General features: G+C 32.7%; 9 protein-coding genes across 13 annotated transcripts; 4 read left to right on the top strand and 5 right to left on the bottom strand.

Annotated features, from left to right (window-relative positions):
* Positions 1-17,099: 17,099 nt before the first annotated feature.
* On the top strand, positions 17,100-21,258 carry LOC108468598 (receptor-like protein 14). The gene is made up of 9 exons (XM_053031904.1): positions 17,100-17,600; positions 17,732-17,809; positions 18,203-18,355; positions 19,121-19,195; positions 19,300-19,455; positions 20,401-20,475; positions 20,580-20,735; positions 20,848-20,931; positions 21,019-21,258. The coding sequence occupies exons 4-9, from the start codon at positions 19,159-19,161 to the stop codon at positions 21,198-21,200; spliced, it is 690 nt and encodes a 229-aa protein (XP_052887864.1). The 5' UTR covers positions 17,100-17,600; positions 17,732-17,809; positions 18,203-18,355; positions 19,121-19,158; the 3' UTR covers positions 21,201-21,258.
* Positions 21,259-21,999: 741 nt separating this feature from the next.
* Positions 22,000-23,781, top strand: LOC128296668 (receptor-like protein 13). The gene has a single exon (XM_053032118.1). It carries the CDS (start codon positions 22,000-22,002, stop codon positions 23,779-23,781), a length of 1,782 nt encoding a protein of 593 aa, XP_052888078.1.
* A 3,141-nt stretch (positions 23,782-26,922) lies between these two features.
* LOC108470278 (putative GTP diphosphokinase RSH1, chloroplastic) lies at positions 26,923-34,434 on the bottom strand. Of its 2 annotated transcripts, XM_017771575.2 has the most exons (24): positions 34,151-34,434; positions 33,646-33,836; positions 32,946-33,116; positions 32,767-32,832; positions 32,582-32,674; positions 32,364-32,495; positions 32,141-32,242; positions 31,996-32,073; positions 31,849-31,920; positions 31,640-31,747; positions 31,356-31,453; positions 30,810-30,870; positions 30,640-30,702; positions 30,499-30,555; positions 30,308-30,409; positions 29,873-30,031; positions 29,620-29,751; positions 29,429-29,515; positions 29,267-29,338; positions 28,753-28,839; positions 28,194-28,650; positions 27,594-27,655; positions 27,447-27,515; positions 26,923-27,348 (listed from the first exon to the last, which is right to left on the bottom strand). In XM_017771575.2, the coding sequence occupies exons 1-24, from the start codon at positions 34,173-34,175 to the stop codon at positions 27,244-27,246; spliced, it is 2,649 nt and encodes an 882-aa protein (XP_017627064.1). In that variant the 5' UTR covers positions 34,176-34,434; the 3' UTR covers positions 26,923-27,243. The 2 variants fall into 2 exon arrangements, with proteins under 2 accessions (XP_017627064.1, XP_052887863.1); XM_053031903.1 differs by lacking the exons at positions 26,923-27,348; positions 27,447-27,515; positions 27,594-27,655 and adding an exon at positions 27,754-28,007.
* Positions 34,435-41,954: 7,520 nt separating this feature from the next.
* LOC108468599 (putative invertase inhibitor) lies at positions 41,955-42,506 on the bottom strand. The gene has a single exon (XM_017769480.1). It carries the CDS (start codon positions 42,504-42,506, stop codon positions 41,955-41,957), a length of 552 nt encoding a protein of 183 aa, XP_017624969.1.
* Positions 42,507-43,509: 1,003 nt separating this feature from the next.
* Positions 43,510-45,732, bottom strand: LOC108467942 (60S ribosomal protein L18-2-like). Its single transcript, XM_017768772.2, has 5 exons — positions 45,579-45,732; positions 45,402-45,491; positions 45,173-45,301; positions 44,909-45,091; positions 43,510-43,954 (listed from the first exon to the last, which is right to left on the bottom strand). Exons 1-5 carry the CDS (start codon positions 45,579-45,581, stop codon positions 43,796-43,798), a joined length of 564 nt encoding a protein of 187 aa, XP_017624261.1. The 5' UTR covers positions 45,582-45,732; the 3' UTR covers positions 43,510-43,795.
* Positions 45,733-46,310: 578 nt separating this feature from the next.
* LOC108469411 (protein SENESCENCE-ASSOCIATED GENE 21, mitochondrial-like) lies at positions 46,311-47,050 on the bottom strand. Its single transcript, XM_017770297.2, has 2 exons — positions 46,889-47,050; positions 46,311-46,795 (listed from the first exon to the last, which is right to left on the bottom strand). Exons 1-2 carry the CDS (start codon positions 46,942-46,944, stop codon positions 46,573-46,575), a joined length of 279 nt encoding a protein of 92 aa, XP_017625786.1. The 5' UTR covers positions 46,945-47,050; the 3' UTR covers positions 46,311-46,572.
* Positions 47,051-59,278: 12,228 nt separating this feature from the next.
* LOC108468985 (NADH dehydrogenase [ubiquinone] iron-sulfur protein 5-B-like) lies at positions 59,279-61,926 on the top strand. The gene is made up of 2 exons (XM_017769853.2): positions 59,279-59,611; positions 61,562-61,926. Exons 1-2 carry the CDS (start codon positions 59,453-59,455, stop codon positions 61,661-61,663), a joined length of 261 nt encoding a protein of 86 aa, XP_017625342.1. The 5' UTR covers positions 59,279-59,452; the 3' UTR covers positions 61,664-61,926.
* A 1,523-nt stretch (positions 61,927-63,449) lies between these two features.
* Positions 63,450-65,706, top strand: LOC108467890 (uncharacterized protein OsI_027940-like). Its single transcript, XM_017768702.2, has 6 exons — positions 63,450-63,639; positions 64,016-64,202; positions 64,795-64,948; positions 65,088-65,125; positions 65,220-65,289; positions 65,369-65,706. Exons 1-6 carry the CDS (start codon positions 63,635-63,637, stop codon positions 65,482-65,484), a joined length of 570 nt encoding a protein of 189 aa, XP_017624191.1. The 5' UTR covers positions 63,450-63,634; the 3' UTR covers positions 65,485-65,706.
* A 1,429-nt stretch (positions 65,707-67,135) lies between these two features.
* LOC108467958 (sm-like protein LSM4) lies at positions 67,136-70,085 on the bottom strand. 4 transcript variants are annotated; one of them, XM_017768792.2, is made up of 8 exons: positions 69,962-70,085; positions 69,602-69,655; positions 69,025-69,066; positions 68,794-68,892; positions 68,587-68,664; positions 68,110-68,149; positions 67,740-67,904; positions 67,136-67,610 (listed from the first exon to the last, which is right to left on the bottom strand). In XM_017768792.2, exons 2-8 carry the CDS (start codon positions 69,602-69,604, stop codon positions 67,588-67,590), a joined length of 450 nt encoding a protein of 149 aa, XP_017624281.1. In that variant the 5' UTR covers positions 69,605-69,655; positions 69,962-70,085; the 3' UTR covers positions 67,136-67,587. The 4 variants fall into 4 exon arrangements, with proteins under 4 accessions (XP_017624281.1, XP_017624278.1, XP_017624277.1 ...); XM_017768789.2 differs by having other exon boundaries at positions 69,988-70,079; XM_017768788.2 differs by having other exon boundaries at positions 69,747-69,976.
* Positions 70,086-70,376: the final 291 nt, after the last annotated feature.

The raw sequence follows: 70,376 nt of genomic DNA, 5'->3' as shown, positions 1-70,376 counted from the left end.
AAGAAAAATCGATTGCAAACACACGAAAAAGCGGAAGGGTGATTGCAAAATAGCCCTTCCGCTTTAAAACACGCGGATCTGGCGGGTTAGGGTCGGTCGACCGATCCAAGGCCTAAACGGCGCCGTTTTATGTATTAGGGGGGTCCAAAGCAGTGCGTTTGGACCCTATATAAACCAAATTTTTTGCTTTTTCATTTGAAACCAAGAAAAGAAAAAAAAAGAAGGGAAGGAGAAAAGAGGGCGGGGAGAGAGAGGGCTCGACCCGGACCGGTCATCGGCCGGTCACGGACGGTCACCGAGCCCACGCCGGCCGGCGCTTGGCCACCATGATGCGATGGCGGGAAAAAGGTAAAAATTCCCTTTTTTATATTTTTGTACTATATTCTCGTTTAGTTAGTGTTTATTCAAGGTGCTTGTGCTCAAAAAAGATCAAAACAAGAACTAAAACGAAATGAAATCACTTAGGATCTTTACCACTTTCGATTCTCGATCTTTGGTGTGCGTTTTTCTATGTTGATACTGTTTGGATTGGTTTTTTCACTCTATCTACGGCTTTTGAAATATATGTCCGTATTGATCAAAAAGAACCCTTTACGTTGTTTCATTTGGCTTTTTATAGCCTATTTTGTTACACTTTTATTATTATTATTTGCTACCTATTGCTTGTCATTGTTTTTGCGGGGTATGGTAGGTCTTTGTGGAGTGCGTGGTGGCCGACATGGTGGCATGGGGAGTGAGGCGTCGGGCATGGGCTAGTGTCGGAGGGTCGTCTTGCTAAAGTGGGATTAGGGTTTCGAGTGTTGAGTGGGATTATTGGGTGGGGTAGTTGGGCTTGGGTTTAGTTGTTTAGGCTTAGTGGGCTTATTGGGTTAGGGGTTTTTTTTTTAAGGGTTTAGTGTTTTGTAAATAGGGTTTTAAATTGTAAATGGGATTGGGCTGAAATTGGCCTAGTCTGTTGCCCTCTTTGCTCATTGTCGTAACGAAATAGAGCAAAGACTAAGTGAAAGGCCAATTTTGCACAGGTCTTCTTGGGTCTTGATTTCATTGGTAATAATCTTCCTCCATCCATTGTATCTTGTAGCTTTGGTTCAATCTCATCGTATCTTGACATATGCCTTGTAACTTCAATCTACTCCAATGTAACTTCCAGGATATGAGATTTGTGTCTTGATCGCTCTTTTATCACTTCATTAGATGAGATTCGTGATCTTCTCTTCAGAACTCTAGCGAGGCAAGATCGATATCCTCGATCAGCTCTCTGCAACTTCAAGGTATCCAAATCGGTGTTTTCCATCACTTCAATCTTTAGTCTTTGCTTGGCGTGTGATCTTGTGTTCAACTCATTTCCGCAATATTAATTGACTCTTTAAAACGGACATCAAAACAAAAGTTGAAAATACCTCATCAAGTGAACCGAGGCTCAACTCATTTCTCGCAATATGGGTTGATTTTGAAACGTAGAAATTAAAAGGCTCAACTCATCTCTCGCAACATGAGTTAATAATTGAAAAGTAGATTTCAAAAACGAAAATTAAAGGCTCAACTCACCTCTCGCAATATGAGTTGATCTTTGAAAAAACAAAAAGATGTAAATTGAAAATAGAAATTAAAAGACTCAACTCACCTCTCGTAATATGAATTGACCCTTTAAGATAGAATTTGAAAATACCTTAGCGTGCATGAGGCTCAACTCACCTCTCAATATGAGTCGATTTTAGATTTAATGGGAATTGAAATTACCTCAACGTGCCCTAAGGTTCAACTCACTTCTGCAATATGAGTTGATTTTTGAAACATGAATTGAAATTACCCTAACGTGTCTTGAGGCTCAACTCACCTCTCATAATATGAGTTGATTTTCTTGGAAACATGAACTAAAAAGCAGAAATTGAAAATACCTCAGCGTGCCCTGAGGCTCAACTCACTTCTCGCAATATGAGTTGATTTTTGAAACATAAATTGAAATTACCTCAACGTGCCCCAAGGTTCAACTCACTTCTCGCAATATGAGTTGATTTTTGAAACATGAATTGAAATTACCCCAACGTGTCTTGAGGCTCAACTCACCTCTCGCAATATGAGTTGATTTTCTTGGAAACATGAACTAAAAAGCGAAATTGAAAATACCTCAACGTGCCTCTCGAGGCTCAACTCACTTCTCATAATATGAGTTGATTTTTGAAACATAAATTGAAATTACCTCAACGTGTCTTGAGGCTCAACTCACCTCTCGCAATATGAGCTGATTTTCTTGGAAAACATGAATTAAAAAGTAGAAATTGGAAATACCTCAGCGTGCCCTGAGGCTCAACTCACTTCTCGCAATATGAGTTGATTTTTGGAAAAAAACAAAATTGGAGGACAGAAATTGAACATTAAAAATGTCAAAACCTGTCATTTGGTAGAATTCAAGTGTCTTTTCATTTGATTCAATGCGACTCTCATTCCAGATTTCTTGCTCTGCTGGAGTACCTGTATATACCATGCATGATGCTATCATGTTATGCACATGTTTGTCTTAAATGCCTTTATGCCTATATGATTATGCAGCGCTCTTTAAGTATGTTCGTCGTATGTCTTTTCCGTCTCTATTCTTGTGATGGTCTGCATTCATTACTTCGGCTCTTTACTTCCTCTTTCGCCATGTACATGTCTTCGAGCTTCACGAGTAATCGACGTTCCTCAGATGTCACTCTTTTGTCCCCGATTGAACTTTGTTCCTACTTTGAGACTCTTGCGCTTATTAAATTTTCCTCCAGGTAATGCTTAACCTTTCTTTTGTTTAGGGCATATCATTTCACCATTTATCATGTAAATAAACACCTAATGATATGCATGAAAATGGTCAGGTAGGGACAAAAATGATATCTCATATTCCTTTATTTCAACTGTGGCAAACAAAGAGAGTTAACTGATGAAAGTACAAAAAATGTCAAAAAGAAAGAAAGGGTCGTATTCAATGGATACAAATGCTTTAGATATTCGACACATGAACTCTTCACGTTCCTTAATCAAGAATCTTTTAGAGTATGGCTCCTTGCGTAGAAGATTTCGAGCTTTCGGAGATGCTTCAAATCTCGTAGTCTCACCGTTTGTCGTCTGATTTAGAACGCCTTGCCTTGTAAATCGAATATTTGTTCCATTAGAACGCCTCTTGGGTTTTCATTCTAATCTTTTATGTTTAACCAAAGCGCCCTTTTCGGGTTTTCGCTCTGATCCCTTCCTCCCTTTTTTTTTTTTTTTTAGATGCCCTTTTCGAGTTTTCATCTTAAGCATAATATTTCTTCACTGCATCTGAGTTCACTGGATTCGACAACTCTTTCCCATCCATCTCGGTAAGGATCAAAGCTCCTCCTGAGAATGCCTTTTTACTGACGTCGGTCCTTCCCGCTTTGGTGCCCATTTCCTCGCAGATCTTTTTGTATTGGGAGAATTTTTCTCAGCACGAGTTCTCCTTCGTGGAATTCTCTTGGTCGTACCTTCTTGTCATGGGCTGCGATCATTCTCTTTTGGTACATTTGCCCGTGACAAATTGCCTTTAGACGTTTTTCTTCAATGAGGTTCAACTGATCATATCTAGCTCGAATCCATTCGCTTCTTCTAACTCGATTCCATCAATACTCGCAGAGAGGGATCTCAACCTCGATGGGTAGCGACTTCCATTCCATAGACTAGAGAGAAAGGAGTTGCTCCGTAGATGTTCGTGCAGATGTGCGATATGCAAACAAAGCAAATGGAAGTTTCTCGTGCCAATCTTTATATGTCTCACCATTTTCCCAATGATCCTCTTAATGTTCTTGTTAGTGCTTCAATGACCCGTTCATCTTTAGGCGATAGGGCGAGGAATTATGATGCTTTATTTGGGCCTTTCGCACACTTCTTTCATCATTTTATTGTTCAGATTCATGGCATTATCTGAAATGATTCTTTCAGGCAAACCATACCGGCAAATGATTTCCTTTTTCAAAAACTTGCAAACTGCAGTCCTCGTCACATTGGCAAATGAAGCACCTTCTATCCATTTTGTGAAGTAATCGATAACCACAAAAATGAATCGATGTCCATTTGATGCTTTTGGAGAAATTGGCCCTATAACATCCATGCCCCACATAGAAAAAGGCCAAGGAGAAGTCATGACGTGAAGGGGCGAAGGGGCTACATGAATTTTGTTGCCATAGATTTGACATTTGTGACATTTTCTGGCAAAACTAATACAGTCGCTTTCCATCGTCAACCAGTAGTAACCGAGTCTCATAATCTTTCTGGCCATACTGAAGCCGTTGGCATGTGTCCCACAGATTCCTTCATGGACATCTTCAAGTATCTTTCTGGCTTCGACATCATCCACGCATCTCAAAAGTATTTGATCCTTTCCCCTTTTATATAGGATATCCCCATCAAGAACGAATCCCGCTGCCATTCTTCTGATTGTTCTTTTGTCGTTCTCATTTGCTTGTTCGGGATAGCTTTGATTCTTGATATATTCTAAGATATCGTAGAACCATGGTCGTCCGTCTGCCTCTTTCTCAATGCTACAACAGTGTGCAGGGACCTCGTATATCCTCATTTTGAGGGGCATTATTTCTGCTTCTTTACTTGCTTTGAACATTGAAGCCAAAGTGGCCAAGGCATCCGCCAGTTGGTTCTCTTCTCGTGGGAAGTAATGAAAAGTTATTTCTTTGAATTCCTTAATTAATCCAGCCACTAAATTGCTGTACTTAATCAATTTTGGATCCCTCACTTCCCACTCTCCACGAATTTGGTAAATCACTAGGGCTGAGTCCCCGTACACCTCCAAGATCTCGATGTTTCGTTCGATAGCTGCACGAAGCCCCATGATACAGGCCTCATATTCTGCGATATTATTGGTACAGAAGAAGTCCAGCCTTGCGGTGAACGGATAATGATTCCCGTCTGGTGATACCAGGATTACTCCAATTCCATGCCCTAGAGCATTTGACGCACCATCAAAGCACATCTTCCATGACTTCTCTTTTGATGACTTCGGATTCTATTTACGTGATACACATTAAGTCTTCGTCTGGAAATCGAATCTTAAAGACTCATATTCCTCTCGACGTTCGAGTTGCTAAGAAGTCGCTATTGCGCTCCTTTTATCGACTTCGATTTACATAGGCAATGTCATATTCGAAGGAGGATCGCCATCGCGCCATTCTTCCCGATAGTGCGGCGATTCCATCATGTATTTTATTGGGTCCAGCTTTGAAATTAGCCATGTCGTGTGATACAACATATATTGTCTGAGTCTCCGAGCTACCCAAACCAGAGCGCAACAATATTTCTCAATGGACGAATATTTTGCCTCATATTCAGTGAACTTTTTGCTGAGGTAGTAGATCGCTTTTTCTTTTTTTCCTGACTCGTCGTGTTGCCCCAGTATGCAACCCATTGAACTTTCGAACACAGTCAAATACAATATCAAAGGTCTTCCAGGGGTTGGCGGTACTAACACTGGAGGACTAGACAAATATTGTTTTATCTTATCAAAGGCCACCTGGCATTCTTCGTTCCATTCTCCCGGGTTATGTTTTCGAAGAAGCCGAAAGATTGGGTCGCATTGGTTGGTAAGTTGAGTGATAAATCGGGCAATGTAGTTTAATCTCCTAAAATCCTCTAACTTCCTTTTGCGTGTGCGGAGGTGGTAATTCTTGGATGGCTTTTATTTTATCTGGATCAACCTCAATACCTCTTTTACTGACAATGAAGCCTAGCAACTTTCCCGAGGTAGCCCCGAATGTACATTTGGCTGGATTAAGCTTTAGCTGAAACTTTCTCAGCCTCTCGAACAACTTCTTGAGGTTCACCACATGCTCTTCTTCCCCTCGGATTTAGCAATCATGTCGTCGACGTAGACCTCTATTTCTTTGTGCATCATGTCATGGAATAACGTTACCATAGCCCTCTGATATGTTGCCCCAGCATTCTTTAACCCGAATGGCATCACCTTGTAGCAAAACGTTCCCCACATTGTTATGAAGGTAGTTTTCTCCATATCCTCAGGGGCCATCTTGATCTGATTATACCCCGAGAATCCGTCCATGAAAGAAAACAATGAATGTTTTGCTGTGTTGTCCACCAACGTGTCAATATGTGGCAAGGGAAAATTATCTTTTGGGCTTGCTCGATTCAGTCATGCATAATCCACGCACATTCGTACTTTTCCATCTTTCTTTGGTACCGGACTATGTTAGCCACCCATTCGGATATTTGGAGGATTGTAGGAAGCCGTCAAACCGCTTTTGACTTCCTCTTTATCTTCAACACATTTGGTCTCATCCGTCTTAATTTTTCTTTGGATGGGCTTGCATTCGCTTTAATGGGAGCTTATGGACCACTAAATCTTCATCTAGCCTGCATGTCCTGGTATGACCATGCGAAAACATCTTTGTATTCATGAGTAAAGTGATCAAACTATGCCTCGTACTCTCTGAAATAGAAGTCCCAATCTTCACTTCTTGTTTCCTCTCTTCAGTGCCCAAATTTATTGTTTCCACAGATTCTTCATGAGGCAGAATCTGTTTATCCTCTTGCTCCACCATTCTTAACAATTCAGGAGACGAGACATAATCTTCAGCATTTTCTTCGGCTTCAAATTCTCCTAAGCAAACAGCCTTCTCAAAATCGATTTCAAGATTCAGAATTGGGCTTATTCATGTCGTCAATATCTGAGCACCTGAAAGTTGAAATGGAAAAGGAAGCTATAGGGGGACATCCAAGTATTGGAAACAACAAACAAAATGTTATGTCATGGTAATGAGGCAAATGTAAAGATAGGCTATGAAATGAGAGAATGATCATGAAATTAGTGATAACGCGAAAAATCGTGACAAAATGTATCTTCATCGATATTCATTTAAATGATAAAGAGCGAATGAAAGCTCTTACAAAAGAATTCTATTATATCTAAGGACACAATAGAAGGTTAATGTTTAGCATTACTCTGAAGACTTATAAACTACAAGAAGCTCCTCAAGAGTCCAATTGTTCAACATAAAACCGGAGGGCAAAGGTGTATCCTCGAGACATCTTTACTTGCACCAACTTCTTTGTCGATGACACTTATAATGACATTCGAAAACCCTTTCAATTAACCCCAAAGATGTTTCGTGGATCATCTTGTCCGGTACAACATTCCGCAGATGTAAATATTTTTTGACAAATGAGGGTACTCTATCGGTTCCCATTCTGGTTCTCGGCCTAAAGTTCTTGCAATTCTTCTCTCTTGATCCTTCTTCCACTGTCTTCTTCTTTGACGCATGTCAGGTTGGAACCCCAAACCGTATCGGGCCTTGTGGTGTACTGGCCTTAAAGCCCTAACTATTCCTTGTAGATGTCTCCTAAACCTCTTCTCGCACGAGCTCCTCTTCCTACAGTCAACTTGACACCCATTCTGGTATTTTCCGACAGTTTTGGCATCGGAATTTTGTTTCCTTCAGCGATGAAAGTGGCATTGACGAATTCGAGGGATCGAAAGGAACATTCCACTGCGTCCTTACTTACTTCCAGGTATGGCGCATCAGTAGAGATAGATGCGACAATGTCTTCTTCACCCTCGACTGTGACCAAACAGCCATCCATGATAAATTTCAACTTTTGATGGAGGGATGATGGAACTGCTCCAGCAGAATGGATCCAAGGTCTTCCCAAAAGGCAGTTATAAGAGGGTGTAATGTCCATGACTTGGAACTCGACCTCATAGATGTAAGGGCCCACTTCCAAAGGGATTTCGATCTTTCCCATGACTTCGCGCCTCGTCCCGTCGAATGCCCTTACCATGGAATGACAGGGTCTTAAGTAGGAAAAATCCATCGGTATTCTGGAAAGCGTGGCCAATGGCATGACGTTTAATGCTGACCCATTATCGATGAGTACGTTCGGTATTATATAGCCCTTGCAGCGAGTCGTGATATGCAGCGCTTTCACCGAGCCTCTACCATTTGGCGGTATCTCATCATCACTAAAAGAGATGAAATTGTCCGCATTCAGATTGTTTACCCATCTACCAAGCTTTTCGACAGATATGTTGTTGGCCACATAAGCTTGATTTAACACCTTCAATAAAGCATTCGATGTGGCTCAATTTAACAGTAGAGATAGAACTGAGATTCGTGCTGGCTGCTTGCTCAATTGTTCCACCACACTATACTCGCTGTGCTTAATAAATTTCAAGAATTCTTGAGCTTCTTCCTCATTCACAGGCTTTTTAGTTTCTTGTACGGGTGGAATTTCTTGCTCGACCTCGACTTCGTGCATCACTGCTTTCCCTTTTTGTTTCAAGTCGCTACTTTTCTTTATCGGTTCAACTTCTTTAGAATAGCACCGTCCACTGCGGGTAAAATGACCTACTTCCCCAATGTCTTCAGTTGTGACTTCAAGCTTTTCACCTTCAGGTGTAACGATGTTGACATCGTACTTCCACGGTACTGTTTTATTGTCCTTATAGGGGAAAGGAGATGGTACTTCAATTATCATTTTTGGTTTCACCGGCTCCTTCTTCGCGTCATAATAGATTATTAACGATTGGTTGGCGCTTATATGGGAAACCCGATGATTGACTGTCGAGGCACATATTTCTCCACTGTCGGCCTCTTTGGCTTTACAAAAAATCCCAATCTCCTTATTGTCCATCATACTTTGCAGTAAACTTCTGAATTCCTTACAGGACTGAATGTTATGCTCCCCAATACCATGGAGCTTGCAAAAACTGTGACCTTTTGCATCTTCTCCTTTGGATACTCCGTTAAAACGACAGAGCAACCCTTTCTCACTTAGTATCTCCCAGATTCTCTGCAGAGGTGTTCGTACTTCAGAAACCCATCTTCTATTTTGTCGTTCATCCTCCTCTCCTACTGCGCTCACATTCCCTTCGGTGTGGTTTGGGAATGGATTCCCGGCCTTCTTGCCAGTACCATCGAATCGCAAAATGCCCGCATCGATGAGCCCTTGAACTCTCCTTTTGAAAGCAAGACAATTCTCGTAAAATGCCCCTGGTTCCCCGCATGGTAGGCGCAACTAGCATTTGGATCGTACCATTTCGGGTATGGAGGTTTAAGGGAGGCCATGTAATGGGGAGATATCAATTGTTTCTCCAGAAGTTTTGGGTACAGTTCCCCATATGACACAGGAATAGGGGTGAATTGTCTCTCTCGTGATTAGGCCTTGTTGGTCTTGGTTCATTTCGGGTTGGCTTTGAGTGGGCGAGTGTTTTGTGGAAATGTGGTGACGGGCCTTTGGTTATTCATGGCGTATCTGAGGTAGGACGGATGTGATGCTTGGTAGTAAGGTGTTTGAGGAGGGTAATGGAAATTGGGGTGGATAATTTCGAGGTCGGGTTGGTTAGAATACAAATTGGGGACGTAATGACTCCAGTTCCCACCATGTGGGCTTCGCTCTTTCTTCCTTACGGTGCCGCTTTTCTTGAGCCTTCCGATCCTTCCATTCTCGCTCTTGACGGCATTCTCTATGAGTTCACCAGATATTACGATATCCGAAAAATCCTTCGTAGCACTTCCCACCAACTTGTCATAGAACGGTGCTTTCGAGTATTGATGAAAAGGATCATTATCTCGATCTTAGTCGATGGAGGCTCCACTTGGGCGAGATATCTCTCCATCTTTGCGCATATTGTCTAAAGGATTCTGCTGGTTTCTTCTCCATCATTTGCAAGGTCATACGGTCCAAGCACCATCTCCGATACATGCTTGTATCGATCGCAAAATCTTGACGCCAAGTCTTTCCAGATCGAATCTTTTCTCTACTAAGTTGATTGTACCATCGAGAGTGACCTGTTAGACTATCTTGAAAGCAATGTATGAGTAGTTTATCCTCGTTCACATAACCAGTCATTTTTCGACAAAACATGACCAAATGCGCCTTTGGACATCTTGTCCCATCATACTTCTCAAAATCAGGTACTTTGAACTTTGGGGGCAAAATCAGATCGGGTACCAAACTGAGCTCTTTGGCACCTAGTGCGGAGAAGACTTCAGTGCCTTCTATCGCTTTGAGTCTTTCCTCTAGACTCCTATATTTTGCGTCATGGTTATCCGATTTCAACTTGGCTACCTCTGCTGGGTCATCCAGATCTGGAACTAGTGGATCAGCAGGACTAGCCCCTGGGCTTGACGTGAATATTCCTTGCCCCAAATTAGTGAGTGGAGCAGGTGGCATGGGTCGATGTTCTAAGCCGGTGGGTTCCCCTTGAGTACACCCTCTTTGTGTTGTATATGCGAATGGTGGAGTGAATCCTGGGGGATAGAGTGGATCCTGATCGTGGTGAATTCTTGATCGAGATTCTTCAATGTCAGGGCTCCGCATGGGTCCTTTCCCTTTAACTAGAGCTAACATCATCTCCATCATTTTGGCCATTTGATCTCTTTGCTCGAGTGATTCCTCTCGAGATCTCATCATTAGGTCTCTCGTCTCTTGTTGTGATTTGGCCAGTTGCTCTTGTAATTCTTTTTGAGTCCTTTCCATCCTTTCAATTCTCTCATTGAATTCAGCTTCCATCACTCTAGCTTGTCGGCGCGTTTTATACTGATGACGTGGTTCCATCTTGTGGTATTACAATGCTGAATTATATATTTTGTCTTCAATGACCGAGTATGGGATATGCAATGTATGGATGAATGCATGAATGAATGTATGAATGTCAAAATGTTAACATGTTAATTATGCAAGGAATGCAAAAAATTGGTGTTAATTTCAAGGTAGCCCCATATTTAGGCATTTCATTGATCAACATAGCCTATTACACAAAGTTTCCATTTTTCAATGGTTACACAAATTTCTAGCCACATTGCCTTGTTTCTTTACTTGCTCTAAAAACTCGATATGTTCGATCTTTGGCTCGGAGGAATTGGTAATCGAGAACTTGGCTTCATCGATAATTGAACAACTTGCATAGCCGCTTATGCAATTTCATTGATCAAGAGGCGAGTTGCATTTCCTTTTCCTTGAGAGTTCCTTCATACGCGTGAATGTCCCTATCGTATCGCTCACTCTTTTCTTCTAGAGCCTTCGAAGGTTATCTAATTGTTGTTGATGAGATTGCAGCATATTTTCTAGATCTCGTGTTTTCCTTTTAATTCTTGATGTTCGACCGACTTTTCGCCAATTCTGCGATTGCTATTTCATACTCGGCGTTCTTCCTTCTTAACTCTATCAAAGCGCGCACAGCCTTTTCCTCCTCTTTCTTTGCTTTTCCCTTCCAAAACTCCATTCCTCCCTTGATATTGCTAATTTCTTCCTTCCATTCTGCTGTCGACTTGCCCAACCCGCTATTCTTTATAGTGTTTCTTAATTTCTTATTTTCCAAATGAAGGTCCCTTAAGTCGTTTCTCACAATCTCAGCTTCTCTTTGTACCTTTTCAGTTCTGGATCTTTCAACCTGAATTTCAATCTTCAGTTGATAGTTTTCTTCTTGAAGGGCACTAAGGTCTCGAGACATCTTGGCCTTTTCTCGCTCGAATTCTTGTCTTGCCATTTCTAGCTCAGACGGCATTTCCTTCGAGAAAGGATTCTGGATGGGGTGGTTTGTTGTCGAGATTTGCTGACTATTTACCCGTTGCTTCCTCCATACGTTGTAATCTTGGGTAAGGGTATCAGCATACAAGGCTAATTCCATGAAATGAATTTCCTTCCAAGACTTTGCAGTGTCTCGGACTCTCTTCATATATCCTTCACCCGTGAAAGCGAACTCGAACTGTGCTAATCCTCCGATTATGGGAGGAATTGTCGCGAAAAAATTGCCTTTGGACCAATAGCGGAGCATATCCAACTCCTCCCCATAACCCAAGTAAAGGTACCCAATCTTGGCTTCCACATTTGTATAGCAAAGAAGGGACGGATCCAGGTGCTCTCCATGTTATATCCTCTGCTGAAGGTTACGAAGATCGATACCCAATGTTGCTCAAGAACTTCCTTCTACCATTCTTTCTTGAGGAAAGCTTCTAGCGGGAGAATGTTTTAGAAAACATATGGAATGGAGTGCGCTCTACCTTCCGTAAGTGACTTAAAATCCAAACATTGAGCAATACAAGCATCCGATAAATCGTCCCTCCCTTTTCTTCGACAACTACTCGGGGACTGAAGGTCTCGGCTAGGATGGTTGGGACAGGTTGATTCCTTGTTTTAACCTTTCAAGAAATCAACTATCGCCACTTCGAGATGTCCGAGAATCTTTGGGAAAATAACCGGACCATAAATGGCCAGCGAATAAATTTACCCTTTTCAAAGATGTCGGGATGGTTCGAGTCAAATCTCGTAGGAGGACCATGGAATGCAAATGGTTTCGTTCTTCTTCTTCATCTGCTTTTCAGCCCATGCATCGGTCATGTCTGTCGGTCTTACTAACTTTTTCTTGAAGGTCATCGGCTTAGGCTCCTTCACATATATTTTGCCAATTGTACATTGTCGATCGAGTAAAGCAAGATACTCTTCTATGGTTGGAGTCATGTCTTCTTGATTGAAGGTGAAACACGATAAGTGGGTCCCGAACCGAACCATGGCTTGAATCAACTGTTCGTCTACACGGATGGTGATCGGTGAGCTATATCTCCATACCTCTCGAAGAAAACGTCTCTAGTGTCTGAATCCCATCGATTCCAAATTCAACCAAGTCCTCAAAGTTATTTTGGCGAACATTTACAGTTATATGTTCGGACAAATTGGCGACACACCCTTTCACTAGACTATCCCCTTTTCTCTCGAGTTTTTAGAGACCAGGTCCCAACCACGGCATTCTTCTCGGTTATTTGTGTAATTGACTCCTCCATCGAAACCCGTTTTTTGGCAACCAACCTTTAATCAACACCTTCCTAATATGATGCCTATGATGCATGATGAAAATAAAAACAAACAAACTTGGTTAGTAAACACAACAAATATAATTTAAAAAACAAACTAAACTACCCAATCCAATTATTTTGCATAAACAGTGTAAATGAAAGGTAAAAGGCATTTTCCCCGTGTACTTATTTTGGTGACTATAAGCGGACAGAGGTTCGGCATGGCTGTAATTGGATAGCTCGTATGGTTCATTATATGCAGTCTCGGTTCTAGACAGGTACTCGAATTGCTCGTACTATCATCTGCTAAGATTAGCACGAAGCCTCGGTCATAACCCATCACAGGCTCACGAGTTCAATTCGAGGGATTACATTTACTTATGCCTATGCGGAGGGACAAGTTAACTCACGAAGGCATAAGTCATATGTAACCCGAAAGTATTCACTAGCTTTGTCTGGAGGGACGAGTTAACTCACGAAGCGTGGCGTTTACTTTCACTTAAACGGACGGGGCCGGTAAAGAGCTCATGTTATGCGAAAATGCAAGTGCATGGTGTGTGGGAAAACTCATGAACCTTTACGTTTTGCTTAAACCAAACCAAAATTAAAACCATAAAAATCGAAAACTAAAAAACAACCAAATAAGCAAGTTAGAAGAAACATTTACGACATGATACAAATGCATGAATTTTGAAAACGAGATTTTCGGATCACGACCAAATATTTACTTTGAACAAAGAAATTTGAAAATTTTGACAAAACGTGTTTGATTCGACTCGACTCGCAAGGCTATGTCCCCAGTGGAGTCGCCAGCTGTAGCGACGTAAAAATTTTAGCTTTCGGTTGGTCGCTAATTGTGGCGATTTATTAAACATTTGAAAACCGACTTTCGATTTTACTAAAAAGGGAGTCGCCACCGATCCTTTTTATAGGTGTGACCGGACACCTAATAAAATTATTTTAAAACAAAAAGGAGGCCAAATTTAGGTCTACGTGAATAGTCCAGAGAAAAATTGGGGTTCGGGAGTCAGTTACGCGCGAGGAAGGTATTAGCACCCTCGCGACGCCCAAAATTGGTATCTCGTAAACATGTGTTGTCTAGATTTTCAAAAATACGAGTTCAATGTAACATTTAGTCGAGATCCGATTAAAAAGATGAGAAATTTTCAATTCTTTGGATTTTTGAGAAGGACATACCATTTTAACACGGGTCGATTGATGTTCATCCAACATAGCGATGAAATCAGCGACTTTGTGTTAAACCGACATGTTGCCTTATGTATTAAAATTAATTAGAAAAAGATTCCAAAAGTAAGAATTTAAAATAAATAAATGATGTGAATAATGACATTATGAATAAAAAATTTTAACATGGGATACTAGAACATTCGAATAACAATAACAATGACATTTGCGAAAGAAATAAAGACAAATCATGAATAAATACAATGTGTAGTAATGTTAAATATGTATATGTATATACATAGTACGATGAACGATACGATATATATTAGAAAAAACATGTATTTATACACTAATAATCATAATAAAAATGTGTGTACACCAAATAGTACATAATATTGAAATAATATAATAAGTGGTAATAGTGAAAATAATAAGTATAATAATGAATAATATGATATACTGAAAATAATATTAATATAGAAGTATACATACATACGTATAATAAAATATGTGTCCTAATATATAATAAAATATAATATATACATAGTATATAAAAGAAAATATGTATGTGGAGATGTATAAGAAATATATATATAACTAGTAATATTAAAGATATATACATAACATATATAGAACGATACAATACGTACGTTCCTTAGAAATGATAATAAAACTATTTTGTACATTACACAAATACATACACACATACATAAATATATATATAAATAATAGTATTAGAAGCATACCTTATAATATTAGATATATATATATATATATAATAGTATAAAAGAAGAATATGACTAATGATATTAAAATATATATAATAATATATATAAAATATAATATTAAGAACTTATATACATCACGTATGTAAAAATGCATATAATATTACAACATTTACATGATATATACATATTAGAAACAAATAACAACTAATAATAATAACCTTAGAAATATAATGAAGTATAAAACGAATATAATATAATAGTAATATTAAAATAGAGTAATTAAAATAGTACTATATATAAATGTACGAATATATACATATATAATATACATATATTAATATTAATAATGATGCTAAAACTAGAAATAATAATCATTAGTAGTAATAATACTTTGAAAATAATTAATATATTAATAAAATACTAATAATAATATTAATAATATGTAAAAAAATGAAAATAAACGAAAAGGACTAAATCACCTAAGAACAAAATTTGGTAATTTAAAAGAAATAAAGAAATAAAGGACCAAAACGAACACGCGTGAAAACAATGGGGACCAAAAGCGCAATATCCTCTATTACCCAAAACGCAGCGCAGCACAGAGGGGCTAGATTGATGAACGGGCAAAATTCTGGGGCCAAATTAAACGCAAGAAAAATCTGATTGCAAACACCTGAAAAAGCGGAAGGGCTGATTGCGCAAATAGCCCTTCCGCGTTTAAAAACACGCGGATCCTGGCGGGTTAGGGTCGGGTCGACCCGATCCAAGGCCTAAACGGCGCCGTTTTATGTATTAAGGGGGGGTCCAAAACGGTGCGTTTTGGACCCCTATATAAACCAAATTTTTTTGCTTTTTTCATTTGAAACCGAAGAAAAAGAAAAAAAAAGAGAAGGGGAAGGAGAGAAAGAGGAGCGGGAGAGAAGAGGGCTCGGCCCGGACCGATCATCGGCCGGTCGCGGACGGTCATCGAGCCCACGCCGCGCCGGCCACCACCATCATGGTGGCGAAAAAAGGTAAAAATTTCCTTTTTTTATATTTTTGTACTATATTCTCGTTTAGTTAGTGTTTATTCAAGGTGCTTGTGCTCAAAAAGATCAAAACAAGAACTAAAACGAAATGAAATCACTTAGGATCTTTACCACTTTCGATTCTCCGATCTTTGGTGTGCGTTTTTCTATGTTGATACTGTTTGGATTGGTTTTTTTCACTCTATCTCCTGGCTTTTGAAATATATGTCTGTATTGATCAAAAAAGGAACCCCTTTACAGTGTTTCATTTGGCTTTTTTATAGCCTATTTTGTTACACTTTTATTATTATTATTTGCTACCTATTGCTTGTCTGTTGTTTTTGCAGGGTATGGCCGGTGCTGTGGAGTGCGTGGTGGCCGACATGGTGGCATGGGGAGCTGGGGCGTCAGGGCATGGGCTAGTGTCAGAGGGCGTGCGGCGCAAGTGGGATTAGGGTTTCTGAGTGTTGAGTGGGATTATTGGGCTGGGGTAGTTGGGCTTCGGGTTTAGTTGTTTAGGCTTAGTGGGCTTATTGGGTTAGGGGTTTTTTTTTTTTAAGGGGTTTAGTGTTTTGTAAATAGGGTTTTAAATTGTAAATGGGATTGGGCTGAAATTGGCCTAGTACAAACTATATAAAATTTATAATAAATGAAAAATATATATAACTATTAAATATTAAAATTAATGGTATATTAATAAAAATATAATTAATTAATTAAACATATAATTTTCTATCATTGTTTTTATGTATCTACTTAAATTTAAAACTGATAATAAATAAGAAAAATAATCAATTGTTTATTCAAAATAATTTCAACTCTTAAATAAAGATAGATGAAGCCTATTATATTAGAATTAGCTTTTTTAGTTTTTATATAATTGGAATTTACTAATATGAAGTAAATAAATACATTTTAATATTGTAACGTTCATTTAGTTTATATCAACAAAATGTTCAACCTTGGAAACATTAGTTATGATTTTTTTTTGATATATTTACTAGAATGATTAAAATATTAATTGATGTAAATAAAAAAATGAATCATTTGCATTTGGTAAGATTTAATTAAACAATAAAATGTTTTTTTTGTTCTCATAGAAGTATTTTTCATTGAATAATTTAATTACAAAAAAAACATTGTTTCAATCATATTTAATTACCTACAATATGAAATGAGAAAATTTATAAATTTATTTACTTCAATTGAATAAATTCAAAAAATTAAACTAAAGATTCTTATATAAAACATTTACTTTATAATTTTAATAAATTTCATATAATTATTTATAATTAAATCTAATATAAATAAAAAGACAAAGCCGCAGAGCGGGGTTATATCCCTAGTATAGTAATAATAATTCTGTTGTTACCATAATAATTAGTGAGGAAAAATCAATGCAATGGCGCCCAACTTTTGGAGTAAGACAGGATTCCAAGTTGTCTATAAAGTCCAAGGCTTTGGTTGATTCAAATGCACAAAGGTATCAAGTGTGTGGTTTGTTGATTTAGAGAAGATGGAGGCTAAATCGTTTTGGGTACTACTCACTACACTTCTGTTCATCATACGAGGGTGGCGACAGATTGAGGGGTGCTTGGAGCAGGAGAGAATTGCTCTCTTCCAACTCAAATCTTTCTTCAATGACCCTATCGAATTGAAGGACTGGGTAGATGTGAAGGGTTCGAATTGTTGTCAATGGGAAAGAGTTAAGTGCAACATCACTAGTGAACGAGTAATAAGTCTCAATCTCAATGGCGCACGTCGAAGTACTTCAAAGGGGTATCTCAATGTCTCTTTATTTCTTCCATTTGAAGAATTGAAGAGTCTTCATTTGAGTAACAATAAAATTGAAGGTTTTGTGGATAATAAAGGTTCGTTGTTTTTCATCTCTATCCTAACTGATTAATCCTTGAAATTTAATTTAATGTTTTTATATTTATTTCGTTTATTTTATTATTGTAAATTAAGACAATCATTACCAATAACTTTCTGTTATATGTAGTATCTTTATTATCAGCTTTCGACAACTTGGAATTCCTCCGCTTATACGGCAATAACTTTAATGACAGTATCTTATTAAGTAAGCTTCTTTTAAACTAAATTAAAATGTAGTGATTACTAAATTCTCTATTAATTTATTTCATCGTACTCTTATTAAATTTCTTTTAATTAATTTTAATTAGCTGTGAATAAGCCTTGATACATGTTGATACTTGATATATTTCATTGCTCTTGGATAGAATTAAAGAGTTTGACAAACTTGAAGACGTTAGATTTAATGTTCAATAAAATCAGAAATCTTCGATACTTTCAAGGTATATTTAAATTTGATATTCTATATATAATCAACATAATCTGATCTATAAAAGTATATTTATGAACAAGTTAAAAGATGAAAGCTTGACTAATAATTATTCTTTCATATTATACAAACAAATTCTTTTTAGAATTGTATGACATGTATCTTTTACAGGTGAGAAAATGCAACCGATAATAAATTTGGAAGTGCTTGATTTGTATGGTAATCTCTTGAACAACAATGATCTGACATATCTGAAAGGGTTATCAAGTTTAAAGTCCTTGCGCATTGGAGGAAACCAATTGGAAGGGTCAATAGATATTAGAGGTATGTAAAATTTCATAAAATAAAAATAATAAGCTATATGTAAATTACAATTTCATCAACTTTTTAACTGTTAAAAAAATTATATTCAAATATATTCCTTCTTTTAGGGATTTAATTTTTTTACGTAGTAAAATAAATGTATAATTTTTGACCCTCTAATTTTACAAAAAAAAGTTATTTTAGCCCTCAATTTAATTTTTCACCTCTTTTAATCCTTAAATTTATATTTTTTGTCAAATCAATTCAAAATGGATGGAAAAGTTAACATTTGTTATCTTTGCTAATATGGCATACATGTGGATTGCTATGTAGATGACATATCAGCATTTAACTAATTTTAAAAATTTAAGTATTTTTTAATTTTTTTCAAAATTTTAATAATTTTAATGGTTATTTTTTAAAATAGTTTTATTTTTATTTTTAAATTAAAAATTAATTAAATATTAACGTGTCATCTACTTGACAATCCACATGTATACAATATTAGCAAAGTTAAAAAAAGGTTAATTTTCTCTATTCATTTTGGAGTGATTTGACAAGAAACGCAAATTTAAAGACTAAAAGACCAAAAAGTTAAATGGAGGTCTAAAATAATTTTTTTTATAAAGTTGAAAGGTCAAATAAGTTATTATGCCTAAAATAAAATGTATTTGATGACTTTCCTTTATTGAGGAAAGTAGTTGAATTTCATGAACCAAAATTATTGAATTTTTGTCATATGATTTTGTTTGACTAATAAAAAAGTTATTTGATTGATTTGAATAGTGTTGAATAATCTGACAAAGTAAAAGGAGTTGTACTTGATGGACAATAAAATTGAAAGCCTCCTATCTCCCCATGGTATGTGTCGATATATTTTACTTTATCATATTCTTATATATACATATTAATATCTTATTTAATAGTTTATTAGTAATAAATTTATTTATCTAAATGTTTTGTAGATGGTGAGAGGTCACTTAATTTGACCAATTTAGAAGTGCTTTATTTGGGTAACAACTTCTTCAACAACAGTTTATTAGCACAGCTAAGTGGGCTTTCCAATCTAAAGTCATTGTATATGTACAATAACCAGCTTAAAGGATCAATAAATATCAAAGGTGGAATTACTTAACATATTTAATTTTCCTTTAAATCAAATAAACTACTGGTTGAATTATTGCATTTATCATGTATGATTTAATTTTAAATTATATTTGTCGATCTTCACAGAATTATTTGATATTTTGAGTAACTCAAAGTCATTGAAAAAATATTTTAATTTAAAGAAATGTATAAATTTTATATATTATCGCTTTTACAATTATATAAAAATTATATTAATATATAAATTAAAATTTTATCTCTTCAATATATAAAGTAAAATATAAGTACCAAAATAATAGTATTTCAATTTCTATATTTTTTCTGTGTTATCAAATTTTTAGTATTAAATTTAAAAATAGTATTTTAATTAATAAATACAATTAATTTGTACATAGCACGAAAAAATAGTATTTTAATTAAAATTTTATCTCTTCAATATATAGTTTTGTAGATGTGGAATTTATTATTGTTACCTTATATAATAGTTGCATCTATAAAGTATATAGTATATTTTATTAAATTAGTTCTTTATAATAATATGTTGTCTCACATTTTAACACAACTAATTCTATTTTTAAGTGAAAAAATAAATAAATTTTAGTTCAGTTATTATTTCAACAAAATGTTTAAATTTTATATAAAATATATTAATCATATTTTATTAAAAGAAAATATTTTTAATAAATGGAATTACATTAATAAATTTTGTTAGAGATATAATTTGAATCTCGTTAAGTGATATTTTTATTAATATATTATAATTTTTAATTTAATTTTTTTAAAATTCAAATATGGTCTAAATATTAAATATTGTTATAAGTATATCACAATCACTTATCTATAACAACCATTATTTTGTTAGACGAATATGGTTGTTATATGGAAGTTGAATATAACTAAATTTTTGTGATGATTACTTTATTCGACTGACAAAAAATGCATTGGATTGATTTGGATAGTATTGAATAATTTGACGAGGCTAAAGATGTTGAATTTGAGAGAGAATAAAATTGAGAGCCTCCAATCTCCCCATGGTATGTGTTGATATGTTTTACTTTATCATATTCTTATATATACATACCTGTATCTCATTTAATATTCCATTAGTAATAAATTTGTTTAACTAAATGCTTTGTAGATGGTGAAAGGCCACTAAATTTGACCAATTTAGAAGAGCTTAATTTGGATTACAACTCTTTCACAAACAGTTTATTGGCACAGCTTAGTGGGTTTTCCAATCTAAAGTCATTGACGATAGGGAATAACCAGCTTAAAGGATCAATAAATATTAAAGGTGAAATTACTTAATCTATTTAATCTTCCTTTAAACGAAACAAATTAATTGTTGAGTTATTGCATTTATTCTATGTGATTTAATTTTAAATTTTATTTGTCGATCTTCATAGAATTATTAGATTCTTTGAGCAACTTAGACGAGCTAGACATAAGCGGGAGTGATGTGAAGGAATTTGTGCCCATAAAGAATAAAGGTATATGTATCAACTAAGGAAAGTCTTACTAATTACTTGCCATTAGATATCTAGTGAACTGATGCCAACCACTAATTTGACTATCAGAAAATGGAAGTTTGGGAAAGCTAAAGATTGCTACATTAGACAATGTGTTCACTGGTGGAACTACTTCTCTAATACAGCTTCTGGAGACATTCTCATCTGTTAAGACTTTATATTTGAGACACAATCACTTCAATAACACATTTTCTACTCAAGGTATAATATGTATGTATGTGAATATATAAATTTATAATTTGATTCCATTTGAAAATATTATTTATTTAACATCAGTCATTTAAATAACTCTTATACACTTGTAAAGATCAATTGCATGTGTCGAGCAAAATAGAGGAATTAGTGTTGGATTCGTCATCTCTCAACAACAACATTCTTCAAAGCATTGGTGTATTGGCTTCTCTTAAAATTTTGTCTTTGAATGGTTGTGGGCTGTCTGGGACATTACCTACTCAAGGTAAATTAATAATTATGACATAATTATTTAGACAATCTCTTGATAAATTTTTTTATGCTCCTAGAATATTTAAATAATTTGTACAAATTTATTTTACAAGATGGTGCGATTTACGGAAATTTGAGGTGTTGGATCTTAGTGAAAATGCTCTTGAAGGAACACTCCCTTCATGTTTGGCTAACTTGTCATCTCTTCATTATTTGGATATTTCCGATAATCAATTCGCCGGAAAAGGTGCCTCCACTGCTCTAGCCAATCTCACTTTGCTTAGATTCATTTCTCTTTCACGAAACTTATTCGAAGTTCCGTCCATTTTCCTATCATTTTCCAACCACTCACACCTCAAAGTCCTCTTAGGCAGTCAAAACAAGTTAGTCAAAGAGCCTACCATTCAAACATGGGTCCCAAAGTTCCAACTAAAAGCCTTCCGTTTGTCGAATTGCACAGCAAAGGAACTCCACATTGAAATTCCAAAATTCCTCTATTACCAAAATGACCTGAGTATTATTGATCTTTCATATAATAATTTTAGAGGGAAGATTCCTTTTTGGTTGTTAGAGAACAATACAAGAATGGAAGCATTTTTAATGAAGGGTAACTCTTTTATGGGTCATTTCAATCTTCCATCTCATTCGAATCCAAGCATGGCAGCTGTTGATATATCTGACAACAAAATACAAGGTCCCATTCCAGCAAACATTTGTTCGATCTTTCCACAACTATTTGGGTTACATCTATCAGGCAATTTCCTTCAAGGTAATATTCCTCCTTGTTTGGGTAGTTTGAATACTAGAGACTTAATATTAGATCTATCACATAATCAACTATCAGGAGGAATACCAGAAATGTTAGCTCAAAGTGACTCGTTGAGGTTTCTTAGGCTATCAAATAATCATCTAAGTGGGAAGATAACCCCAACTATCCTTCGCTCATCTTCATTATATTTGTTATATTTAGATGGCAATAACTTTGATGGAAATATACCTGGCATTGATATCTCAACTATCCCATCATACCCTCTTCAAGATGTGGATTTAAGTAACAACAATTTGTCTGGGGAACTCCCAAGATGGATATGGAATGTGACAGATTTAAATATATTGGCAGTATCCAACAATCAGCTCCAGGGTCTCATTCCGATAGAATTGTGCTATTTGGATTCTCTCAATATTTTGGACCTCTCAAAAAACAATTTTTCTGGCCCAATACCATCTTGCTTTGATGCACAATCTATTGAACATCTCCATTTGAGCAAAAATAGATTAAGTGGAACCTTGACAAATGCATTCTTTAATAGCTCTTCCTTGGTGACTTTAGATCTTAGTGAAAACCAGTTGACTGGGAAAATTCCATACAGGATTGGAACTCTTTCGGCTTTAAGTGTCCTCCTTCTAAAAGCCAATTATTTTATCGGAGAAATTCCCATTGAGATGTGCAAATTGTATTCGTTAAGCATCATTGATCTTTCTCAAAACAAGCTTTCTGGTTCGATACCTTCTTGTTTGAGTAATCTAACTCTTAAGCCAAATTATAAAAAATCTTCAATGAGGAACTATCAGACGACGCTTGAAGGAATCATGGATAGACCTAATTACTTTGGAATGACCGAATTTGAGTGGTCCACTTTAAGAGGAGAAATGTCATTGGATGTATATCCCTCTATTGAGGATCAAATAGAAGAAACGGTAGAGTATACAACAAAGAGAGTATCTTACACGTACAAGGGAAACATTCTTGAGCTCATGTCTGGAATTGATTTATCATGTAATAGATTAACAGGTGAAATCCCCACAGAGATTGGAAATTTGAGTGAAATTCGATCATTAAACTTGTCACACAATAATTTGACTGGACATATACCGTCAATGTTCTCAAAGTTCAAGCAAATTGAGAGTCTGGATCTTTCTCACAACAACCTAATCGGAAGAATCCCTACTCAATTGACAGAGTTGTACACCTTAGCAGTCTTCAATGTGTCATACAACAACTTGTCAGGGAGTATTCCGCCTCCGAAAGCTCAATTTGGAACCTTTGATGAAAGCAGTTATATGGAGAATCCTTTTCTCTGTGGGCCTCTCCTACATAAAAATTGCATCGACCTTGATTCACCCCCGACAGCAGCACCAAATACCTCAAACAACGAAGAAGAAAGTGGTTTGATGGACAAGTATGTTTTTTGGGTGACCTTTTTTGTTTCTTATGTAATTGTGTTACTGGTTATTGTTCTCATCCTGTATATAAATCCTTACTGGCGTCAAGCATGGTTTTCTTTTGTTGAACACTGCATCAAGACTTGCCAGTATTTTATTGAGGACAATCTTCTGCGGTTTCTCATCTTCAAAAGAAGCGGGTAGCCTTGTGCTTTGGTGGTTTACATTTGTATGTAATTGTTTTTCAAAGTTTGTTTGGGTTCTTTGCTTTAAAGTTTTTAAAGGTAGAATGTAATATCTTTGTTATGTAATAATTGATAGTGTATTATGAGAAAACTATATATAATGTCATGCATTACCGATTAAAACATTTAATAATGCTTTACAATTTTCAGCGTTCAGATAAACATATTGTAGCATATATATATATATAATTTATATCTATCTATATTTTTGTAGTCAAACAAGCCATTGATGTTGTGGTAAAAATTTCATATTGTTTCAAACCTTAGCGTAAAGAAAGATAGAAAAGATTATATGAAACTGTGGTTCCACATTCCTATTCCTTTTAAATAGGAGAATGATAAATTAAATTTTTTCTCCTGATTTTTAGCACTTTAGTTGTATTTGAATTTTTTCAAAAAGAAAAAACTGGTAATCAGGAGGAAAAATCTAAGTTATCTTATATTGGAAACAGATAAATATGATGTGAAATCACAATTTCATACAATCCCTTCTCAAAGAAAAATCTTTTGCCACTAAATCATAAGCTCAAACTTATATATATAAATAAGTCCAAACTTCATATTAACTACTAAATATGAATAACAAAAATAGTCTTTAAATTTTTAAATGATATAAATATTTTTAAATTAATAAAATTATCATAAATAAATATGTAGTTTCATTATTTTATTTAAACTCAAATTAATAAATATTTAAAATTGAGTTCACATGATATTTATCTAATTTGAAATTAATAAATTTGAGTAACAATAAAATTGAAAGCCTCCAATCTCCCCATGGTATGTGTTGATATGTTTCATTTTATCATATTCTTACATATACATACCAACATCTCATTTACTATTCCATTAGTGATAAATCCGCTTATCTAAATGCTTTGTACATGGTGAGAGGCCACTTAATTTGACCAATTTAGAAGAGCTTAATTTGGATTCCAACTCCTTCACAACAACTTATTGGCACAACTTAGTGGGTTTTTCGATCTAAAGTCATTGAGAATAAGGAATAATCAACTTAAAGAATTAATAACTATTAAAGGTGAAATTACTGAATATATGTAATCTTCCTTTAAATGAAACAAATTAATTGTTGAGTTATTGCATTTATTCTCTGTGATTTAATTTTAAATTTTATTTGTCGATCTTCACGGAATTATTAGATGCTTTGAGCAACATAGAGGAGCTAAACATGAGTCGGAATCAGGTGAAGAAATTTGTGCCCATAAAGAATAAAGGTATATGTATCAACTAGGAAAGTCTTACTAATTGCTTGCCATTAGATATCCAACCACTAATTTGACTCTCAGAAAATGGAAGTTTGGGAAAGCTAAGGTTGCTATATTAGACTATGTGTTCACCACTGGAACTACTTCGCTAATACAGTTTCTGTAGACATTCTTATCTGTTAAGACCTTATATTTGAGAGGCAATTACTTCAACGACACATTTTCTACTCAAGGTATAATATGTATGTGTGTGAATATATAGTTTTATAATTTGGTTCCATTTAAAAATATTATTGTAACACTCCAGAATTTGAGGTTTGAAGTTTTGAGGTATGTGTTTAAGGTAAGTGAGTAGTTTAAATTTATATGAGGATTAAATTAGGAGATTATTATTATTGGAATTAGTCTCAAATGGTGTAGAAAAATGGAAAGCTAAAGCCAAGTTCGGCGAAGTTCAAGACAATACATGAGATAGTAGCTTGAAGAGGCTTTATTTGACTTAGAAATAATATCTGGAAATTTTGTTAAAATGCTTTGGTATGAATGAAAAATCAAAACTTGTTAGTATTTTCTTTGCTTTTCATTTCAAGCTTAATGTTTTTATGTTGCCAAAAAATAATATAGAACAAGAATACATATTAAAGATATTGTATGCAAATGCTGTTGCTAACTTAATGTATGCTATGGTACGTACAAGATTTGACATTTCACAAACAATTGGAGTTGTGAGCAGATATATACATAATTCAGGAAAGGAGCATTGACAAGCTATGATATGGATTTTGCGATATATCCATAGTACAATGGATATTTGATTGATTTTTTAGTAGGACGATAATAAGGGTGAATGGATATTGTGATTCAAGCTATGGTAGTGATCTAGACAAATGATGATCGACTACTGGTTATGTGTTTACTCTTGCAAAGGATCCAGTTAGTTGGAAGTCTACTTTACGGTCAACAGTTGTCTTATCTACTACAGAAGTGAAGTATATGGCAATCACAGAGGCTGTAAAAGAGATAAATTGGTTTCAAGGGTTGCTTGGTGAATCAGAAATTAAGCAGAAGTACGTCAAAGTACATTGTGATTGTCAAAAGTGCTATTCAGTTAGCAAACAATTAAGTTTATCATGCAAGAACAAAACACATTGATATCTGATATCATTTTGTATGAGAGATTTTGGAAAAAATAGAATAAAGATCCAGAAAATTTCTACCACTAAGAATCCTATCGATATGATGACTAAGATTGTGATTATGGTTAAGTTCCAACTATGTTTGGACTTAATCATTGTTAAAACTTGAAGGTTGAAATTTCTAAGACACTATCAAATATTGTTTTGCACTGTGAAGATTTATTATAGTAGTACAATCCCACATCTAAAAAATGCATGGTTATGGAGAGTTTAGGGTTGTTTTCCACTGTTTTTGTCATTTTCTGACAAAAAAATTTTCTAGTACAAAAATTTACTTTCTTACTCTATTCACACATCACCTTCATAAAATTTTACCTTTCCATATGAAAAGTGACTACAAATATTTAATATCTATAAGGATGATTTTTAAAGCTGAATTTACATGGGGGTTAAATTAAGCGATTATTATTATGACTGAAATTAGTCTAAAATGGTGTTGAAAAATGGAAAGCTCTAAGTTCATTATTATGCTTAAAGTAGAACATTAAATAAGAGAAATAAAATAAAATTATTGTTAAAAACTGTCAATTTATTCTTACTCACCACCATGCATACTTTGGGTATTAAATACCCTTTTATCTCATTTTATTGATGAATCATGGCCTCTCTATTAATTGTTTAAAACATATATTAAAAAGAAATATCAAAATTATATACAAAATGATTTGCAACAAATAATTTATTTCTATGAGAAAAAAATGGCTATTTATATTTATTTTTTCTAAAAAAGGAACTTGTGGAAGTGTTTAACCTAAGTATCTTTACAAGAGTATAAACCTTATCTTTGCTTTATATATACACTGTTTTGAATCTATCCAGACTCAGCTTCTTGCCTCTTGCTTTTATTCTGTTTATGAGCGTTTCAAGATTATGGACTAGTATACCAAAACTTACTGTAAATACACTAGGCCTTAGCTCTCTCTATGGGGGGACAAAACTTTCATACCGCGCTTGCGACCGCTGGATCGACTAGTCGGATTTATTGCTTCAATTACCGGATTAGCAATTCTGAAGTTGGTTGTTTTCTATTGTGCTCGGCCAACTACAACCGACAGACCATCCCAGAACGCCCAGGATTAGATCGAGCCTTGAACATGCATTAACCTGAAACAGAACCGAGCCATTCCTTGTGTCAGTATGTACTTCATTTCATGTCATTCTAAAGCATTATTGGATTAGCAAAGTGGGTCTGAATACAGCACCAAAATTTCAAGGTTGGCTTCGACATGAAATAACATGACTGCCATTCCCCTTCCTCTATCAATCTCAGCCTGAAACAGAAGAAAGTAAAGATGTTACGGAACTATCAAACTATTAACATAATCGGCATTGAATTTAAACCAACTCACCACACAGGCGCATATGGTGATGCCTACAGCTGCCAATGCTGTTGTGACCTCAGCCATCATTCCTATAATCATATGTGCAATTAGCAAAAATAAAATGAATAAGACTATATGTTATTCGAATTCAACCTACAATGGCCGAAAAATGAAAGCATATTGACCTTAAATGCCTGGCTGGATCTCGATAAACAAGGTTCCAAGACTATATGTTATTCGAATTCAAGTGTGACTGTGAGTGCAGGTATGTTCAAGTCTTTGTAAATTTTCAATGTATGTGGAGCATCCTTGGAGGATCATATCCCCATATACCCATATCCAAGTATGTGCTTGACATGGGTATAGGAAAATGAAGAGTCGGAGCAGTATGGACTAAGACAAATGTCTATGGGAACAGCTTGGTAGGATGAACCACGTTTCCTTTTAAGTCCAAAGAAAAAGGAAACAAGTTAACTAAAGGGCTTTAAGTCAACAGTCTCATTGGATCCGTAGCTATTTCATAGCAAAATGTGTCCTACTTTAGTCATTCAAATTCCTAAGTCACTAGCATCAATATGCCACCAAATAAGTGTAAAATAACCTGAACACAATCGCCAAAAGATTTACCTCGTCGGTCTATACAAACGACAGAAAACCACTGGATAGAATGTCCTTCAAGATTGTGCCACGAGGCAATTTTACTGGCTTGCCAACTTTCCAAACCAGGCAAGACCTCCTTGTGAGGTGGTTTGTTTGCAGGTATCATTTTTGCAGCACCATTGCCCAGTGAAAACAAGTAGCCATTGGCCTTTAAACCCACATCCTGTACTTGTTTGTTATGTTTCCCATTGACCTTAGGGACCCAAATACTTCCATCTTTTGCCGTCGAGGCATCTTCAGAACTTCTTCCTGGGGTTGAAAAATCCACAATGTTCTTCAGGATCTTCTCCCATAGAGGTCTGTTCTGTCTGGAACTATGCGAGAGGTCTTCCATTTCACTATCCTCTTCAGAATAAGCAATGAAGTCATTTACTCTATCTGTTGTTATTTCCACAGCAGACAGTGCAGCTTGCTCCCTCAAGAACTAATTATTAGAAATTTAGACAGTCAGTGACTCAACGGTTAAAGAGAAAATAATATATATATATATAATTCACAGTTTCATACTCCATGCAATTCAACCTACTTTCATGATTTTGTGCCTGGCACTACGTGTTTTAGCATGTTGCAACCACTGTTTATGCCTTTGAAAAGCTGATTTGCTTGAGAGTGCCTGGAACAAGAGGCAAAGATGTACATTACGAAAGAACCAGGGTTATTGCTTGTGCACAAATGAACTATAATATCAATACTGTAACGTGGTCAATTTAGAATAGCAGGCAACCGAGAAGGCAGATAAGAATATTCGACAGCAATAACTATAGTTTTGTAAGTGGTTCAATCTGTAACCAAATCTTCTACTCTGTCATAACTGGCAAAATAGTAAATATCTCTTCAATATTAGGTCCAATGACCTATAACTGTACTCTGAATTCGGTGCACTAACTGCTAGTTTCAAATTTTTGAAAAAAAGAAACACAAATTTATATCATCGAGAATATGAAATACGAGTTGTCCCACAATTTAAATATTATCATGGAAGCATGTTCTATTATAAGCTCAGCAAAATGGACATTGAACCACGGTCAATATATACTAACGTTATAGGTGATAATCTCCACAACTTCTGCATTGGCAAGCACATGCGCAGGAGAAACAAGATTACCATTGACCTGCAATGAGAAAGTCAAGCATTGAATTGGTGCAGTTTGCTGTAGGCTGACACTAGAATTAGAAATTAGCAACATGCAATACAAAAGTACCTTTGCCGCCACCATTTTGTTTCCAATGTCGGTGTGTATCATGTAGGCATAATCAATAACAGTAGCCCCTCTAGGCAAATTTTTAATCTTCCCATCACAAGAAATATTTATAAGAGCACTAGTTCCCACAAAATTATGGTAATATTTCAGCAGAAATAAAAGTACAAATTATGCTTTATGAATTATCATACCTCTCCCCTTGGGGTAAAGACAAAGATACGACTGCATAAGAGATCTCTGGTAATGGTATCTACAAATTCTCTAGAGCTCATGTTGCCAACGAACTCCTCTTGCCATTCTCTAATTGCATTGAGCCAACCAACCTGGAGAAAAAAGAAAGCTTCATCCATAAAATTAGCATTCCTGTCAGGGGCTTTAAAAGGTCTGAAGGAAGTCCTTTAAAGAGTATTCCTAATGACAACTTGTCAAGGAAACTAGGTATACCCTGAGTGCTATGTTTGCATTGTTAAGGCAAACTAGTTTCCCTCTTGAATTTCTACCATTTGGCACAGCATGCCCAACTAGACCAGTAACAAAGACTCTCCCACTATAATGAGCAGCAATGCCTCTCTCAGCTATCAAATCCATCTCTTCAGTTCTAATCTGCCAGAAACCAACAAAAGTAATTTAATAAAATATGTTGCCTATTTCAAAAAAGGAACAGACTAAATTACAATAAGCATTATTTGGACTTTCATTTTTTTATAAATTACTAACATAAATGATTCAAAAGATATTACTATAATATTCATCCAGGATTCAAAATTGTTTTGAAAGAACTTAAGGATATCCTCACATTAAGAATTTTATTCCAAATAATTTAACTTAGCAAAAAGTTGTTCTAGAAATAGCTGAAAGGAATATTGAGAATGTAAGAACCTGAACTTCCAGGCGAAACATGCTTTCATACAAAAATGGAATTACGTTTGTATGAAGACTTTGATAGCCATTAGGTTTTGGTGTTGCTATGTAGTCTTTCATCTGTTCAAAAGACGGACCAATATTTCACAAATTATCAATAACCTAACATCAAAAGTACACCAAAATAGAGGAGAAAGAAGGATACATACAGCTCTAGGAACAGGGGTCCAAATACCATGGACCAAACCAAGAACATGGTAGCAAATCTGCATGAAGTAAATGCATTTGTTACCAAACTACATATGCATTCTTAGACAACTACGTACTTTTGTATTGGCAAAAAATGTCACCTGCTGTGAACTGCACAAAGGCCCAACTCCAACCGATGGCTTTGGTTTTATGATTACACGAAGCTGTTTATAACCAAGAGGAACAATGTGTCAATAAGCAAAAAAAAAAAAAACCATAAGAAAGTTTCATGTTAGATGTCAAGATGGTTCAAGGAAATATCAAAACAGACCTGGGCAATTTGGTTAACCTCACTGATTGAACCCTTAGATTTGAGCACAGATTTGTACATACTGTGATCCAAGAAGAAAAATTGCATGTAAGGAAATTATCATTCAAACATCTGCCTTCAAAAACCATCATAAAAAAGCAGGCCACAGGGGAGTGGAAAATTAGCTATAATTATTCAAAGGAACACCACATTCAATATAGAAATTAAAACCGATATCTTAAATCACGCTCAACCTAATTGTCTTCAGGTCTAATGTGCACTTCGCCCATTGTCACCCACTAAAATTTCTTAAAACCATGTCGTAGGTCTTTTCTACTGCACACCCAATTAGTGCATGGTCCCCACTTAATCAGCTAATGCAAATATTAGTGAAAGTACAGCAAGAAACATTGCATAATGACAAACCTAATAAACCCATTCACTCTAGATGATAAGCATAAAATGCAGCTTGAAATAATCCCCAAAACTTCTAGACATGTGAACCATGAGGACAAAAACTAAATAAATAACAACCAAAAACACAGGGAAAAGTACTCATGGCTTCACCTGTAAGGTTCCTTGCACACTGCACGGATTTCAGTTTTAAGAGTCATAAGTTCCAGGAATTGATCATTCTCAATCTTTTTCATCAAAATTTTGTTTGCCTAGTACCCAGAAAAGAAAAAGAAAAGATAATCATAACCAAATAGATTTGGTATCAGTTGAAGAACCTTAAAACTTGACACTTCATTAAATGGACTTTCAACGTCTAATTACTATTTCAATTATCAATTGATAATGTTTTTTGAGCTCTTTCTAGATAATTTTTGCAAAAAGAGGACAATGTTTACCTCCATGAGCTCTTTTTCATGTTCTTTGTAGAGGTCTGCAATTCTTCTCTTCACTTTGGCATAATCTTCAGGATTTGTGTACATGAAGGATAAATTTTCAAGTTCAGACTACAAAATACAATCAGATGTGTTAAAACCAAATATTATCTTGAATTCATGAGAATAAAATAGAAATTGTAATTTTTTTAAAAAGGTGCATAAGGATGTACCTTAATTTGATACATCCCCAACAATTTTGCCAAAGGAGCAAAGACCTGCAATGTCTCCATTGCAATGCTGGACTGAAATAATACAATAGAGTCAAAACGAATAACTAAATGGTCTATTTCTAGCTAAGGTTCATCTTTACCACCAACCTGTTTACGTGGAGGCATATGTGAAAGAGTGCGCATATTATGTAATCTGTCAGCTAATTTGACAATGATGACGCGAACCTAAAAGGAAAGCATTTGTTTAGCACATTACATTCCATAAAAACATCATCAAATAATAAAAATTCACCTCCTCTGTCATGGCTAGAAACATCTGCTGCAGATCATCAGCTTTCACATCTTGTACTGAATCATTTTCATTCTTATACTTCAACTTTCCCAATTTGGACACCTGATTAGGAAAAAAAGATAAAAAATATGCCAAAATGAGCTAAAACTATCTAGTGTTTTGTCTGACATGGCATTGAGCTAAAGGATAATGACTTATATTCATAAAAGTATAACCAAAGAACCTTAGTCTCTCCTTCTACAATGCGACGTACAATAGGACCAAACTCCTCCTCTATTCTCTGAAATGTAACAATATTTGTATCTTCTACTGTGTCATGAAGCAATCCGGCTGCAATAGACTCCCAATCCAATTCCTAGAACAATAGTTGAGGTAATTTAAGACTTCAGATCCCCATGCAGAATCCATTTTTTAATGAGAGCAAACTTCAAATTGACTCACAAGTTCTCCAAGAATACGTGCAACTTCAACTGGATGAATGATGAACGGTTCTCCACTCCGTCTCTTTTGACCATCATGTGCCTCAAAAGCTAGCTGTATCAAACAAAAAACAACTTATAGATATAAGTCAAAGAGATAATCCCGGAAAGAACATGGTAAAACTTTTGGCAAACTGAAGGCCTTACCTTAAGAGCATTATGGACCAACTCCAGCTCACTAGATGAAAGGTATGATATGGCAGGCTTCAGGCCCTAATGCAATTATAAAAATAACCAGTATAAGTTTGAAGATATTATAGTAATAGCCTTGCTTGCAGAATAATCAATATTGTCATTGACAGGAGGTTTGGTAACAGCAATTTTACCTCCCACAAACTTTCAGGGGAAATATCATTAGAGGTATCTGAAGAGAATGATGATGAACTACACAACAACCATTTTTTACAACCAACATGAAGCACTCTTGATCTGTAGAGTTTCCCAAGCAGTATAAACTCAGTAACATCCGTTGAACACCATCCTCCTACATCAAGAGCCTGGCAAAAACACAAGATTCAACCAGCCCAAAATTAGGAACAACCAATGCCTTTGTATAAAAGTCATACATAAGGCATTGCAATTCTATCAAAAGATAATATTTCACCTAAAGGAGTTGGAAAAAATTGCATGTCCATTTCTTTGTACATATATTCTACACCTTAATCTAAAACAGTCCAAGTTCAAAATTCATATATCAGCAAGGAACTTTTGAATAATTCCACGCACTCAAGAAATACACCAACTTGCAGTATCTAAACTCAGCAAAACGTTTCATGTTTGTCAACCTAACATTAACTACCCTTCCTATATACCAGTTCGCAATCTGATTAGAAAGCAGATAACAAAAATCAAAAGCAATACTATCAAACCAAAACATCAATCATAATTAAATCAAGTCAGCTAAAAAATGCCCTAAATACAATAAACTCAATCAAATATCATAGCCAATGTAAGATATATCTTGAAAAACTGAGAAACTCTAGGAATCCAATAAACACTAAGAGGGAAAAACTGAAATAAACTCACTGGTTTGATCCGATTTCTTCTCCCATGGCGAGCGTAACCAAAAGGGGAAGAATGAGAAGGATTAGCCGTGCTTGCAAGGAATCCAGTTAAGACTCTTGGAGCTTTCCAAGCACACGAAAGCATGCTACAGTCATACCTTCCACTTCCTTCACCTTTCATAAACTTACATATATTCACACATTCCACAGAAACTGCAACCAAACGAAACAAGGCAAAAAAAAAAAAAAAAAGGAAAGAAAGAAATCAGTGAACACACAAATAAAATCGGAGTTAAAAAAGATGTAGACTTAATTTCATCACACAGTTTCTTCGGTAGCTTCAAATTTGAACAAATTCGAAATTTAACGAAGAAACGAACAGTCGAAATTCAAACATATTTAAACAGCCGAGAACTAAAATTTCGTTAAATTTTCCAACATTTCTTATAGAAACAAAGTTCATCGGAGAGAATTAGAAAATCAAAAACATAAAAATAAATGAAAAAATTAAGTAACTGAAAAGGTACCGGATAAAGAAGGAGCAAAGGCCATGTCTACAACAGCAGAGTAATCTCATTGAATCGAACTAAGCATTAAAACAGTAACTCAATCAACAATCATCAGGAAAAAAAAAAGAATCAAAGATAAAGGGAAAGAGAAAGGAATTTCGAGGAATTTATCATTCGAAATTTCGAATTGGAGATGGAAAATTGGAGTAATAAGCGATGGATTTGAAGCGAGGAGGTGAATACAAGAGATAATCTAGAGAGAGATATTGAAGCCACACAAATATACCCTTCTCTTTCAGATATTTCCTTCTTTTCCTTTTTGGTTAAATTATTAAAATAGACCGTAACTTTTATAATTTTACTTAATTCAACTTTTATATTTTTATTATAACTAATTAAGCCCTTCTCAAGTGTCCTATCAGTAAATTCCACTTCAATTCAGATTTATTTTGGTTTAATTGTACTATTTGTGCTTATTTAAATTTGTATATATATTTTTAAGTATTTTTGGATCGTAATAATTAATTTTCTTTATAATTATTTAAATGTAATATTTATGATTACAATTAAAAAGAATTCAAATGTATATAGTTTTAAATCTTTCTACTATTTATTATTTTAAACTTGTCTTATTAAATTTTTAAGTGGAAATTTCGTGAATTAAGTATTTTAATTATTTTTCTAATTATTAACGGTGTTTTTAAGTTTTTTTATCATTCAGATCTGTTTTATTGTTTATGTTCGGAGTTTTGACGTCCCCTCCTAATAATATCGTCTCTGAGATTTGAACACGTCTTTCTCTTTTGAAATACAATATGTCTCACCATTGCACCTAGAGGTGTTCATGGCCCAACAAAAATTTTAAGCCTGTTTGCTAAGCCCAGTGCTCAAATTTCACCACCAGATATTATTTTTTATATAATTTTTAAAAATATATAATATATCAAAAATACTAAAAATATTAAAATAAATATTTCCCAACCAATTGAAAATAAATTAAAAAATATGTATACTTAAATAACACTAAGATAAATGTAACTTAACAAGCAAATGTGAAAAATAGTAAAAATTAACAATAAAATAAGAGTTATACAATATCCAAATAATAACAACAAAATAGTAGCAACATAATTATGAAATGGTAGCAAAATAGTAAAAAAAATAACAAGAAAATAGTAAAAAACAGTAAAAAGAAAGCAAATTTTTTTTGTTTTCATATTCGGGCCAAGCTCAGGCCAAAAAAAGTCTTACCCGAGGCCTAGCCTATTTTCTAAATGGGCCTTATTTTTCACCTAAACTCATTTTTTGAACCTATATTTTTACACAAACCCTCCTACTTTTTAGACGGACCTTCGTGGCTTGGCCTATGAACAGGTCTAATTGTATCCAACATATAATATTATGTTTTTTTATTTATACAAAATTTAAGAGATACATAAAAAATAATAAAATTCGAAGCCAGAATATTATTAACTTTACTTTCTCAATTTTATCATTTTAACTAAAAGATATTTAATATTTCTATAAATTTCTTACAAATTTATTAATTACTTATTTTCATCTTGAGTTTATTATAATCTAATTTTTATTAATTGTGGTTTTTTATTTTTTTTTCCTTCTTTTCCATTGTATGTTGTTAGGTGAGTGGAATTTTACTCAATCGGACAGCTTCATCGTAAAAACACGTTTCCATACGTTGGAATTGACGTTAATGCCCTTCCTTGGTCTATTTTCCGATCTTTCTTTTCCTTTTGTTTACACTAATATTTGATGACATAATTGTAGACCTACAAAACAACATTTTTATTAATTTATTATATAGTACGAAAATAATACAAAAATAATTAAAATATTATATAAAAGGTTACATGACATAAAAATAATATGAATATGATATTATAACGCATAAATTCATGTAAAAACAATATGAATATATAAATTATGGGTAATCTACAAAAATAGTCACTTTTGTTTGCCTCAGGTTATATTTTAGTCACTTATGTTTGAAATGTTACGTTTTAGTCACTTATGTTACTATTTTGTTACAAAATGATCACTCTACCGTTAAGTTTCGTTATCTCTCTAACGGTAATCCTACGTGACAGTCCAACTAGATTTTAGATGCCAACTTGGATTTCTAAATGGGATGAAAATAGATTTTTAATTAAAAATTTTAATTAATTAAAATTTTTAAACCTAAACCTTAACTAAAAAATCTGTTCATCTCCTCTTTTTAATTTTTCTTCAGCCTCTTCTTTTTTTCAATGGTTTTTTTTTTCATTTGATTGAAAAAACTATTATTAAGATCAAAATAGTTGAAATCAAATTGACTACTTCATAAAGATGGATTCAATGGAGGGTTCAGGTATGTCTTCTTTGCATTTCTTTATCTCTTTTATTCAATACTGAAAAACAAAAGATTGGATTTTTTATTGTTTAATGAAAACCCTAAACTAAAATTCTTGATATGAATATTAACAACTAAAAGAATTTCAAATCAGAAAAAATTGATATCCACAAAGGGATTGTGAACAAACAAGCCGATTCAGATAAAAAAAATCGATTGAGAAACTAATTATTCAAGAACATGAAGAATTGAAAAATACAATGATTAGGAACAAAAATGATTACCATCTTCTTATTTGTCGACAACCACTTCATTTTAAGTTTTAGAACATAAATTTGTTGGTGAAGAAGACATACTTGGACCCTCCATTGAATCCTCTTTTGTTTTCGTACGTGAATAAATTATTTTTGATGATAATAGCTTTTTTAATCAATTAAAAAAGAAAACAAAAAAAAGGGGAGATGAATGGTTTTTTAACTAAGATTTAGGGTTTAAAATTTTAATTAATTAAATTTATTTAATAAAAATCTTTTCTCATCCCATTAGGAAATCCAAGTTGGCACTTAAAATCTAGTTGGACTGCCAGGTAGGATTACTGTTAGGGAGATAAAGGAACTTAGCGGAAGAGTGATCATTTCGTAACAAAATAATAACATAAGTGGCTAAAACGTAACATTTCAAACATAAGTGACTAAAATGTAACCTGAAACAAACAAAAGTGACTATTTTTATAGTTTACCCATAAATTATTAAATCTATATAAAAATGAATAATATCTAAAAGTCGTAATGCAGCTGCAATACACTTTGATATTATATATATATATTATAATTCAAATTTAAAAAATGATTATATGTTTTATTTTTAAAATAATTTTAGGAAAAGAAAATGTATTATCTAGACTTTTCTATATATAAGATCTTCTCCCAAGATTTTCAATTTGTTCATTGGCATCCTTCTTTGATCCAATCCAAAAAAAATTCAAATCAGTATTTATTATAAAAAATAAAAATTATTTACATATTAATATTTATCAATTTCATAATTCAATTTAAATAAAATTGTTATTAAACATTAATTCGAGATGGACAATTTGAATTACAAGTTTCCTTGTTAATCACAACCTATTCCATGCAAGCTGCAATGGCTCCACAATTGGAGGCAAAATGAAAAAATGGCTATAGTTTGAGGTTAATTTTGCAATTAAGCCAATTTTATACGACAAAACTTTTTTAATATGTCAAATTTTATATGGACATAATATTTTAAGCATAATTATCAAATAATCACCCATATTTTAAACACGATTATTATAAAAATTTTCAAATATATATACACATAATTGAATATACCCAATGATCGAATTTGAGATAAGCGTCGATCATGGGCAAAACCAAAAAAAAAAAAAAAAATTGAATCAAAATTGAATTGTCAAAATCTAAATTTATCATTGTATGAATACAATTTTAGAAGGGTTAAACTATAAATATACCATCTTAATTGAATTTTTAATTTTTAAATATTCAATTTAATTATAGATTTTATGTATAGTTGACTATAAATATAAAAACATTGACTTTATATAGAGGAGGGTCAATTATGAATTTATGATATTGGTAGGGGTCAAAAGTGAAGGCCATGTGGATAATGCATCACTATTATTCAAAGGAAAGTTCACTCGGATAATGCAAATTACAATACTGTACTTTATTGTATTAAAACGTGGTTCGTCTATAATTTATTGAAATATTCAATTAAAATTCTTAATCGATGACTTTTTATCACAATCTTTGCAATGTATCACATTTAACTATTTAAGTTAAAATATATCTTTCCTTTTTTAAATTTTGGAGTTTAATTTTTTTATTTATATTTTTAAGAATTTAGTGTCTTTATTTTTTATATTTTAAATTTCTGTTCAATTGTTAATATTGTTAAATTTGTTATTTTTTCGATTTTTTTAGTCGAATCGAATTTTGCTCATCCCTACAATTTGGTATTGATACTAGGGTAAGGTATCGATATATTGATCCAAGTATCGATACCTTATGATTTTGAATTGACTTTATGAACATCGAAGCTAAAAACAGTATTGATAGCTATGCTCATACTTTGAAAAGTTTACAGTTTGATCCTTCTTCAGGCTCGGGACAACTTAAGAGCTTTTGTAAGCTCGATTGAATCCCGATTTTGATTGTATTACATAATATCCATGGAATTATGTCATGAATCAGTAATGGAATGAATTAAATGCTATGAATTGTATGCGGTTTTCTTCGATAACTGTAGTAACATTCCATAATTCGAGTCCAGCGATCAAACCAAGTGAGGGGTGTTACATTCGAGATGATAATTGAGAAAATAGAATGGTTATTGTAATATGTTATAACAATCATGTAATGAGATATGATAGTAAAGAGATTGAATGTTGAATATGATATGTTAAAAAGTTTGAAGAATGATGTTTAGTTTATGAGACAATAAATGAATTTGTGATATAATTAGTATTTGGATTTCATATATATGTACTTGGTATTTTTGCTTGTATGTGATTAATGCTTTAAATAATATTAGGACCACTGAGCCCTATTGCTCAGTATACGCTTTTGTTTATTTCTATGTGCAGGTATTGTAGACCTCAAAGTTTCAAAGTGATCAATAGCATCTAGACTCAACTCTCAACTCAACAAGTTTGTACAATTTTGTTATATTAATAGCAAGTGGCATGTATCTAATATTTAAGTTGGTCCTTAGGTTTAAGTTGTCATTTTAGTACTTATGGTTGGAAATGTTATACTTAAATATGATCATATATGTTGATAGTAAGTAGGTGTATTAAGTTGATGGTATAATGATATGTTTACTTATCCAAGTTATGTGATGCTATGAATTGAAATTAAAAGGTTGATTGCATACTAAGTAAATGGTTGTGATGCTTGAAACTTTAATGATTAAGTATGTGCTTGGGATTTTGCATTATTAGGTGTTTGAAATGTTGAGAATGATGTCGCGCCATCATGTCCATGTCATCAAAGTTGCAATATTCTCCTGTTAAAGTTGACACTAAACCCTTTGCCATCAATGTCGCAACATTCCCCTGTTGAAATTGCGATATCAAGTTACCATCTTCATGGCCACAACTCAGCCCTATTGAAGTCGCGACTAAAAGTATTGCTCTCAATGTCGCGACAATACCCCTATATTGATTTTTTTACATATTAGTCACTCATTTGTTACTGAAGTTTCATAAAATCTTTCGTAAGCCTACTTATAACCCAAATATGAATAATTAATGTTAATAAAAGTTTTAGAACTTAAACGTTTGCATGATTTGTCTTTTGAATATTGAAATGAAAATTGTAGTTGCTTCAGCAATGAATGTGACATCTCATATCTTGGACCTGACGATCAGTTCAGGTGTAGGGTGTTACAGATAATAATGGGAAAAAAAGAGGATATTGAATAAATTTATTGAGAAATATAAACATGGAATAGATTGGACAAAATGAAAAGACACAATGAAAGTAGAATTAAATTTTGGAATTTTTTGAACTATTCGTCCAAACATCTAAAGGTATAAAGTTAGTAAGGGTACAAATGTGTAGTTTTACGAAAACATGATAAGAAAAATAAAGTTTTTCACTAAGTCCTAGTATTGATTATAAAAGGATATAATATTTTGTGGTGGATGAAATGACATTTAGATATCTTATTAGTTTAGCGGTTAATGAAAATTTGGCATGCATCTAATGTTTGTTGTTGTAGACTTTTATATGAATCATTATATAGTGGAAATTTATATTAAAATCATTGAAGGATTTAGAATACTGGAAGCATATAAAAATTCTCGAAAAATTGTTCAATATGTTTGCGTAAACATTTATATGAATTGAAATAATTTGAACATATGTGGTAAATTTGACTTCTTGAATAGTAGTTGAAGGAAGATTATATGATACAAAATACTTATATGTATTTTTATAGAAGGATTATGATAAAAATATGTTATAATTATTGTTAGAACTCTTGAAGAAATCAAAATATATTTCCCAAAAAAAATCTTGCTCACTCGTAACTTTCAGAAGAATGAAGATATAAACATTTAGCAAATCCATTCAAGTAATCATTTAAAAAGCTAGTATTCGAGATTGAATACGTAGAATATAAGATATTACGTGATATTGTCATGAGAGAGAGTAAATACACGTTTTACTCTTTTCCCTTAACGAAAGTTTTGTCCCACTAGATTCTTCTAGTAAGGTTTTTAATTAGGCAACATGTTATACATATTATAGATATGTGTATTCTTTTTCCTTTCCTAGCATTTTTTTTCCCATATGATTTTTATCTTAATAAGGTTTTAACGAAGCACATTATCTACCAAACATCCAATGGAGAATGTTATAAATATTTTGTTAATAAGTGAATACTCATTAAGATAAAAGATAAGTTTGATCTATTTTAGTACTCTAATATTAATTAAAAGTAGATTCTTATTGCATTTATACTTCTTATCTATATATAAATATAGACTTGAATACGCATTTATAAATATTCCTATTAATCAATAAAATTCAGAGTTGTTGTCTTGTACTGTTCTCTTTGATATTTATTTCATAATACAAACCAATTAAATTAATTTATGTTAATTTTTTCTTCGATGTCACCGAATTATTTTTTTCCTATGGTAAATAACAGATGAAAAATGTTTTATTTATCGGAGTTATAAAAGGGATAATATTGTTGTGAGTTTTGAAAATAAATTTGAATTTCGCAATGTTGATGGTTGAATCAAGTCTAGTTTAAGTATGATATTAAATTTTTATATTTATTCAAGTTTAACTCAATATAAAATATAAATCTAAAATTTTTCTTATGTTTGTCTATATTTATCAATATTTTAATCAAATTCATTCTAAGCCCATTCATATTAATTTTAAAATTTCTAAAGAAAAATTATATTTATATTTAATCCAATATTTAATCATTTATATAATTTTATATCTTAAAATTTTTGAAAGACATTTATTAACATTTATTAAAATATTATATATAGGCAAATAAACATTTTTAAGGTTAAAATTAATTATTATATACTACTTTATATTTAATTTTATGTATTATAAATTACATAATATTTAAAAATAACATAATATAATATATTAGAAATTTAGAAAATGAGCCGAGTCAGACTCAGAACCTTAAAATTTTGAACCTAAGCCCAATCCCGACTTATATTTTAGGCAAGCCTAATTTTTTTGTAAACTTATTTTTTGGATTTAATATTTTTGTCTAGACCCTCTCAAGTATCGAGTGAGCCTTCAAACTTTGATGAGTTACTTAAAAAGAAAATTTCCGAAGATGCTGAATAGATTCATAAATGAGATCTTATTCTAACAGAATAGATACCACCTTAAATTTTAATTTAATCAGTTCGTACAATTATTGCATTTAAGTAGCTAGATTGATATACATTTAAGAAGACGTCAAGAATAGAACTACGTCCAACGCATTGATACATAGTTGTCGAAACATGTTATTTCTATGAGGCAACTCCAATTGATTCCCAGGCATTTTCCTCAACCCGTTGTCGCAAGTGATCGCGTCATCAATGGCCGATTCCAAAAACATTTTTGTATCCTTGTAGTTCTTCGACACCAGCGACGATACCGCGCCATCGAGCTGCTGTGTTGCCGATATGTAATTATCTTCACAATCCTGGAAGTTCTGCTCCACTGCCGGCTCCAGTTTCTGTGTGTCAAGTGTCTTCTTGATATAGAAAGATGTGTTCGTGCCATTATTCGACGCCACCTTGATCGATATCAAGGCGAGCGTGGCTAAGTCAGCACTTTTGCTGGCATGTTCTGCCATGAGGCTCGAGATGCAAAGGTCTTTCGCCTTCACCTTCTCGCAAGCGTGCGCAAGTAACGGGTTGTTCCCATCGGCAGCATTTATCGGCGGTGAAAAGGAGAGGTAAAGACAGAAAATACCTACAAACAATACAACATTATTTATGACAAGCCTCATTGTTGTTGTCTCCTAATAGTTTTTGCCCTCTTTCTCCTTCTGGGCTTTTTATTCGGAATGTTGTAAAATTTGAGTTCGTAACTTTGTGTTTCTAAATAATGAAAAAAAAACAATAGTGTGATTTTTCTTCTTTTAAACAACAATTCAAAGTCACTACTTTAAGTGCACGAAGCTCCAATGATATCTAAAAATGATGTGGTAATAAAACAAATTCAAGAAACAATGTTTTGATGGTAAGATTCAAAGATATGCGCGTAGCCACTCGATCGCTATGAATTCGATCCGTTGTTGATGGGTTTGACCCCTAAATTTATTGTTTTCTGATTTATCGGATCCTAATGGATACTGCAGATTTGAATATATCTTATTTGTATATTGTAGATTTTTTTATATAATATTTTTGATTCCGAATATTTTAATTATTATTTTTAAAACATTTCTTTTTACAAAAACTGCATACCCTAAATCCAACTGCCATCCCAAATACAAGGCCTAGAGACTCATCAAGGTATTAAAAGTATTTTCATTCTTTTTATTATTAAAATGTTTTTATTTATTTTTTAATACCATTTATATTTATATTACGGTCTATTTCGGAATTTTTTCCTTTTAATAATATCAACTACATAAAATTCATTAATTAAATATATTATTGCACAACTTGTAACAAAAGCACTTTTTTTATTTTTTAAAAAATCAGAATTTATCTTAATGGATTTTTGTAATATTTTTTTAAATGATAAGGGTAAAATTTTATTTGCCGATTGTATTATTGATATATTTAATCACACTACAAAACATATTATTATCAGATGTTTAATATTATGTTAGATTGCTATTTCCGCATGATAATCATGAAAATGTAACATCATTTTAGTTAATGGATTTGACAATTATGATTGAAATTTTAAATCACGACGCAAGTAGAAAGACTAAAAATGTCAAATTGAAAAAGAAGAAAAAAAAATTAAATCCACAAGTTACGCATAAAGCAAAAATCGACTTGCTCAATAAATCAACTTGCTTGAGATCAAATTGATTATACCCAGATGAAAACAATCTGCAAAATACTTGCAAATCATCTAAGATTCCAAGTCAAGTTACCATTATATTAGCTGATCCTAACATGATTCAAAGCAACAATGGGCAACATAATCTCTCATATTTAATTCTAAAAATGGAAACAATGGATGGATATCCAAAAAAGAAAAACATGTTCAATCACACTAAAAAAAAAAAAAAAAAGGGAAAATACCCATTCCGGTGATGATAGGTTGATAGTGGTGAACTCAAACCCTGAAGCCTTTGCTGTTCCTTCTTCCTCTAGCTCTCTCGAATTTCCTTCCATTTGACCGCACGTAGGGCTTGGTGTGGCTGTGCGGCACACCAGGAGCTGGTCCGAAGTGCTTCACAGCTTCACGAGCATTCTTTGGACCTCGGAGGAGAACCTGCATGGTATATTTCAACCTTAGAATCTCAGTCCATTTTTATCATTCCACAATATTGATAAGTTAGCAAATGCATTTCCTTTTCATAAACCCCATAATTAGAGCTAGGTTACTCAGACTCGAGTGTTATATCCTATACATGCTTAACTTTTTTCTACATTTTTCCATGTATTTGAAGGATTGTACCTCCCTACCCGTGTCTGAAAATGTATCAAACATAAATGCTTCTAGAAAATGAAATGCCAGAGCAGCATAGTATTAGGTTGCCAACAAAAAGAGAAACACGGGTAATCTTTAAAAATCCAAACATTTCATAAGGGAGCTTCTGAAAATGTTTTTCAAGCCTTCTAATCATTACGGTTAATTATAAAATCGAACATTTAAAAATTCGTAAGTAAAAGAAAACGATTTAAGTTGAGCCCAACATAGGAAGCATGAACACAGACACATAATAAGGATAACACGGACATGAAACAATTTATAAACAGTGTAAAAGCAAAAGGACTGCCTTTACAACTAAATCATCAAAAATGAGTTAATAAATATATCTATACGGAGATCACAATAAATGACAAATGAAAGAAACAAATAACAGTTGCAGTAGGAAATGCTTATCAGCTCAAGAATTTTGATTAAAGCTCAATAAGCACGGATACGGACACACAATACGGGCAACATGTATGCTCAAACTAATGATTCTGCTACCCTTAAACTAGAACATGAATTGATACAATCATATAGCTGCATGAAGAGCTTTAAAATGTTTATCTTCTCTCTCGAACTAGGATGCCGAATCTCGAAACATTTTTGGTTCTGAGTCAGGTTTTATCATATCTATTACCTACCAAAAGCTAGCAAAAAACACAAGCCAAAACGTTTCTACCCAAAAAAACAATGGTGGAAGCTAACTGAAGTACAAAAAAAAAAAAAAGATTTGGAAGATGAAGCATATACCGTGTTCTGCCCAAGAGGTGCTCGAAGAGCAAGCTGGTCAAACGTTAAACATTCCCCACCGGCCTTCTCGATCCTTGCCCTCGCGGTCTCAGTGAACCTTAATGCAGTAACTTTCAGTGCCGGAACTTCATACACTCGAATATCATCGGTGACGGTCCCAACTACCACAGCGATCTTATCCTCCTGATTGATCAAACCAATAAAAACATCAATCTCTCGTCATATGAAAAAAAAACAATCATTTTTTCTAAAAGAGAAAATTACCTTGCCCTTCATGTATTGAATCAATCTGGATAGAGACAACGGCGGTTTGTTGACTTTGCTCATGAAAAGCCGCTTCAAAATCACGGCATTGAATTTGCTCCCAGTCCTCCTTACTAGAAACCTGTAAAGCTGGCCGTAGATCCAATACATACGTTCAAAAAGAAATTCAAAAAATTTCTCCATTAAACAGAAGAAAATAAGATGAAACGACTGGAGAAAGCGCGGGAACCTTGACGAGGAGCTTGAGGTAGATGTCATCGGACTTCGGAGCAGTTCTCTTTGTCTTCTTGCTCTTTCCGCCGGCGACCAAATCGATACCCTGAAATTGCAACCAAAGTTTTGTTGAAAACTTAAAGAGACAGAAAGAGATTGATTGATGTTAGGGATTTGGAGAAGCTGGAGATACCATTGCCGGTGATCACTGCTGCTTCGGGGGGAAGGGGGTGGGCGGCGCTGCTGAAAGAACAAATGGCCTTAAGGGGGAGAAATGTAGGGTTTTGTTAGGGAAAATGGTGAAATTCCGTTCAAAGCTGAAGTCCATTGATTTCAATGCAGCCTATATTTTTGGGCCGTTACATCTGATATCCGCTATATCTGATTATACTCCATTGAAGGGTCCGGCCCGCATGGAAAAATTGCCTCTAAGGATTCAATTGCTTGCAAGTTGCAAGTCCAAATATTTATGTGAAATAAAATATTGTTTTTTAAATAAAAAGCATATGAAATATATATTATTTTTAATTTTTAAGACATATGTCATGTTTTTATTGGTCGATAGTATAAAAGTTAACAACGTTAATAAGATACTTAAAAAATAAGTATTCAAGTCGATTGAGTCTTTAAATTAATTGTCGATTAAGTCTTAACTTGATTAACATGAATATTATTACTACTATAAGAAGATTTGGGTTTGACTGCCTTAAAACATATTATCCTCCTAACGATGTTAATTTATTTTAATTAAGTGATGTTTTGTTAAAAATAAATTATTTAAATTACTATATCTAATTTTTATCCGCAACTATTGAAAATAGAATAAAACATGATATTAATGAAGTTTAAATTACTAACATAAATTATTTTTGAAAATTATTTGTATCCAACAATAATTTTGTAGTTAATTTTCACGATAATATAATTTTAATAAATATAAAATTCGATTAAAAATAAGATTATCATAAATAATTAGTACTAATTTGTTACTACTTGGTTCGGAAGTGAAGAAAAAATATTACAGCATCAAATCTATGTCGTTGTATACAAAGAATAGTGCAGCATATAACATTCTTCGTTTCAGACACCGCCTCCGGCAGATAAAATCGGAACAGAGTCACGGACACAGCTTCGTCAATCCATTGTATTATTAACGATTTTATCGTTTGGTGTACTTAATAACATATTTAGTTCTTCTTCAACAACACGGCTCTGAGCTCGGCGACATCAATCTCGTTCCCACTGTTCTCTGGTCTATAACATCCGGTAACCGGGTCCGGAACCCACGAAACCTTCTCTTTTGTCTCTTCCCTTGCTTGCTTCGCCACCGCAGCGTTGCTTGCCGCTCCTCCACTTACTCCACTCGAAACAACACCTCGTGACGCTGATGCCGCCGCCGAATATCCTCGTCTGAACAAAACAAGAACCCAACAACATCATTAAATCTTTGTTAAAAAAACAGAGCCCTGGAATGCAAATGAAAATAACTTATATTAATGGTACCTGGAGATAGCGTTAAAGATTCCATTGACAACCAAAGTGGAGAAAAGCTTAGCCATTTTTTTTTCTTATAAAAAATCAAACTCTTATATCTATGGCAAAACTGCAAAAGCTTTTAACTTAATAGTTATGGAGTGTTTGAAAGAGGGGAGTCTCGTTGCCTTTAAATAGAGACCCGTGAGAGAGAGGGCGGGAGGGAGGGAACGATAACGTGAAACGGCAACCTCGTCAACACAAACGACAGACCTCTCTTTTTCTGACACCTGGCTCTCATGAATTTAATTACGTGAATATACTTACAAAGTCCTTCTAAGACCAAATCAAATTAGTTCATCTATTTAATTATTAAATAGATCAATTTTCGTATTGAGCCAAAGAGGTTCAAGGTCCCTACTTATCCCTAATTGGTTACGCCCCCGTTTACAATTCAACTTCAAGCCACATATTTCAACCATAAAATTATAAATAAATAAATAACTTTTAAAATATAAACTTGTTAAATGATAAATTATTTTGTCAACAATAAATATTAATTCTATTTTATTTTATTATTTTTAACATTATAAGTACTAAATTTATTCTTTTAATAATATAAAAATTAATTTAATTTAGTCCCTACACCTTCCAAATATATTCACCGAATGGAACTATCAAGTGTGCTAAAAAGAGGAGAGTCAAGAATGACCAACTAGGGGTCTTTAATGAGTTGATTAAGAAAGAAAAAAGGTCGAGATGAGTCCTCTTAAGTTGACTGATTTTCTAACCGTTGATCAGGAGCTGAGGAGGATATCACGTCCGTCCACGTTTAAAAAAAGAGTGGTTAGTTAGAAAAAAGACGCGGCGGAGTTGCCTCTTCTTTGATGATGAACAATGCAAGGGGTTCATTGTAACTTCTCACAGGCTTCGCCCTTGGGGTATAATTGTTATTATGAAAATTATATTATAACCAAAGGTTGCTAAGGTCTACTAATTTTGAGGTTTCTAACACAAATATATCATTTTTATTAATATTTTAATATTATATATTTTCTAAAATATTTTTTTAATTAACAACAATTGCATTGAAAAGTTATAATATTTTAACTAAGAGTAGGTTTGGTTCAACGGTGAGATATGTTTAATTTACTTTTTGTCTCACACTTTAGTATTGTTATAATATATAATATCACTGTCATTGCTGCCTTTACACTAAATGAACCATCCATCCAAATTCACCCTAATTGTGTTGTATAAAATCATAATTTATATAAATAACTGTGTTATGTAAAAATTAATATTACTCAATAACACAATTTTTTTTGGTAGAATAAATCAGTATTAAGTGATTACAAAATGAGAATCAAATTAAAACAACATAGAACCGTTATAATCAACCAGTACTAGGTTGTTACTAAAAGTAGCGACTCTTCAATCAATTGTAATCTCATGAAACTTATAACAGTATACTTGGTCAAGTGATTCACAACTTCGTTCTGAATTCTTGGAACATGGTGAATATGAACCTTTCAATTTTGGTTTAGCAGTTAATAAATTAGGCGAAATTTTGCTAATCTACTATCGACGGCTCCACCAACTAAAATCTTCTCCACTAGTAAAGCATTATCACATTTCAATTCTAATTATCTGAATCTCTTATCCAATGCTAAATTTATGATCAGTATTTTTATTATTCTAATTTTAATGTTTTAAAGATTTTATAAAATCTTGGAAGTATAATTAAACTTTAAAGAAAATATCTAATTACCTCAAAGTTTTTTTTTGTTACTTTACTAACAAATTATGCACATTATCTAAGTTTAGTTGTTAATTGATGATGAATGTAAATGTGTTTTTCCCTATACATTAAACTGAGAAAATATTTAACAAAATAGACAGGATTTTTAATATTTAGCAAAATAATATTTTGCTACAGTGTATGGGTTGAAGTTGGAGCTAGGAGGACTAGACTTTAAAGTTGGTGATATAATAAACGTTGTTAATAATAATAGAACGATTGTAAAGTAATAAGAAAATAAAATAAGAATACATTGATTTTACGTAAAAATCAATTTGGAAAAAATTACGAGTAGAATTGGAGAGATTTACTAATATTGAAAAACGAGTAATACAAGAAGAGATTGGCTACATCTATTTAATAGTTGAAAAACTCTATTCTAATTAAAGTTAAATAGAATAAGAATAGTTTTATACGAATTTAATTTATATGATATGATCCATTAATAAAAAAATATAATTTTTTTAAGAATTTAAAAGTTAAAATTTTGGAATAATTTTGATCATCTATTTATATTCATTATAAGGGTGGGATGTAAGAAGCTTGGCTTATAAATAAAAAGGCACACCTCCCTTTGTACATAGCATATTGAGGTGAATAGCACTTGGTGTACTTGTAAGGGTCTAAAGACTAGCTAATGCTTCTCAAAGTGGATAAAGGGTTATCATTTTATAGAAAGTTGACTTGAACATACGTCGGTGTATGTTAGTAAAGCTAAAAGTATTCTAGATAGAGGTATAATAAATGTTAAATATATAGCAAACTAATTAATGATATTATAAGTAACAAGATGGGTATATTAAGATATTAAATTACTAAAAATATCGGTTTTAAAATTATTGGGTTAGGTCATTTTTTTAAATACGAGATTAAGTTAATTTTATAGAAAAATTATGGAACTAGGCCAATTTTACAGAAAAATTATTAGAATTGTTTTTAGGTGATTTGCGTAAAACGCTTTCATTAGAAATACTAATATTTTTTTTATTTTTGGTTCCACCTATTAATATAAAAATAAAACTTACAAAACATGTCTTTATATAAACCTCGTGTCATTTGTCTTGTTTTCTTAAACAATGTGAGATGTGAGATATGGATATATATAGACTCATAATCCATTTACAACTTGTTCCTAAATAATGTGAGATTATTTACTCTTTCAACTAACAACATAAGATTAAATGTTACACTTAATTTTTAAAAATTAAAGACCAAACTTTGTATAACATTAAACTCTAACAAAATAAAATATTATATACTCCTATACAAATATTATTGTTATAAAAAAGTCCAATAAAAGAGAAAGACAAACTTACAAATATAAAATTCATTATATTATAAAAATTATTTATATATATATTTTCTTTATCTATATATTAATTTTTTATATCTTAATTATATTTCTTTTATATTATATTATATTTTACGTTATATTCATTCGATTAGTATATTCTATATTAATATAATATTACTAATGTTATTGACTTCATTTTTATTTTCTAGTTTAGTATATTTTACATCTAAATTATATAGAAAATTTTTATATAGATGGACCGGTTTAATAGATTTAATATAGATTAAATTTATTTCTATTTAGCTTAGAGTTCTAAATAGAGATAATTATAGTCAAAATCTTAATATCTATATATAAAATATTATATGTTACTATATGTGTAATGTATCGCTCCAAAAATTTGAAAATTTTTAATTAAATTTTAGCAATAATTAAGCCTTTGTATCTTTGATTAAAGACTTTGTTTATATGTTTGAGATTGGGGTTCGAGTAATTTTTTTGAAATCTCTCTATTTATATTAATTTAACTCTTACCTTTAAACTCTCGACTTAAAATTACTTATACGTTAATCTATGTTAAGAATGAGGCTGTTAGTTCAATAGTTAAGCTTTTGTATACGCTTTGGTTTTATGTTTGAGTCTCTATACAAGCAATAAGGAAATATTTTTGTTTTTAATTTGTTATAGTAATTAGTTTTTATTTTGAAAGTTAATCGAGTATTTTTTTTTTTTACATATCTTTCCTCATTCTTCCTCTCTTCTTTCTTTTTCTTATTTTTCTCTCTCCTTCTTTTCTTGCGTTCCTTGTGTGTTGCCATATCTTGCTACTGTTACAACAGGAAAACTCCATCTTCTGGTGTCTTTGCTTGTAAGATTAATTGTGTAAGTTGATGGGAATGTTTGTCGGTATTTGTTGTTCATTTTGTTGAAATAAGTTTGCTTCACTGCTTGAATTTTTTGGTTTAAGTTTCAATTGGTTTCTTTTAGGCAAGGATCGTGACGACATCATCCCTCCATGGAGTTAATTTCGCATATTACTGTTCGTACGATGGTGGGTGTTTAGTTTTTGAGTTAGGTTTGCGTCGAAGTTTTTGACATGTTCTGTTAATGGTTTATTTAGCCTTGTAATTCGAAGAAGTTGTGTAATTGGACAATTGATGGTTGCTTTTAGAAGTCAAGGTCTTCTCTACTACTTCTACGCCAAAATTGTATCGAGTGTGTAACGAAAACCCGGGATTTTGTAAGTTTTGAGTGCCAAAAAACGTGGCTTCCGACACCACACGACCGTGTGTAAGGCTATGTGGCAGGCCGTGTAACTCACTGTTTTTAAATTGGGTGCATAAGGGCTAGGGACACGAGCGTATGTCCAAGCCGTGTAACTCACTGTTTAGGATTTAGGGTCACACAGGCCAAGGACACGAGCATGTTCCTGGCCATGTGAGATGTTGCGAGTCACACGGGCGTTTGCTTAGCAGTGTGTCAGACCGTGTAACTCACTGTTTTGAGCCATACGGTTGTGTGGACCATACGGGCTAGACACTCAGGTCGTGTGAATCCACACGGGTGTGTGGGCCAAAGTACTGAATTTTTTCCTAGGGTCATAAGCGTCATTCGAATCAAAAGTAGGCCTTCCATAAGGTTTGTATGCTCTGAATTAGGTAGTATAAATTCATATCCAATATTATGAGGTTGAATAATCGATTACCTGTACGTGTAATTAATGCGATAACTATTAAATGATAATGATTTGTATTATTTGACTATGACTTATATGTGAAAAATTGTATGTGCATTATTGATATCTATAAATTGTATCTGTATTGAGTGGGAATGATATAAAGAATGAATGTTGGCAGTTTAATAATCTGCCAAATTAAGTGGCTAAGCCACAATCTATATCTGATTCTGGTGATTTATCCCATACTGTTTTAACAGACAGTCTGTAATTATTCTGAAATGTGTCATACCGACACTAATTGTTGTGTAAGGTTGGATGGGTACTTGATACCCTATGCAGTGTGTTGGGATAGTCGGAGATGGTGTGTAACAAATGGGGGTAGGAAATTGCATTTGATTCTGTTCTGTATGTACGTCTGATCTATTTCGTATTTTTATTTGAACTATGTGAATATACTGAGTAACATCTGTTTCTGATTCTGTATCTGCAATGTGGGAAATCGCTACTACATTTATACTGTTGATTTGTTTTTATACATGTTACACATATTGAGTTATAAACTCATTCCTCTTGTTGATTGAATTTTAAATTACTTAAATGTTACTTTTCTCTTAAACGCTTTGATGTAACATCTAGAGTTGGTCTTAACATCTAAATTGAACATGGGATGTTACATGTAAGTTTGTCTTTCTTTCTTTATTGGACTTTTTTTATAACGATAATGTTTGTATAATAGTTTTAAATTTTAAAAATTAATTGTAGCTCTTAATCTCATGTTGTTAGTTAAAAGAGTAAGTAATCTCACATTGTGTAGAAACAAGGTATAAGTGGATTATAATTTTTTATAAAATTGACCTAGTTTCATAATTTTTCAAAAAAGTGGCCTAATCCCATAATTTTTTAAAAGATGACAATTTTTTAGTAATTTAGTTGGTTTTACAATGCCAAATTTTCTTCTCTATTTGAAAAATATATGATAATAAATATATTTTTTGTTGTAAGTTTTTGGTCATTAATGATAACTTTCAAGTCTTTACAATAGCAAAGACCATTACAATTATTTCTAGAAATGTTTTCAACAATATTGAATGCAATAGTAATTAAAATAAATAATTTTAAAGATCTAAAAGTATTGCAATAGATTAAAGAAATAAAATTAAGAAAAATAAATATGAATTTTATTCAGTCAAAAGCAATGTTAATGAATTAAAGCTTCACAATAAAATTATGTTATTGTAAGTTTAATTAATATATTTATTGTGAGAAAACACTTGTAACTTAATGAATTTCATTCATTACTTCCAATTGCTTTAAATCTATCTTTGGAAAAAGCAATATGTTTGGTCAAATAGCAGGATGAATGGTAAGTAATTAAAACAAATTAGATAATTGAATAGATTGAATTGGTAATGGAAAATAAAGTAAATTGTTATAAATCAATAAAAAATCGATAATAGAAACAAAAACGTATCGATTCAACTGTTTACTAAAATTTCGTCTCTTTTATAAATTTTTATTTTTATTTAACAATTGTTGAATCATACTGAATAAACTAAAATACAACAGCGATTCGGCCACTTTTAAAACATTGATATTGAATTACAAAACCTTCTTTCATCAATTCTTATAAACAGTATTAGGCATGCTCATTTAAGATATTTTGATAATTTGAAATCCTTGAAATTAAATTTTGTAAAATAAGAGGCTGGTATTGCTAAAATCAAATCGATTCGAATAAAGGGATTGAATTGTTTACTGAGTGAAATTTTTTAAATCTGATAAAAACTCTAAAATTAAGGTGAAAATTGACAATTAAACCGATTAAATGAATTTATAATTTTATTAATTATTTATAAATTTTAATTATTTATTTGATTATTATTAAACTAATAATCAAATTAACTACATTGAAAACTGATAATAATTTAACTAATTCAACGAATGTGATGGTAACCACTTGTCATTATAATTGTTTCATTAGGGCCTATATTCTTGTCTAGTACCTATCACAAGATTCAATATTTTAGTGGTAATTATCTCTCCTGTATTTGGTGAATCCCACTTGTAAGTTGTACCCAATGTTAGTAACACATTATCATTAAAGAAAAAGTTGGTTTTGCATAATGTGTGTGAATGGATAGGAGTGCTTTAATTGGATTAGAGATAGAATTAGCCTAATGACAACTTGAAATAGCTACTTGCCATAGCATTTAAACTTGCCAAGTTATGTAAAAATTTTACTTACCCAGGACAAGTTGAAATTCCTAGGTATTCACTTTAAATTTAATAATATTTAACATCATACAATTATATAAAATAAATACAAAATAAAAAGAAATTTAGGTTGCTTTTCTTTCATTGAAAACATTTTCATTAAAACGATTTCTAAAAATGGATTGATTCTTTAAAAAACTTGATATTTTTGTATTTGACAATTTTTTCTGAAATCATCATTTAAAAGTTGTTCTTAATGAAACAAAATATATTTGTTACTTGAAATTTGAAATTTATTTTATAATAATCAATACCATATATACAATGTGATTTGAATCAAACCGAATTGACCGGTCAGATCGGGAACTGACTAGACTAGGAACCGATATGAACCAGCTAAAAAACTAGTTGAATCAACAATTGAACCGGTGGTCAAATCGGTTGAATAAGAGTTTTTACTTTTTTTATAATTTTTTAATCAGCCCGATGAATCGATGGCCTAATTGGTTCAACCATTGGTCCGGTTTTAAAAAAAAAAACATTGCATATATAAACTTAATAATAATCAATACCTAATTAAAACATAATTTATATTACATATATGAGTGTATAGTGGCACATTAGAGTTGGAAATGATAAATGAAGCTAAACATGATTTAAACAAATATTCATATTCAGGGGCATAGCCAGGGGGTTGGCAGGGTTCCTGACCCCCCTAAAATAGAAAATTTTTCATTTAGGCTCCTTTAAAATTTAGAAAAATTTAAATTAATAAATGTAAAATTACATTTTGGCCCCCTAAAAATGACAAAAGTTTGATATAATCTTTTAAAAACTATAAAGATATAGATATTAAAATAGTGAAATTATATTTTTACTATCGTAAAAATATACAATTTAATTTCGGCACCGAATATGAGATTAAAAGTGAAGACCACTTTTCTGGTAAGATTTTCAGGGACGAAAATCCCTAAAGGGGGGAGAGTTGTAATATCTGATTTTGGGCCTAGTCGGAATAGTGGTTTCGTGACCAAAAAATCCGAGATAGAAATAATTATTTTATGATTATTTTAAGGTCTATGATATGATTGCATGATTGTGTGAAAATTTCGTGAAGAAATTTTATGCATAAAGTGCTTAAATTGAAATTAGGGACTAAATTGAATAATTTGCAAAACTTGCATTCTAGAAGTTTCTAGTATGAAATTGTTTTGAAATATTAATTAGGAGGTCTTAAATAGAAATTTTACCAATTTCTAAGTCTATGGACAAAAATTGGACATGGATAGAATTTTTGGAAAGTTTAGTAGTAAGGGCATTTTGATCATTTAGGGGTAAAATGAATTAAAATACAAAATTAAAAGCCAATTTTGCTCATCTTCAACCCCATGGCCGAATGTAGCAATGAGAAACCATGTCTAGGGTTTTTCAAGCTTCCAAGCTCGATTGTAAGTTCGTTCTAGCCTCGTTTTTAACGATTTTTACGTTTTTGAGTCCCGGTAGCTCGATTAAGCTTATGCTAGCAGTAATTCAACCTAGGGTTCATATTTGGAAAAATACCAATAGGTGAAATTTGTGTATTTTGGTGTTTTATGATGGAATATGAGGTTTTAAATTATGTTAGACAACTTGTACTACTCGGTTTTAAGCGAAAACGAGCAAAATGGCTTAATCGGTAAAAATACCTAATAGTCATAAGTACATGTTAGAGTGAGAATTTGATGTTGCCATAGAAGGGAAAAATGATCAGCATGTCATAAAACATAAGAATATAGGCTGAAGTTTAATTTACGAGCTTTGGGGCAAAAGTGTAAATATGTGAAAGTTTAGGGGCAAAACTATAATTTTTCCAAAATATGAGTTTGGGTCAATTTGAATAATTTGAGTCCTAATTAAACTATATTTTAAATGATAGAGCAATGAAAACTAAAATTTGGGCTAAAATGGGGAAAATACCAAGTTGTGGATGAAATGGTAAAAGTAGCCATTTTCGCATACGAGGTAAGTTCATGTGTAAATAATGTAGCATAATTGTTATTTTTAAGTTATTGATGTTAATTATATGATATGCTGATTTTTATCATGAAATATATGCTTTGTGGTTATTTTCGAATAAAATGCAAATTATGTGAATTATTTGTTAAATATAAAGTGCTACCGAGTATTGGTTTCGGTATTTTACGGAAGATGGCATGGAGATGTGTTCGAGGAAAATCCCGTTTGAACCTTAGGAATAGATTAGGATACAAGTGACATGTCACTAGGATATTTGGACATCCGAACTCGTTGAGTTGAGTCCGAGTTCACTTATGGATGCGAATGTCCGAACTCGTTGAGTTGAGTCCGAGTTCGTGAGATGTAACTAGGCATCCGAGCTCGTTGAGTTGAGTCCGAGTTCACTTATGGATGCGAATGTCAGAACTCGTTCAGTTGAATCCGAGTTCGAGAGATGTAACTAGGCATCCGAGCTCGTTGAGTTGAGTCCGAGTTCACTTATGGGCGGGTTACATGGTAGCTTGGCTACATATGTGGCACTTATGTGCAAACTTTCCATGTATCCGAATTATATTCCGATGTGTTCAACGGGTAAAATTCTACTCAAATGGAGGAATACTCGAGATGAAAGGGACGTATTGGTAAGTGTTGTGAAATGAATACTTTGAACAGGTATGTACTTAACCCTCGGGTTGAAAACTCGATATAACAACAATATGGTAAGATGATAAATGAAAATGTGATATGAATGTCTCGGTGATGATTATGCAAATGATGTTTTATGTTTGCTTATATAGTTGTGTTATTTGCTATTTGCATGTGAGCTTACTAAGCATTTATGCTTACTTCCTCCTTTTCATTCCTTGTAGTGTTGACAAGCCAGCTCGGAAATCGGGAACGATCGGAGGCGTATACCATCTTGGCATAATGGCTTGCATATTTTGAGTATGGCATGTATAACATTATAATCATTTTGTATATATGGTCTTATGATATGGTTATTGAGTGGTATGGAAATGCTTGGTAATGATTAGCCATTGGAATGGCTAATCATGATCATATTTGGTGTTATGTATGCTAAATTGCTAGCTAATTCATGGAAACCATGAAATAGGTAAAATTTACCATAAAATAGATTCAGACAGCAGCAGTGATGTGAGTTTGAAAATTCATTAAAAATAGTAGAGATATAATCATATGGATGGAACAAAATAGGATATGAGTTATATTTTATGAGATGTTTAAATTTTTGTGAAATAGGGTCAGAGCGATTTCTGGATCCCCTATTCTGACTTTGGAAATTCACCATAAATTGTTCAAAGATAATTAGAAGTCATGATTTATATGTACAGATTCCATATTGAGTCTAGTTTTATTAGAAATAAACGACATAGTCATTGAAACTCTGTACAGGGAGATATCTGATTCGTAATACACAGAGGTCAGAGCAGTCGAACCCTAAAATAGGGGAGACTTTAACTAATAAACTGTACTAATTTGCTCGACCAAAAAATTCTAGAAAAAAATTAATAAATAGATATATGAGTCTAGTTTCAGGAAAAATTTATGGAATTGGATTTCGAGTTTTAGAACTCGAGATATGAATTTTTAAGCAACTGTGACGCAGATTGCTAGCTTGACTGAAAATTTTAAAAATAAATTATTTGAGCTGTTTAAGTAATGAATTAAGTCTGTTAACACCTCGTGTTCGACTCCGGCGACGGTCTCGGGTACGGGACATTACATTTGGTACCCTAAAAAAATTTTCTGACTTTGTCCCTACTCGTATTTATATAATTAAAATATTTATTTATATACTAAACATTTATTATTAAATATTTATAAATTGTCATATAAATTTATTGTTAAAATAAAATTGTAATATTAATAATAAATTATATTAATAGAATATTTTTTTGAAAGGTTATATTATTGAATATAAATAATTAAATATATATGTTTAATAATATTGAGCATTGTAATGTTTGATATTAATATTATAAAATTTTAAATATTTTTAAAATTTATGATAAAATTATTATTATAATATTAGGCTTGACTTAAATTAATTTTTATATAAAAATAAAATTACTCATAAAGAGATTTTTTTCTAGAAAATGACTTATGCTTTTCAAATGGATAAGTCAATTTACAAGAAAAGGATTTATTTTCCATTGGCCATGTAATTTTTCATTAAAAAAACACAAGAAAATATAGAAAATATTTATAAGTTATTTTCTGTTAAACAAACGCACCCTTCAAACAACAATAGAAATACAACACGTATGTAATTAAGGGCTCTATCCTTGAATAGTAAAATTTTATTTAATTATTTTTAATGTAAAATTTTATTTAATTATTTTAATGTAATAATAATATTATATTTTGGTCACCGAATAATAATATTTGAGTTTAATCTATATAAAAATTTTAAAATAATAAGTAAATATAATGATAAATTGTACTTTGATCTTTTTAAAATGTATAAGTCAATTTTAGCCCCTAAATTAAAATTTTGGTTATGTCACTACCTCTAGTATAGAGATATTTCTAGCTCGAGTCGAGTTGGGCCTAAGTATAATAGTAACGTACTTTATGCTTACCTCAACCTAGTCGGACTCGAAATATGGGCCTAAAATTTTCTCTAAGTCTGTTTGTCCATATTTGTAAATGGTTAACCCAAGCCCATTTCTAGCCTGGCCAAATGATTTTTTAAACTTTTAATATATATATTTAATCTAATTTAATATTTAATAATTTTACATAAATTATTATTATTTATATATAGTCATCTTATTTTTTTAATGTTTACATTATAATAGTATTATATAATACTATAAATTTAATTTTCATGTGTTATAATTTATATAATATATAAAAACAACACAATATAAAACATTACAAACTTAAAAAATGGGTTGGGTTGGGCTCGAGCCTTGAACATTCAAGGCCTGAACCTTGCCCATATTTGAAACGGACCTAATTTTTTGCTTAAGCTTATTTTTGGGTCTAATAATTTTGTCTAAACCTTTCTGGATTTCAAGCAAGCTTCCGGACCTGGGCAAATAGCTCGACTCATGAATAAGTCTACTCTAGAATGGTTATACTTATCATTTTTTGGTAAGGTTTAGATAGATTAATGGTAGGGTTGAGAAAAAAATTTTAAAAAATTGAAAATTGATCAGAACCATGATGTTTAATGATTTTTTATTTACAAATTAAAAGATCGTGATTAACTCAATCGAATTCTATTTTTAATTTAAAATTAATTTTGACTTTTAATTATGTAAAAGTAATTATATTATATTTAAAATAGAGAAAAATCACTTCAAAATACTATATAAAAATTATAATAAAAGGACTAAATCCAAAAAAAGGCATAGAACAGGGAACTTCCTCAGAATTTGACCTAGTTTTCATAAACAAAAAGAAGAAATGGAATTGCGACCCGCACATAATCCATGGGTAGCCCGTAAACCCGTCCGTCTTGCCATTTGGGCATTTAGTAAACCCGCCTGAAGCCATCGAGTTTTCTCGCTCGGCAAAATCACATTGAAGTTGGACATTTTGCTTCAAATTCACATTCCATCTGCTCTAATCAAGTTAAAGAGGATGACAGAGATGGCATCTGGTTGGGGAATCAACGGCACCAAGGGCAGGTGCTACGATTTCTGGGTTGACTTCAGCGAGTGTATGTCCCGTTGCAGAGAGCCCAAGGATTGTGCTCTCCTCCGTGAAGACTATCTCGAGTGTCTCCACCATTCCAAGGAGGTAAGATTTCTGCATTTCAACTGCCCCCCAATATCCTTACTCTTTTTGTCCAATTAGTTTTCTTAACAATATTTCAACCGTAATTTATGAGATAATTTCCTTGAATTTGATGCTTTCTTAATTATTGCCAATCATCCTTAAGGCTTCAAAGTGGGCTGGGATCGGCCTCAATTAGTTTATTGAGAATCGTTTGTAATTAAATAATGTTACATTGTTTTGTTTCAATCATAATTCTGAATCCAAGATACTGCTGGTTGTAGCATGTTTAGATTCTGGCTTTCCCTTATTTGGGAAAAGGGTGAGTTGGATCCATGTAGATGAGCCTAGTGTTAATTATGAATCATTAATAGTTTGAGCGCCTGCCTTGTTAATGTCTTAGTTCTTCAATTCATACTGATTTATGATTCAGTTATAGATAACTTCTATAGGTGCGAGTGTCCGATACAGGTATCTGTCCTAGAGAAATATGTTCAATTTTCTAAAATTTGGAGGGTCATATCCCCATATTCGTGTCCAGATACGTTTCATGATACATTTTGGACACAAGTATCAAACACGAGTACTTCAAGAAAAGTGAAGGAGTTGGAGCAAGCTTTGAATAGTTTGGGAAATCATTTACCCTTCGTGTGTTACTTTAAACTTTCCATGGTAATGGGTATACCGACTCATTTTTCCTCTTCCAATGTAGTGTAGATGAATGAGACTAGTTTCAAGATATCTCTACACTGGCACGCTTTTCGTTTCTGATTTCATCAGATTCATGAATTAGTTTTTTGCAATCAAGGTTGGATAATGTGGTTTTCTTTTATCACAATTCCCATTTGTTTCAATGTAATTCAGTTTTCAAGAAGAGAAAGTGTAGCATCAACTTAAAACGAGGGAAAAAAGGGAAGATATGATGTTATCTATTGGGTTTTTGCTTATGTATAGATATGTGTTATACCCCCACCCGCGCTAGGACATGTAGCAAGTTTAGAGGACACCTGAATAGTAAACCTGCCACCAACAAGCCGGTAGGTAACCTGTGAAATCATCCTCCCGAGAAGACTACCAACCAGACAATGGATGTCCTAGTCTTCATTGGGAACATGAAGTTGTTGGTTCACCACACATCACGCATCAACAATATGCTTTTCTTGTAATTCAACTTGTAGAAACCCATAAGATATCCACGCCATGGTATCTTTAGGGGCCTTCAAGAAGGATTCTTGAATTCCATCTTTACGTTCCCTTCTTGAGTTGCTACTACATTTATGTTGTTGCAAATTGATAAACAATGTTTCTTGGACTCATATGTTAGAGTCAGATATAGGTGTATGTGTTAAATACGGGTATGCTTAATTTTTTCTAAGTTCTTCCTTGTATTGATGTTTGATATCTTGGTCCTGATGTCTGGATACTTCAAGGAAAAAAGAAGAATTGGAACAATACATGCTTTTCCGCCCATGTTGCTATTAGTATCCTGCTAACTTAGTATGTGTTTCAAAAGCCATTAGAGCTACAAACCTGATATCTCAATCAATATGGCTGACTTTGAGGCAGCATTCTGGAATTTGTAAAGCCTTGTGTTCATACAGTTTTTCGTGTAGTTTATGAGTATATCAGAATCATTGCATTTTCATTTGTGGTTTAGCTTAAAGGTCAGTTTTCTATAACTTGTAAAACAGTATGACGAGTGAAAATGATGTCTAGTTATAATAGGTGTGATGTATCGTTAAAAAAAGGTTCAGTACATTCTCAAAGAAGTGATGTTTTAGTAGTTTTGTAGTGGCAGCCAGTTTGCATAGACAATCATGTTGCCTTTTATCATTCTCTTCTCCGAAAACTTTGTTAGATGCGAGCATCAGTTACATGGCACATCGTATATTGGATTTAAATCAATTTTGTTTTTTGTTCCACAATCTTTGGTGCATCGAAATCAATTTGTGATCAATCTTGAAACTATTGCAGTTTCAACGAAGAAACCGAATTTATAAGGAGGAGCAACGTAAACTAAGAGCCGCAGCACGAAAGGACAAGGAAGGTGAAGCCGGTGTTCACCATCATGGATAGTGAGAATTTGTTGATCCTTTTAAATTCCCAAGAATAATGGAATGGCATGGAAGTTGTTTCATCTTTTATTGGGATTAATCTTCCAAACTTTTTTCCATCTTACTTTGGGTTTCTCTTCCCTTGAAATGAAATATTGTTGTGTTGAGCCTATGCCAAGAGGCATTAATTAATCATTTGCTAGCATCAATGATTTGGGAATTTGTTGTGTCCATTGAACTCTCTTTTAATATTGCAGATGTTTTGGATGTTAAAAGAAAATACAATAGTGTCCTCATTCGTTTTACTATCAACACAATATGCTTTTTTTAAAGGGGATAGCAATGGAAGTTGTGTAAGAAACATGAAGAATACAAACATACATGCAAGGACAAAACTTAATGATGCCAAGTCAAACTTGTCTTGTGATGTCTTTCAATCTCTCAACCTTTGATATTGACTTACACTCCATATAATGTTATAGTTTCTTTTTCTCGTAATTATACCAAATGATAGTAAAGCACGTCACTTGCAATTACCAAACTGATTTCATTTCTTTTATGTTTTTGTGTTTTGAATAAAAAAAAAATACCCTTAAAAAGTGTTTTCTCCAATTTAGAAATAAATCTATATTTGTTATTTATGTAAGAGGAGCTGTTAAAACGTATGTATTTTCCAATTAAAGAGTAGGGTAGGAAGGAAATATGAATAATTTTAGTCATTTATATAAAAAATTGATTTTCATATTATATAATAAATAAAAATTAGTTTAATTAAAATAATTGTCAATTTTAACTTATGAATCAAAAACCAATCAACCTAACCACTTATACGAGTGGAATCAATTTCTTTTCTTTTCACAACACTAATAAATTGGGCTCATAAGATTCTTTAAAAATTTAGGAGAAATTGTACTAGTAGTCACTCAATTATTAGTATATTTATTTTTTGGTTACTTAATTAGAAAATTATAAATTAGTTACTCGATTATTAGTATATTTTTGTTTTGGTCAACCTATTATGAAAAGATACAAAATATTTAATTTTCAGTCACCGACGGACTAACAGTGACATTTTTAAAATTGATATAATAGTAACTTTAACCTCTACAGTTATAAATTATGTCCATTTAACTTGATTCTAAAAGAAATTAACTCTCAACATTTACAAATTGTGTAATTTGATCTCTTCTTTTTCTTTTTAGTTTTGTTTCTCTTTTTACATTTAGAGTTAATTTTAAAAGAATGAGAAAAGATGAAAATTATTATCTTAGACTTTTAGTGTTTCCATTTTTTGTATATTTTAAATTAAATTTAGTTGATCAATTTGTTTTTTTAGCTTTTTAAGTGAAAGAATCACAAATAAAAGTAAAATTACAAAAAAAATCAAATTATATAATGTGTAAATGTTGAGGGTTATATTTTTAGAATCAAGACTTAGTTAACATAATGTATATATGTTAAGGCTTAAAATTACTATTATGCTAATTTTAAAAGTCGCCACCATTAGTCCGTTAGTGACCTAAAAATATAAAATTGAATAGTTGAGTGACCAAAAAGAAATTTACTAATACTTAGGTAACTATTTTGTAATATTTAATAGTTGGGTAACTAATAATAAATTTATCCAAAAACTTAAAATCAAAATTCAAATTTAAAACCAAAAGTGGCTAATGGGCAAACCCGACACCTTTTGTTGACGAAGATGATACTGGTAACGATTTTGAACCGTCTGATGTAACAAAATCAAACGACACCGATACAATGAAAAAAACCTCTTTTTTTTCTCTTTAAAAATTAATCAATAATAATGTTTCTTAAAAGAAAAAGAAAGTACTAGAAGAAGGAACCTTTCTTTACTCACAAATATAAGCGAAAAAACCAAAAGGCCAAAACCTTGTCTTGTTCCATTGCAGTTTCTCTTACACATTATCATTATTATTACCCGTTTTCTGTTTTTCTAGGGTTTTTCAATCTATACCTCTTCTCACTAATCATGAGGTAACCTTATAATCTTAATTCTTTTTACATGTTTTGATGTTTTGTTTTCCATTGGTTTTATGATTTTGACTTTGTTTCTGTCCTTGTTATTATCTGTTTCATCATGTTCTTAAATCTCTTTTTTCAGTATCTTTGTCTAATAATGATATTGTTTTCTTTGTTTTTACTCTTCATAGGGAAAAATATGGAATGTTTGAACATTGTCGATTTTATTTCATTAATTAGGTTCTGTTATTTAACTATTGGTAAATGAAGAATTTAATGGGGTTTTGATTAGGTTGCCTATCTGGGATATTTTCACATTGCCAATTTGCTCTTTTTCTTTTAATTGTTCTTTATTAACTATGATTAAAACTTGAAATTTTTTTTTGTGTAGTCGTCATCCAGAGGTAAAGTGGGCTGAAAGAGCTGACAAGGTTTACATTACGGTGCTATTACCGGATTCGAAGAATGCGAAGGTCAATCTTGAACCCGAGGGAGTGTTTACACTTTCGGCTAATGCCGGAGCTGACAACAACCTTTATGAATTGAAGTTGGATCTTTATGATAAGGTCAATGTGGAGGTAAGATTCCGACAACTAGTTATTTCCGAAAGTCGTATGTAACTTTGTGTCTCGTATTTTAGGGTTTTCGAGTCTTCAATGATGATGATGATGATTAGTGAATTGTGTTGCTAGTATTGTCCTGCTGATTCGTTGTTTATAAATGATGATGATGATAATGATGAGTGTCTGGTACTTATGAGTGATGACGGTGATGATTGGTACCAGCAGTATAATGCTGCTGATTTGTTTTTTTTTAAAATGAATTTTGAACATTTGCAAGTCGGTTCTTTTTGAAGCCTGCTAGATTTTGTAAACTCGAGTTTCAGGTGTATCAATATACTAATGCTATTTGATTATACGATCCAGCAATAACTTTTATTTTCCGAACACTACATGTCTAAATCTAGATTTTTCCTGGATCTCTTCATAGTGTATCTTGTTTGCATACGGTGTTTGCTACTGCAGAATGCCCTTGATGTATGCATGTCTGATGATAAACATTTTGCCCTCCGAACATTTGTCGGTTGTTAGTGTGATATTGATTTCCGAGCAAAGTACATTCCGAAAATTTTCTTATTGTATATCTATTGTTCTTTTTTTTGGACAAAAGGAAAGCAAAATTAGTATAGGAGTCCGGAACATAGTTTGTGTGTTGGAGAAAGCCGAGAAAGTGTGGTGGAAAAAACTATTGCGTGGCGAAGGCAAGGCCCCCCATTATATTAAAGTGGATTGGGACAAATGGGTCGATGAAGACGAAGACAATGGTTAGTGTTTTTATTATTGATGCTTCTCCGATTCTTTTTTTTTTTCTGAAAAAACCCGTTTTCAATACTTCTGTCTGATGCCTACTCGTATATGGTATGGGGATATGATCATTTACTAATTGCTAATACCTTTAAATAGGTCCTGGTGATATCGACTTGGGAGGAATGGACTTCTCGGTACACATATATCTAATACTTCATCTGTATTGTTCAAATTTTATAAAAACTTACAAGTATATCCTTTCTAACCGAATATCATCGTGTCTTGCAGAGCTTTGGCAATATGGGAGGCATGGATGGCGGTGGCATGGACGATTTTGAGGACAGCAGTGACGATGAAGGTAAGAACCCTGAAAGACATTAGCATTATGTTGCCATTGAATCGGTTTTGACGTTGGCTAAACATTCCATCATTTGTAGAGCAAGAAGTGACGAAGCCATCTGAGCAAGACATGAACAAGGCAGATGGAAATGCTAAGTCGGAGGAGCAAGGTGCGGGGACTATGGAAAAGAGGGAAACCGATGTAAGCACATGATGTGATTGTTAGCTGCCCGATATAACAACAAATTCTAGTAAAAACCTATAATTATCAAAAGTGTGCTGTTTGTATGAACAGATTGAGGGCATAATTCAAGGTTCTATGTTGACAATTTAGAAATGAGATATTCGATTTCATCTTCGTGTTGGGATTTTTTTAGTACGATGATTATAACCTAAGCAGACTTGATAATTCCAATATCAATTTCGTGTTTGTGAATTTTGTTGTGTCATAATCGTATTTTAAGTCTATTTTATATCAAAGGTGTAAGCTTTTTTTGTGGGTCTGATAATCAAAGATAAATATTGACTTGATGGTGAGGTTGTTTATCGCTTTAGGTGTGATTTGGGTTTAAGGTGTACTAATCGTGTTACTATTAAAATTTTGTTTCTTTTTTGTAATTTACAAAAAAAAAATTAATAAAGTATAGTTCAAACAAATGATGAGCAAAATATTAGTCCGTCTCGCTTTATTGTCATCCCCATCTACTTATCATCATCATAATCTTATTTGGTTTTTACATTACTTTCATTAACCCTCAATCAAAGTAAAATATATATATTATATATATATCCCAGTTCTTGAAACCCAAAGAAAAAAAATCTAATTTGCTTAAATGTTAAATACTTCATTTTTATAACAAATTATGTTTTTAATATGGGCAAAGTGTTCTGTTCCTATGGACTTTATGGCTTTAATATATGTTACCTTACTTTTTAGTAAACTCATTATCCACCATTTTCATTTCCTTATTTTCGAGATATTTGAAATAATTTTGTGCTCATCGTCCTTTTATTTCCATTTATTTATTAGATTTTTTTCGATAAAATTATATATTCATCGATAGCATCATAATTTAATCAACCAGCAAATGATGCAATGATATATAATTTACGTTGCTTAATTTTTTATCGACACTATATCTCCAGCTTAAGTTCGAACAAGCTTTTTCCTACCTCTTATCAAATAAGAATCAGAACATATATATATATATAAACCATATCAACACTAAAAAACCAACAGATTAAAACTATAATTCTAGTAAAAACAAACAAAAGCATTTAACCATGGATTTAGGTATTGCTATAAAAGGTAGGTTTTCCGTCTCCACTTTCTGGTTCTTCTCTTTTTCCTGATTTTTTAACCGAGTTAAGCTAAATGCTATCAAACGAAAGCATGTGCATAAATAAAGTCCGTTTTACCTTCTTTGTAATTAGTAGTAGTGACACTAGTCTATTTTTTGGAAAAGCAGCAACAGCATTAGTAGTTACAGGCTTTTAGTGTTATTTTAGTTGTTTCTTTTAATTTTGTTCCAGGGAAGGTTCGGCCATTTGAGGACTAGTTTTGTGCATCATAAGCTAGACTACACTATTATTAGCAATTGATACCGATAATGCATCTCCAGTAGTTTTTTTTGTAGTGCTAGTCTAGCGCCATCCTCGTTGTATTTATCTTTTTTGCCACTTCAGCCTCCACTGAATTTTTACTAGACTTTTATGATGATCACAACATGCAATTACACGACATGGTAGTTTGTACTTATTCACATTTCTAGTTTGTTAACCCATGAACTTTTATATCGTATGATATTTCTCTTATTTAAAAAAATGGATTTTGGTTGTCAACTAACAGGGTAGAAAAGGTCTACTTTATCATATTTCAGTGAAAGTGTCTGACACTCTTTCTGATATATATATATGAAATTGATACAAAAATATAACCACATAAAGGTGTACATTCATACATGGCCAAACTCTGCTATATCTTACAAATTGGAGATCTTTTTTCCTATTTCGGGTAAATTCAATAGCAAGCAGGTAAACAACAGAAGAAAGGCACAAAGACCCTCATTAACTTGAACCAATAAATTCAACAACAATTTGTCTTTGCAAGCTATTAACTCAATAACCAAAAAACACAGTTAAATGATAAAAACCACAATACACGGATCCTTATATGACTTCTGCAATGTACCTAACATTTGGCACTTAAAAGGCAACCACTTTTTGATAGAATTAACCCTCCAACTTCAGTCATTTGGATGCAACCTGCTTCTTAAAATAGCCCATGTTACCCCCCAAAACAAAGTAGAGTGTTGCATCAACCCCGACCCCGGCCACTACCTGCCAAAACGAAAACAAACAGCAATCAATCCATCAGTCTTAATTTATCAAATGTTAAGCCAGTCATAATGGATTATTCAATTATCTGCAGAGCTACAAAACCAGGTTTTAGGGCTTTCAATAGTTTACCTCTGCCTCCAGTGTTTTTTCCACCTGAACCACCCCTCCCTCGGCCTCCACTTGTAGTCCTAGCACTGTCATCTAGCCCACGCCCAGCTCCTTTTGGTTGCCTTCCACCAGGACCATCTTCTCGAGCCCTGCCTCTCCCACGGCCTACACCAGGAGGCTTCCTATCTGAAAAGGTAGAAAAATAATCAAAAAGCCAGGTTAAAAAAAGTACCCCTGTCAGATGCATACCAATATCCAGCACTCCCACGAGTTCAAATAACATACGAATATAATACGGTTGCTATGCAAAATACACTGTACCCCAAAAAATTGAATACCAAGATAATTATCCATCCCATCCAGTAGTTAGCAAGAGAATTATAAATCATACCTGCACGACTCTTTGTTTCTTCCTGAACTTTATCAATTACCTGAAATTCAAATGGGAAAGTTACTAAAATTAATGGAATGGCTAAAGGATAATAAAATGGTTAGAGGAGGGCACAACAAAACTACAACAAAACCAAGCAGCAATTTACATGAAACCTTTAAAACCCAAAGCTGATCCAAGTAACAAGAACTAAATTTTGCATTTTACAGATCCAAGTTTGTCAACTAGTTGTATAGTAAATCAAATTACCGACTTAGCTTCAGATAAATGAATACTACTTTTTAACACCACAGAAGACAAAGAAAGCTTATTCAACAGTGAAATAGCTAAAATTCCACTCTATCCTTTCATGGAAGCAACTAAAAATCAAGCATTTACAAAACTCTAAAATAAACGAAGTTAAAAACACATGATAAATAATCTCTACGATGCAAAGTTAGTAATAAAACAACAGCATATACATGGAGTAAAAGATACCTCATCAGGAACTCGAAGATACTTGATTGTATTTCCACGGATATAGCATTCAGGCATTCTCCAAAACCTGTCTCCATCCTACATTATATTTTCTCAATCAAACCCTGACCATAATTTATAAAAAAAAGTTTTAAAAAACAACACCCTACTTTTATTATAGGAAGAAATAAATAAAGCAAGAAACATAGAATGAATTCATTTTTGCACCTTTGAAGTACAGATAACTTCACGAAGATGGATGTTCATCCAAGTGTCGCAATTGACCAAATGTCCATTATATGTCTCCCCATTTTTCAGTTCCACCAACTATTAGCAAACAGAAATAAGAAACACAGACGCAAAAACACACAATTGTTTTAAAAATCAATTACATCAATTACTGAAGAAAACTTTTTGTACCATATGTAGAGGCATACGAGGAAACGTAAATGTTCTTACCATAGGATGACCCTGTGCCGTTTTTAGTAGAGAAAGAGGAAGCTGCCCAAGATTTGCATAATAGGTAAGACAGGTGAGTCGGGCAAAGACAACAAAGTATTCAAAAATACCTTAAGAAATCAAAATTAACCCAAAAATCATTTGATAGCGTATCAAAAGTTGCTCTTTTTTTTTTTTGTCTCAATTTGATTTCCCTAGTTTCCTGGTGTTTATAAGCAACCAAACAGATAGCCAATGTAATTCAAAAGACTAATATACTATCTTTTTCCTTTTCTTTGAATAAAAACATTAGGAAACCAAATTTAAACCAAAAACCCTTTGAATGCGTAAGAAAGTTGTTTTTTCGAATTTCTCAGGCTTTCTAAGGAACCAAACAGACAAAGAAGGTAATTTAAAAGACTAACATACTATCCTTTTCTTTCTCTTTGAATGAAAACACCATAAGAAAGCAAAATTAACCGAAAAACCCTTCGATAGCATATGAAAAGTTTAATTTTTTTTTCCGATTTCCTAATTTTCCAGGGGTTTCTAAGCAACCAAACAGACAAACAAGGTAAGTTAAAAGATATTAACATACCATCTTTTTCCTTCTCTTTGAATGAAGAATAAACCTAGCGAGGAACAAAAAAACCTGCAAGACAAAAAAAAAAGGAAAAACAGGCAAAGGAATCAAGAACAATGCCAAAGAGAGTATGATACAGAAAACAAAGCATTTATAAAACCTTGGAATTGAAATCTTATTAACTGTACAGCAATTACGCTTTAAGTCTAAACCCTAGCACGATCGGAGAATAATATAACGGGGTTTTTATAAAAAAGTAAAAAAAAAAAAAGAAGAATAAGCTTTTTGTTGGTAGCAAAAAAATGAGGGAAGAGAGAGAGATAATCAATTGGCTTAAAAACCCTAAATGAAAAATGAAAAAGATATCGAAAATACCAACAAGAGAAGAAACAGGATCTCACTTCGGGTTTTTTCTGTTCTTATTTTTGTCAGAATTCGATTTCTGTCTCAAGTGTGATTTACTATTATTAATTAATTAGTTAATTATTAATTTTTATACGGGGAATGAGTGTTTTTTTCTTTGAGTGCAAAATTTCATTCTATTAAAAAAATTGAAGAAAAATTGAATTTCTTACTTAATCAAATTAAGTTATAAGAATTATTCGAGTTAACTTAAATAATTCGATTTAAATTTAAATTGAGTTAAATTTTACAATTTAAATAACAGATTATTGTGAATATTTCTTATCTCTCTCAACTTTAAAATTGAACAAATAATTTTTTTCTCAATAAAATTATAAAAAATTAAAATAAATTTAAAAATCAAAATATTTATAAAATTTCTAAATTT

This window comes from Gossypium arboreum, chromosome 8 (genome assembly GCF_025698485.1).
Source record: "Gossypium arboreum isolate Shixiya-1 chromosome 8, ASM2569848v2, whole genome shotgun sequence".
Classification (NCBI taxonomy): domain Eukaryota; kingdom Viridiplantae; phylum Streptophyta; class Magnoliopsida; order Malvales; family Malvaceae; genus Gossypium; species Gossypium arboreum.
The sequence above is the reverse complement of the archived record's forward strand: the minus strand, read 5'-3'. Positions and strand labels throughout refer to the sequence as shown.

What these genes read in the sequence shown, in the direction of transcription:
- LOC108468598 (XM_053031904.1), top strand. Translation starts at nt 19,159, where the DNA reads ATGGACAATAAAATTGAAAGCCTCCTATCTCCCCATG. An exon ending in AGGATCAATAAATATCAAAG is followed by an intron (nt 19,456 to 20,400) that starts GTGGAATTACTT and finishes TGATTTGGATAG; the next exon opens with TATTGAATAATTTGACGAGG. An exon ending in TGTGCCCATAAAGAATAAAG is followed by an intron (nt 20,932 to 21,018) that starts GTATATGTATCA and finishes TTTGACTATCAG; the next exon opens with AAAATGGAAGTTTGGGAAAG.
- LOC128296668 (XM_053032118.1), top strand. Translation starts at nt 22,000, where the DNA reads ATGGAAGCATTTTTAATGAAGGGTAACTCTTTTATGGGTCATTTCAAT.
- LOC108470278 (XM_017771575.2), bottom strand. Translation starts at nt 34,175, where the DNA reads ATGGCCTTTGCTCCTTCTTTATCCG. An exon ending in GAAGAAATCGGATCAAACCA is followed by an intron (nt 33,117 to 33,645) that starts GTGAGTTTATTT and finishes TGTTTTTGCCAG; the next exon opens with GCTCTTGATGTAGGAGGATG. An exon ending in ATGCAAACATAGCACTCAGG is followed by an intron (nt 29,752 to 29,872) that starts GTATACCTAGTT and finishes TTTTTTCTCCAG; the next exon opens with GTTGGTTGGCTCAATGCAAT.
- LOC108468599 (XM_017769480.1), bottom strand. Translation starts at nt 42,506, where the DNA reads ATGAGGCTTGTCATAAATAATGTTGTATTGTTTGTAGGTATTTTCTGT.
- LOC108467942 (XM_017768772.2), bottom strand. An exon ending in TTCAATACATGAAGGGCAAG is followed by an intron (nt 45,092 to 45,172) that starts GTAATTTTCTCT and finishes TTGATCAATCAG; the next exon opens with GAGGATAAGATCGCTGTGGT. An exon ending in CACCTCTTGGGCAGAACACG is followed by an intron (nt 43,955 to 44,908) that starts GTATATGCTTCA and finishes TATACCATGCAG; the next exon opens with GTTCTCCTCCGAGGTCCAAA.
- LOC108469411 (XM_017770297.2), bottom strand. Translation starts at nt 46,944, where the DNA reads ATGGCTAAGCTTTTCTCCACTTTGGTTGTCAATGGAATCTTTAACGCT. An exon ending in ATCTTTAACGCTATCTCCAG is followed by an intron (nt 46,796 to 46,888) that starts GTACCATTAATA and finishes TGTTTTGTTCAG; the next exon opens with ACGAGGATATTCGGCGGCGG.
- LOC108468985 (XM_017769853.2), top strand. Translation starts at nt 59,453, where the DNA reads ATGACAGAGATGGCATCTGGTTGGGGAATCAACGGCACCAAGGGCAGG. An exon ending in GTCTCCACCATTCCAAGGAG is followed by an intron (nt 59,612 to 61,561) that starts GTAAGATTTCTG and finishes AAACTATTGCAG; the next exon opens with TTTCAACGAAGAAACCGAAT.
- LOC108467890 (XM_017768702.2), top strand. An exon ending in CGATGAAGACGAAGACAATG is followed by an intron (nt 64,949 to 65,087) that starts GTTAGTGTTTTT and finishes ACCTTTAAATAG; the next exon opens with GTCCTGGTGATATCGACTTG. An exon ending in GGACAGCAGTGACGATGAAG is followed by an intron (nt 65,290 to 65,368) that starts GTAAGAACCCTG and finishes CATCATTTGTAG; the next exon opens with AGCAAGAAGTGACGAAGCCA.
- LOC108467958 (XM_017768792.2), bottom strand. An exon ending in AGAAACAAAGAGTCGTGCAG is followed by an intron (nt 67,905 to 68,109) that starts GTATGATTTATA and finishes CTACCTTTTCAG; the next exon opens with ATAGGAAGCCTCCTGGTGTA. An exon ending in AAAAAACACTGGAGGCAGAG is followed by an intron (nt 67,611 to 67,739) that starts GTAAACTATTGA and finishes TCGTTTTGGCAG; the next exon opens with GTAGTGGCCGGGGTCGGGGT.